We start from the raw sequence: 70,554 nt of genomic DNA, 5'->3' as shown, positions 1-70,554 counted from the left end.
AGTATGCGAGAATACGAAGATGCAATGTTGGATGTTTAAGAAAAACATGTACAAGTACATGATGAGTCTACCATGGGAATTCGTAAGGATGATTCATGGAAATGGTAATTAAGTAGTAACAAGGATGTGCACTATGAGTAAAGATTGCTCGGAAACAAGTTTAAGTATGATATTTATATGTCAGGAGGTAAACCCAACCAGTGAATATGTAAGATCTATCCACAAGGAAAATAATTTGAGTATACGATAAGTCTATCGTGAGATTCAATCTTACAAGGCAATGAGAAGTGCAAGATTATGGCGTTGATTGCCACATGAATGGTCTTGAGAGGAGTTCAAGAAGATGGTAATCATATAAGAAAAAGAAACGTGAAGTTTCACTCTTCTCAATGGATTATATTATTGGTTAAAGCTAACCGGTGGGAATCAGAGTGGCGCAATGGAATTTGACAGTAAGAATCTTCGTGAAGAACGTCTGGTGTAGTAATACAAATTTAGCGAGAAGCATTATGAGACGACCGAGGAGTTCTCGAAACGTTAAGTGAGTAATGAGACTTATACAGTCAGTGATAGAAATGGTCAAAGTATAATGAATGTGTTTTCACCTAAGAAAGATAAGGAAGTCTGGAGTCACCACAAATGTAGTAATCAGGTTGCCTAGTTGGTGATATCGAATACGTGCAAGAATTGTTAGTCGGTTAGAAAGAGTATGTGCTATGATAAGAGAAAAACATGTAAGATTCAGAAGGTTCCCTCTTACGACTCAAAGTAATGATCAAGTCATCCAGTGAGATAACCAGTATTCGCAGAAGAAGTGCCATACGGAAGAAATTAACAACACTCGAGAATTATCCGAGTAAGATATTCTGAAGATTCAAGTTTAGTGTTCCTGGAGAAAGGGAACGAGATATCATCATAAGGGTCAAGAATCCACTTTTGAAGTTTAAGAATTTTATCACGGAAGGAATTACGATTCATGAGTTATGTACGATGAGATTCATACCCTCCTATGCCATACTTGTTAAGTGATGACGATACTTGTTATGATAATGTCAAACCATGATTTTATAACTTTTAAAGCTAAGATAGGTATTAAGGGACTTGGGAACAATGTTTATTTTAAAAACTTAAAATTTTTACATTGTCGAAACTGATGAGACACGTCGGAAGCGAGTAAGCTCACATAAGACGTGCAGACTTCACGGTGAGTTGTAAACCTTTTTCAAAAATATAGTAACTCGTCCTGTGGTTCTGCAGTACCGTTATGGGTTCTGTTTCGCAATGTTCTTTTAGAAAGTTATGCATCTATTCGTTCCAAGGACCCGAATACCAATGTTTAGAAGATTTCTTAAAGCAAGATGTTAGAACAAGTATCATTATTACCTAACAAGATGCGACACTTGAGAGTATGTATGACACTATGGAAATTAAGGTTTGATGAGGAAACAACAATGTCCATGTGATACCAAGATCATACGGGATGCACGGATTTTTGCTAAGAGTATTCAAGTACAAGTGCAAATAGACTAAGTTGGAAGTTTAAAGAGCATGTGAACTAAAAGACTGGTTACTGGATGTCAGGTGTATCGGCGTATTTGATTTTGCTTCTCCACAACAAGTTATATTAGTTACCCATAAATTCGGGTGCAATGAGATCGTAATGAGATCGGAAGATTTATTAAGACTCAGAAGAGAGATGAGAGATTCGTAGAATCGTCAAGATAAGTAATGCAAGTAAGAGGCATGAGTCTCAAGGTAGAGTAAGGAAGATTACATATGAACTATGTGCATGGATCATAAGATGTCTTAGATGCAATCGAGCACTGCAGGGCAAAACTGGAATCCGGTAGGACCCCAGTTAAAAGGCAAATCCTGAGTGTTCCAGTTAATGATAAGTTACTTATATGAATGGGTAATGCTAAGCAGATAATATATGGATCCGAGATAACTAGCCCAACATGTCGTAAGGATAAGTTTTGACCATGATGTTTTTAGTTAAGCCAAGACTATGAGAGAATTAATTCCGACAATACAAGGATTACTTCAAGATGTTATGCTTTGAACTCGATAAGTGTTAGTCAATGCAATTGTTAAGGAATTTCTAAATTTCGAGGACGAAATTTTTTAAGGGGGGTAGAGTTTAACATCCCGTTTTTCAGCAATAAGAATTTTACCCATCAGATGTATCAGAGGTTAAGTGTTGAAGAATGTTAACACCGACGGAAGATATTAATATGTAATGTCAGACGAATACGGGTTGAGCCATTAGTGACGGAGAATGATTATCAAATGATATCAGTCAAGCATGAGGTTATGTATCAGTGCCAGGTCAGACACGATTAAGCCGTAAGGGTATTTAAAGCCACAAGGGCCAATTTTCCCTCATTTCCATTCCACTTTCTCTCTCTTGGTTTCAGAGAAATAATTTCTCTCTTCCTTCTCTCTAACCCATGCATCCCTCTCTTCTCCTAATCTTCCAAACCTCCTCCTAATATGATCAAGCATGGATTATGGTGGCTTAGCAAGCAAGAAACAAGTGGAGGAAGGGATTAAAGCATGGTTTGGTTGGAAAGAAAAGAATCATGGATGAAGCAAAAGCTAGGGTTTGAGCTTGAAGGAATTGCAAGAAACTGGTTTAGGTGAGTTCTATAGATAGTTTCCTACATTTGGGATGTGTAAATTCTTATGAGAATGAATGGATTTATGTTAATTAGGGGTTTAGAACCCTAGAGCCCCTTTGGCCAATTCTTGTTGATTATATGTTAAATTGCCATGGAATATGTTTATAAATGTCTCTATATGTTGTTGGATGTATATGGAGCATTGCAGGATCGATTTGGACGAGTTTTAGGTCAAAATTGCAAATTTTGCACCACAGACCCGAAGAAACTCGCTATAAGCGAAATAATTTCACTTATTGCAAAATTTACAGAACCAGCCCAGATGAATTTTGCTTATGGCTAAATGCTTCTGTCCAGCCAGCAAGTTTTTGGCTTGTTGGCTCCTGTTAGGGCCGGTGGTGCATTCCGAAGCCTTTCTTTCATCGTTTTACAACTTTATAACCCCAAAACAACATCTAAGCAAAGCACATAACATCAAATGATTCTTGAAATGAAAATCATGGTAATCTTAGCATGTACGGCAAGAATGGCACAAGAGATTTTAAGCAGAATTACTCTGGTAGCGATGAACTAAGAAAGGGAATGAATGTAGAGCCTCGACATAACTTGTCAAGAACTAGAATGTTAAGTAAGAATCCTAGGTAGGATAAGACGCGAAGTATATTCTCTTAGCATATGATCAAGAGGGTTTAAGTACACATGCTAAGCTGTGAATTGATAAGTTAATCTCTTCGCTACGAACAAGTATATAGTTTACCTCTAGTCGGATCGATTAAGGATCCGATGTAAAAAGAAAAGCATGTATAGGTTTAATCTTTCAAGAATGATTAAGCAAGATTAAGTAAGCAAGTATTAAGACAAGATATCATATATGGTCATGACCATTAAACAAGATGTAGGTGCCATGTCTCTTGTAATCCACATTAGCTTGGATTCAAAGGGTTCTCCAAGGGGAACGAGATAAGCTCCGCAAGGAGGCCGCATGTCACTGAGTAGGTGTCGTGTCTTTCCGTTATCCACCAAAGGGTGGATACGAGAGGTTCTCCAAGGGGAACAGGATACGCTATGCAAGGTAGGCCCGCACGTCACTGAGGGAGTTCGATGTGCCTTAGCTAGGTATTCATCGGTCAAGTAAGGGATTAACTTCCGGGGTTACTCCACCCAGGATTAATCCGTAAAATGAACTCAGATAATGATTGTTTGTTCAACGCTAACATAATGAATGAATGAACAAATATGACTATGTATGATTACGAATATGCAATAGAGCCTTGACGTAGATCGTTGAGAACTAGCATGATAGCATGAATCCCTAAGTATGTCAAGATATGATATGGTGTTAGACACATACGAGTTTATGTAAATAGAGCAAGCTATGAATGATATGCCGATGACGATATTAGGTTTCCCTAATCGTCCGGTTTAGGATCGGGTCATGAATAAGTAATGTTAGGCCTCGATGCGTTTAGTGTATCTTGGCATAGCGGTCTTAGGATCCCCTTAACCGCCATGACACGTAAGAAGTTAGTAAAGACCTATGACAAGTAAGAACCTATGACGGAGCTAGTATGCACGACCATCTAGGAAAGCATGACCACACACATATAATCAACTAGCAGGTTGTATTGTAGACACGTGGTGACCGTAAGTTTCCCTCGAGGTTACCTATAGCCTAGGATTAGGTAGAACTCACTGAGACATTATGTCTCATCCCAATCCTTATTTGTTTCAGGTAAGCAGGACAATTTTGCAAGCTGGTAGCCGGATGGATATTTCAGCAAGTGCACGTTCATACCCGCGGCAGGATATCATGGACCCTTAAGGATATATTCATTATGTATGGACGAGATGTATTGTTTTGTTGTTGTATGAATGTGATTGTTGTATATAATATTCATTTGTATGTAGTTTAAGTTGTAAATTTTAATGTATCCAGTACTGATTATAACGCTCATGCTAAACTTCCTAGGTACGTTTAGTATGGGTGTTACAAAATAAAATATGAAAAAAATAATATATGTGGCAAACCCCATGGAAAAACACAAATAATAGCATTTAAGTAAATTAATAAGTAATTCTATATTTACTTTTTCTTTGATTTTATACATGTTGCTATTTTAAAGATTGTTGGTCAGATTTAACGGATTTTCATGTAAATTTATGACTACTATCTCTGGTCTCCAAAATAACATAAGATTTAAATATAATAATTATTATATAAGGATAATTTATACAAAATCATGCTCTCAATACAAAAATGAATAGTAAAGTTTCCACCAATATAGATTGGTAAGCCATGCACATGAGGTTAGAAAAACACCTATACATCTTATACTTAGTTTCATAACACAACAAAAGATTACAACACATCAAAATATAATAATTTGATAGCAAGTTTCATCCTATGCTTAGAAAAAGGAGAGAAACCTTTGCTCGAAGAAGTGAAATCCCACAAAAAAAAAAACTATGCATACATGAAGAGTATGTTTTGATACTTTTGAAAGCTTGCATCAAATCATGGATATTTATATACTTCTGGGAAAAAGATCGAAGAAACAATGTGGCAGAAAGTGACTGCAGAATTAGTCTTTTTATAGGACAATCGGGATGCAGTTATGTTAGGTCAATTAAATTGTGTGGTAATTAGATTTTAATGAAAATGAATATGCATTAAAATCACATCATGTGAGAGTTTCAAGTCAAACAATTATCTCCCAATAATAATCTACTACACGTTTTTCTAATAATTTTAACTAATATTTTTTTATTTGTGCTGAACAAATGAAAAAATTAACTTTTTGTGCGATACTTTTATTCATATTTATTTGTTCGGGCCTTTATACAGACATATAAATTACGTTTTTTTTTTTTTTTTTACATAAGTACAGAATACTTTGTGTAGTACAATCCGTTTTTTATTTTATATTTTCTTTCCAAGTGATAGTACAATTTCATACCTTCAATTGAATCATAAATAAATGGTAATAAAATAGTGCATAAATTAAGGACCCGTGGAAAACAATTTGAAACGGTTATGCTCAAAATAAGGAATTTATAGAATGGAAACTATTTCTTTTTCAAATTTATGAGTTGTGTAATAATAAAATAGCGCATTTTTCCTTTGAATGTTCCTTTTATAGCTATTGTCACAAAAAAATGAGAAAATCAATTCACAATTGCCAAGTGGAAGAGTGCTCAAGTGGATGGCAAGAGAAGAGAAACATTTAATTTAGGTCATTGTAAAACATTCTCAATTGTATATAGACTAGTATGGACACCCGTGCTAAGCATGGGCTAGAATTTCGTCATACTTGAGGAAGAAAGTTGGTTTTGTTAAAGTTCAACATTGAATAAATGAGTGCAAGTTGAACAACTTATAAGTAAAAAAATAACTCATATACTTAAGGCTTAAAATTTTGGATGAAGATGATATCATTCTAACTTACGTGGTTACTCTTTTTAAAATGCGTGGATCCACAACAGTGTTGACTCCCTTAGAAGTTCCAACAGTGGCATGATATCCCAGTTCAACATTTTGGGGGAGCAGAGTGATTCTTGGTGGTCGATCACGGGCACAAAGAGTTTGACATTTAATGGAGAGATGTTAATGTGTCAAGTGGGAGTTAAAGTTTCAAATTTTAAGTAAGAGTATATGTTGAGCAACATATAAGGAGATGAAAATGTGATATCAATCTCACTTGTGTGGTTGTTATTGGCCTAATGTGGTTATACAATCCAATGTAGTTTGTAGGTTTCATTTGTTTAATTTTTTTTAATCTTAAATTTTAGTTTTTAAATGTCATTCGCTTTCATGTAAAAACAATTATCCAACATATATTATTTCAAATTCCTTTGTTTTTTGTATTTGGTGGGATCCGACAATGGAAAAATGTAGATGTGTTTTGTTGAGTTGATAAAATACATGTTTATTAGACATTTTAAATTGATGTAACATTTTTTTAATGAATCTAATATTTTGGTGACATAATTACCCAGTAATCTCCAACACCTTCAACAAATCTATAAAATTACCATCAATTCACTTTTTTCCCTATACTCTCACTGTTATACCCTAATTTTGGACCTAAAAATACTGGCTCAATTCTTTTATTCTTGCATAATAAACCATCCAAAATATTTTTTCTTGCATTTCAAGTCATTTGAATTTGTCTCTGATCAATTGCATATTTCTCTGCATTTTATTTCAATGTTATTTGCAAAATTCATAACAAAGGGGTATTTTAGTCATTTCATGTATCCAACTTCATTTTAATCTCTGAAATTGCCTCTGAGTCTTTTCAATTGGTTTGAATAAAGCCTTGTCTTAATTCTATGTCAAAATCCATTCCAAAATTACATTTTGAGTCATTTTGAGTCAGTTTAGTCCCTAGGGGCATTTTAGTCATTTCACATTAAATTTTGGCAGAGAGAGGTTACTTTGAAGTACCTCATTTAGTAGTTGGTTCATTTTAGTCCTTTTGGTGTTTTTTATTGGTTTCACTTTACGTTGTTTTCAAATTACATTTTTTACCCAATTTTATTTTTAATTGCATTTTAGTCCCTAAAGTCTTTACAATTTGCACTTTAGTCCTTTTTTCATTTCAGTCCTTAAAATCTTTAAAGTTTGCATTTTTAGTCCTTTTTTTCTTTTCTTTCATTTCAGTCCATAAAATCTTTTTTCAATTTAAATTTTAGTCCTTCAGTCTTAAAAAAATTGCAGTCTAGTCCTTTTTTTTGCAAATTGCAGATTGGTCCCAAAGTCTCAGAAATTGCACAAAGGTCCTCAAGTTTAAGAACTCAGCAAGGCCGAATTCCTCAAAGTCCAGTCCAGGTGTCACGAATCCATTGGTCAAGGCAATACACATGTCAGCTATAAATAGGCCACCTAATCAATGCAACAGTACCAATCATCAATCACTTTCTGCCAACTCACAAACACAACCTTCTTTTCTCTCTCTAAAAAAACGGATCAAACCCACTTTCTCATCAAGAACATGATGAAGCTCATGAAGAACTTCATCATCTAACAAACCCTAACCGTTTCCAGATTCACCAAAACAAACGCAAATCAACAAATTCATCATCAAATACATAAAATCAATACAAATTTCCAGAAGATCGAAGCCAAAACGTTTTCAATTCAACAAATCTTTTAGAATTTAGCGAAAGTTCTCAGTGATTCTCTGTGAGAATCTTCATCACTGAACTTTCTTCCTTGCAATTCAAGCGTGAATTCGTCAACAATCACGACGAATTCAACACGATCACAAAGAAAGTTTTGAGAGAAAGAAGAAGAGAAGTTGAATTCGAAGTGAACCAAAGAAGAAGAAGAACAACAACGAAGCACTTACCATAAGCTCAGAGAAGGTTCGCGAAGGTTCTCTTCATCTTCTCGCTCGAATCTCCATTCAAATTCAGGTAAACTCGTAAAACCTTCTTGTTTTCGTTTCAAATCTTCATCGAAGGTTCATAAACATAAATAAACGGTGAAACGAAGTAGGTTAACAAATTCCAGAACTTGTTCTTTCGAAAAAGATTGAAAAGATTCGAAACCGAAACATCAAACGTAGATCTACAGAGTTCCACCGTTTATTTCGCAAATCTAAGCTCATATTTGAAATCAGCATGAAAAATAGAGTAGTTTAGGGTTTAGATCCATGTAGATCGGAGAAAGTTAGGGTTCCGTCACCAGAATCTTCGCCGGCGGTGGTCAAACCCGCCAGAGAAGATGATCGGAAACTTAGAGAGAAGGGAGAGAAGTTTGAACCTTAGAGAGAGAAACGAATGGGAGAAATGAATGAACCGGTGTACTTGTGAATATATAGGTGTATGAACCAGACCGGTTCGTTTGAACCAGTCTGGTTCACCTCTGGACCAACATATCCACCGTTAGATCTAGGGTAGATATGTTGGTCCAGAGGTGAACCATATAATTGGTCCAATCGTTTGTGGGTGGTAATTAACTAATTATGGAGTTTGTTATATTTGGAATGAGAAAGACTTGCTCATATTTTGATTTTCCACCATTGGTTTATTTGACTTAACAAATGAATGAGATAAAACTTCGGAGCCTCTTTCAAATTTGTATTGCCTATTTGGAAAAATAAATATAATTACTATTACTGTGTTGGACATGATTTATTTTAATTTCTTTTATCTCAATTAGAAAAAAGAAACAAAATTCTTGTGTAGTTAAAAAGGAATTGGAACCAAGGTTTTACATCTTGAGAGTTTACCTCAACTCGTTTTGCCTAGGTAAACTCGACTCGAGAACTCGTACGAGTTTACCTAAAATTAAAATTAAATAGAATTTATTATTTACATGACATATGTAAACTAATAAACTAGTTAATTTCTTCAAAAGATCAATCCTTTTAAAGTTCCATAACATCATTTTACTTTTCTAGCATCACCAGAGATGACTTTTTTGCAAAAAACTATATTTTACTTTTCTAGCATCACCATTAACATCTGTTCCATAGTTTCACCCAATATCAGTCCTATATATATATATATATATATATATATATATATATATATATATATATATATATATATATATATATATATATATATATATATATATATATATATATATGTATATATGTATGTATGTATGTATGCATGTGGGGTAGTGAAAATGGAAAAGAGGAAAAAAAATGCATGGATTGATACGTGACAGAAAGATGCAATGGAAGCATGTATATGTGTGTGAATATGTTGAAAGAAACCATTATTGGAAGCATGTACCTGCGTAAATTAGTAATATTTCCTCTGAAAACACAGACTGAAACCCACTTACGCTGGTTTCTTTCACCCATATTCCAATTTTTTCTTTCCTCCATAATGGTTTTTTCCACGTGCATGCTTCCAATAATGGTTTCTTTCAACACGTTCACGCTGGTTTCTCTCACCCATATTCCAATTTTTTTCTTTCAACCATTATGGAGGAAAGAAAAAATTGGAATATGGGTGAAAGAAATCAGCGTGAGTGGGTTTCAGTCTGTGTTTTCAGACGAAATATTACTAATTTACGCAGAGGCATTTTTGGAAGTTTGGTTGGGAATAAGGCTGGCAATGAACCGAACTAACGCGACAATAGTTCGGAACTCGGTTCGACAATTAACTCGTTGAACTTGGTTCATGAACCAAATGAGCTGAACTTGAGCTGAAAAAGTAAGTTTGTTAAATAAATGAGCCGAACTTGAGCTGTATATAGTTCAACTCGTTTGGTTCAACAAAAAAAAAATGTTTTAATTTGGTTCGATTTAAAAATAATTAACTGTTCCACCAAACTGTAACACCATTTCAGTTCGGTTCAAGCCTAACTATTAACGTCTTGATTCAATTTTTCTGGATTGTTGACTTGCTTCAATTCAGTTTTCTCTCTAAATCAAATCATCAACATACCTAATAATAAGTAAATCAAAAAACAAAGTGAACCTATTAACAAAGTGATCTTCAAGGTCCGCAGGTTAACATGAGTTTAATTTGGGTTTTTATTTAAATAAATTAAAAGGTCTAGACATCCTTTTTTGACAAAAAATTGAAATATGTAACTCAAACAAACGAGTTGAACCTAACGAGCCGAACCTAGTTGTTCGTGAATCTTAAACGAGCCGAACTCGAGTTAAAAAAATGGTTCGTATGAAACTCGAGTCGAGTTTTGAGCCGAGTCATATCTTAATGAGTCGAGTCTAGCGCAGACGAGTTCGACTCGACTCGACTCTTTTCCAGCCCTAGTTGGGAATGTGCAAAACGTGTTGGCAAAGAAGTCTTATACTTTTTTCTTTGGGTAGCAAAGAAGTCTTATAATTTTCTTTGTTGCAAGGAAGTCTTATATTAAGAGATAAAGACAACGTAATCATGGGCCTTTGGCCTTCAATGGTTAGGAGGATCCATATTGAGGACACCGTGGGTAAAAAAAAAAAGTTAAAGTGGCTTAAATAAGTTACGGTAACATCAAACTAAAAGTTGGTTTATTTTTTAAATTCTAAATTTTAAATAAAAAAAAACATTAAAAGTGTGAGTTTCGTAATAGTTGCTTATTTTTTTTATTATTGGATCAAAATATACATTTAATTGCATAAGTGTGATGTTGCATTATGTGAGTCACCTAAAAATAACTATAAAACTAAATTTGAATTCTTTATAAACTTGCAAGCGAAGATGCTCTTATAAATATGACCGGAAGAAATTTTATTTATTTTTTGATAAGCGACTTGAAGAAGTAATTAATTAGTTATTCGGTCAATGTTCACTATTGTCAATATATAATGAATAATAGAAGAATGACTTTAAAAAATAAAATAATAGAAGAATTCTTTTCTGTAGAAATAATAATGAAATAATGCTCAAAGATTTAAAATACAAAATCTCTCCAAATTCTCATTCAATACTCGATGAACATGAGTTTCTATAGATACACATAATAACCAACAACACATTTTTGCAGAGAAATAATAATTTAAACAGATACAGGTCAATTGTGCCAATAGAATTTTCACAACATTAACTGGCTTTTATTTTATTTTTCATTTAGGAGTAATAACTAAGTTGAATGATTGTTTAATCAATCTTAATGTTCCGGTAAATCAATCTTGACCAAACCCAACTCAGTGCTAAGCTTTAAACATTGATCAGAATCAATTTTACTGGCATCGGGACTGAATTCAAGGGGTTTAACAAAACGTTGCAACGAAGAGATAGTTACACCCAGGTTCTTGGTGGGGACAGTCATTTCGGATTCCTGGTCCATGTTATATGTACATGGACCCTTTCCATTTGCTTTCACCTTGCAAACCTCTTCCTCGTGAGCACCTTCAATTTGAAAGCTGTAGACACCATTTTCGTGGGTGGTAGTCTCCTTCACTAATGTCACGTTTTTCTCTCCCTTTGTGCACTCGAAAGTCACTTTAACACCTGCACATCATTTGATCAAGATTAGACCGTCAAGAATGCTAGTTTTGGCGATCAATTTTATCCTTTCCATCTCTAACTTCTATATTCATTTCAAAAAATTTCTAGCATTAATGATATATTAATATTATATACATATATATGATGAGTAACAAAAAAAAAAATATAGATGATAAATTATGGTTCAGAAAATATAAGTTGTGTGATAATATTGTTGTTATTTACCTCCTAGGGGTTTGCTCATCCTTGTCTGCATGCCGAAGCCGCAAGGATCACAGTAGATCTGGCCATAAACAACGAAAAAATTAACTTTATTTGCTGCAGCCTTTGGTGCAACTTTTGCTGCAGCCAAGACAGATGGGAAGCAAAAAGCTGAGACAATGAGAGCAACGACAGCAAATGATCTTGCCATTTTATTTGTTTATTTATTGTTGATTGTTGATGGTGGTTTATTGTTCTGAATTTTATTTCCCCTTGTGATGAAAAACAATGTGATACTACAAAGTCTTATGTAGGAGCATGCAAGAATCTTGGTCCAATCGTTTGTGTGTGGTAATTAACTAATTATGGAGTTTGTTACATTTGGAATGAGAAAGACTTGCTCATATTTTGATTTTCCACCATTGGTTTATTTGACTTAACAAATGAATGAGATAAAACTTCGGAGCCTCTTTCAAATTTGTATTGCCTATTTGGAAAAATAAATATAATTACTATTACTGTGTTGGACATGATTTATTTTAATTTCTTTTATCTCAATTAGAAAAAAGAAACAAAATTCTTGTATAGTTAAAAAGTTCAAAATTGGAACCAAGGTTTTACATCTTGAGAGTTTACCTCAACTCGTTTTGCTTAGGTAAACTCGACTCGAGAACTCGTACGAGTTTACCTAAAATTAAAATTAAATAAAATTTATTATTTACATGACATATGTAAACTAATAAACTAGTTAATTTCTTCAAAAGATCAATCCTTTTAAAGTTCCATAACATCATTTTACTTTTCTAGCATCACCAGAGATGACTTTTTGGCAAAAAACTATATTTTACTTTTCTAGCATCACCATTAACATCTGTTCCATAGTTTCACCCAATATCAGTCCTATTACCCATAATAAATATATATATATATATATATATATATATATATATATATATATATATGTGTGTGTGTGTGTGTGTGTGTATATGTATGTATATGGGGTAGTGAAAATGGAAAAGAGGAAAAAAATGCATGGATTGATACGTGGAAGAAAGATGCAATGGAAGCATGTATATGTGTATGAATGTGTTGAAAGAAACCATTATTGGAAGCATGTACCTGCGTAAATTAGTAATATTTCCTCTGAAAACACAGACTGAAACCCACTCATGCTGGTTTCTTTCACCCATATTCCAATTTTTTCTTTCCTCCATAACGGTTTTTTCCACGTACATGCTTCTAATAATTGTTTCTTTCAACACGTTCACGCTGGTTTCTTTCACCCATATTCCAATTTTTTCTTTCAACCATTATGGAGGAAAGAAAAAATTGGAATATGGGGGTGAAAGAAACCAGCGTGAGTGGGTTTTAGTCTGTGTTTTCAGAGGAAATATTACTAATTTACGCAGGGACATTTTTGGAAGTTTGGTTGGGAGGTTGCTTGCAATCAGGTGGTTCTGTAAGTTCTTATACAACCGGTCAAAGCATGGTAGACGTACATTTTTTTTTGAAAACTTGGTATCCGATCCAAGGACCGACTAATCCGAGGGGACCAATCCCACCGCCCACTTGCGGAGGCCCCGTTTAAAGCCAGAGCAAGCTCTGTATGGACTTAGCCCACCGAAATTGGCACCAGAGGTAATCGAACCTGAGACCTTTGAAGGAGCAAACTCCAAGATCTCAAGCCAACCACTAGGTAAACATACATTTAATTCTTAATTTTTATATATTTGTATATATTTAGTTACTCACAAATTCTAACTAATTTTATTTTTGACCACTTATATTTAATTTTATGTCGTGCTAAATTAGAAACACACCCCTCGGGCTACTTCCATTTATTAATGAATTGCACAAAAAACGGCACAAGAAAAAATGCAGTGGTGAATATGTTGATTCTCGTGCTAAAACCACTCAGGTAAATTTACACTTTGATATTTTTTAATTGTTTGATTTATTCTTTTACCTGAATTTATGGCATTAGGCAGTGTATTCAGTTTGATGTTAGGTGAGCAAATGAGCATGAAGTAACATATATACATTTCCATAACTATATATTCTACTGGCTAATTTTACTCACTTGTTGGCCAGCTGCTACTGGGCTATTACAATTTGGTATAGTAAAAGAAAATGCTTATTTTATGTTAATTTGTTGTAGTCAGGTTCATACTATTCTCATTATTATATGAGATTGAGTAATTATATATTTGAAGCCTTATAATTTCCTTTGTTTTTCTCGAAATAATATGGTTTGATTGAGTAAAAAAAAAGTTGTTTGCTTGTTACATATTCTTTAACACAAAATTCGACATCAATATTATATATTTGTTTAGTTTCCAACTTTTATGTTATTTTTTCTCTAACCTTGGGTAAAAATTGAGTACACTGAGTACACTATGATATTGGTGAAAATTGAGTTTGATAGAGTTCAAAGCATTTTGACGTGCGTTTGGCCATTCAAACGGCCAACCAAACATATACTAAGAAGTTACTGTAACACCCACAACGTGGCCCAGTAACAGTGCCGGGTAGCCCATATTGGAAGTCGGCCAAGGCCGGGTAGCCCAGGGAAGTCGGGCTGTTACAGGATGACCCCACGTTGATATGAGGAACCGAATCACATCGGAATGAGAGGGATCTGGAGGCCGTGTAGGTATGGGACTACATGGTTGAAGGAAGGCTTATAAGAATTGTTAGGTACTACCCATATCAACAAGATGCATCTTCTTTTCGGGAGCTCAATCCATAGGAACTCCACAGTTAAGCGTGCTTGGCTTGGAGTAGTACTAGGATGGGTGACCTACCGGGAAGTTTCCCGGTAAGCATGTGAGTGAGGACAAAGCATGCTGAAAAGACTCGTGTTGGTTTGTGGGGTTAGTCGGCAATCCTGTAAGCAGTCTGGGATGTTACACTTGGTATCAGAGCAGACCTCTCCCAGTACGGTGTGGTTCGGGGACGAACCAGACGGAAGCTGGTGGGCATGTAACACCCACAACGTGGCCCAGTAACAGTGCCGGGTAGCCCATAGTGGAAGTCGGCCAAGGCTGGGTAGCCCAGGGAAGTCGGGCTGTTACAGGATGACCCCACGTTGATATGAGGAACCGAATCACATCGGAATGAGAGGGATCCGGAGGCCGTGTAGGTATGGGACTACATGGTTGAAGGAAGGCTTATAAGAATTGTTAGGTACTACCCATATCAACAAGATGCATCTTCTTTTCGGGAGCTCAATCCATAGGAACTCCACAGTTGAGCGTGCTTGGCTTGGAGTAGTACTAGGATGGGTGACCTACCGGGAAGTTTCCCGGTAAGCATGTGAGTGAGGACAAAGCATGCTGAAAAGACTCGTGTTGGTTTGTGGGTTTAGTCGGCAATCCTGTAAGCAGTCTGGGATGTTACAGTTACTTTTCTCATCAATTGTAATTTGAATTAACAAGTGTTATTATTTACGTATACAGGAGATGTTTGATATTAACAAGTGTTATTATTTACGTATACAGGAGATGTTTGATGGGAGGGCTAAAGAGGTAATATCTCAATCTGATATGCGTTTACTTGTTCATTCTACTGCACAAACCATTTGGAAGGAAACAGTCGAACATGGAAGAAGTGACAAATATTGGGGTGCTGAAACCATGTCCTCCAAATACACAATAGATGTATTTATGAACGATCTATTGATGGGGAAGGCGGTTCTCGTAACGTGGAGATGACCCCTGAAATGGTGGCACTAATACAACAATTGAGTCAGCAGATGCAGACTCAAAATCAAGTGGCGCTTGAGCAAGTGAGGACTCAGAGTCGAAAAGAGCTTGAAGAGATGAGAACTCAAGTATGGAGGAGCCTCCCGACACCGTCCTTGAAGGCAAGGTGTGCAATGCTGCAACTTTGAGCATGGGTGGAATCGGTAAACAAGGTAGTCGGCATACGTTGTTGTAATTACTTTTTGTTACGCAATGTCAGCTTCATGGTTTCGATTGAAATATCGGTCGGTAGTGCTTTGACCTCCTCTGCTCCAATCCTCTGTGTGACGGCATTATACAACAAAATGCATATATAGATGTTGTTTCAAGGGATTTCAAATAGTAATTCACTAACTATAGTTTACTTTGTGTTTAAATATGTGCTTTGTCCATTTGTTTTTTCATGGAAAAGGAATAATTAGGATATTGCTTTTGAATAACCAATTAATTCTTGATAAATACTTTTTGTCAATTTATTAATTATCTTGTATTCCATACTACAATTTTGGCCTTTTATAGCGCAATTTTAATAGCGCTTTTGATAAAATGCTATTAAAAAGGCAACACAAAGATGTATTATAGCGCTTTTGTATGAGTGCTATAATAGGCTGCTCAAAACATGCGTTAGATAGCGTTTCTAAGCAAACTTGTGTTCGGTTCAATAGCGCTTTATGGTTATAGGCTATTATTTAGCAACCCCTAAGTTAGCGCTTTCCCCAAAACGCTATTCTAAGCTATAATAATAAAATAAAATAAAAAAACTGACACTTTTTATTCTAGCAGAAAAAAAACTCTTCTCTCACCAAAAACCCACTTAGTCACAAAAACACTTCTCTCTCACTAAACTCTTTCACTCACCACCACCGTTTTCTCTTTCAAACTCTTCTCTCACCACCAGTATCGAACTCACTCTCTACCACCTCTCATTCACTAGTCACAACCACTCACCCAGAGGCCAGAAAGACCACCGAACCTTATCTGGATTTTGAACCAACCACCGTCGAACCTACCTCCTCCTCACCCACCTCCGTCAAACTGACGACCCATCTCATCATCGTCTCTCCGTCTAGCCCATCAATTGAACCCTTCATGATTTCTTCATCTCTATCTCTACCTATAACCCTTCATTGCCTCTTCGAACCGTCGAACTCTTTGTACCCATCTCTATATCTTCGAACTCTCCTTCAAATCAATTGAAACCCTTCATCCCTAAGATTCGTTCAAAGTAAGAAATCTACTAAAACCCAGAAATCAATTACTTGTTTAATTTTGCTTCATTTTTTTTTGGTATTGTTTATCATGAATATTTTTAACAGATGACTCGTTGAATGCGGCTGCTGTTTGGTTGGTCCTTGTAAGTTCTTATCCCTTTTGTTAAGTTAAATTAGTTTGGTGGATAAATTATAAACCATGGGTTTATTTGTTAAGTGAAAGTAGTTTAGTGAATAAATTCTAAATCATGGGTTTATAAAGTGAACATGCTACTAATAATCATAAGAGGTTGCGACTATATTTTAATATGATTTTTGCAAATTGTAAGACCTTGTTAATGGTATTATTGGGTAGCCTATGAAGTGTTTGATAATTTGACTACATGAAATTTGACTATATTTTGCATTTTTTAGCTTTATTTGACTATGTTATTGTGTTGCATATGAAGTGTTTGATTATTTGACTCAATGAAATTTGACTCTCTAATTGTGAGTATCTCCTAGAATTGTGAGTATCTCCTAGAAATTTGTTTCAATTTGTGTTTAGTTCTTAATATTGTATTAGAATTAATATTAATGAGAAATTAGGATTCAATTTAATTGATTTGTGTTATTGAACTCAAATATTCTTATTTCACATTTAGAGGTACATTTCTATGATTGGCGAACTTTTCCTTGAGATTTTTGGCATGGTTATGAGTTAATTTACATTGCTCTCGTGAATAAGAGGTAAATAGATGACCAAGCATATTGGAATCAAGAGATAAAAGTAGGAAGGTCAGAATCTTATCTTTTTGTAGGTATGAATCTTATATCTTCATATTATCGGTTCAAATTTTGATTGATTCAAAATTTATCGAGCTCTATTTCTTATCCCTGCTTATAAATTTATTGATCTTAAAATATATTTATCTCTACTATATATCTTATGGATGGCAGACAATTGGCCTTGAAGATAAGATGTGCCTTGAAGAAACATAGCATTTAGCTAACTAATAACATAGCTTCTGATTTTGCTGGCTGGTATGGAGTTCTGCATGGCTACTGATTTTGTGCTCTACATATTAATAATCTAGCCATGATTTGTGTTTTGTTTTATTGATTGTGTTGTAGTTAAAGTGTATTTTTCATAGCTAATGGGGCCATTTGGTGAGGGAGGTTGCATGGGATACCCTGTTTCTAATTATCAATGTTGCAAAATAGAGAAGGGTTAAATAAGTTATCCGTCCCTATAAATATATCAAATTTTGATTTTAGTCCCTAAAAAATAAAATGAGATGTTTTCATCCTCACAAAATTTTTTGTTTTATTTTTGGTCCTTAATGTATCTAATTTTGATTTGTTTTTGACATTTTTTTTAACATAATATACACATATAAATGTTGAACATAATAAACAGACATAACATGAATACAATTTGAACATAAAAAGGTTATAATTTTGACATTTACATGAACATAAAGTGGCCATCAAGGACCAAAAACAAAGTAAATTTTTTTGAAAGGATGAAAACATTCAATTTAATTTTTTAGGGACTAAAATCAAAATTCGTTATTTCTATAGGGACAAAAAACTTATTTAACCCAATAGAGAAAAGGGGTAATGGAAAGTATGGTTTTTTAAGTGAAAAGAACAAGAAACAAAATTAATGGTATTGTGGTACGGTGTATAGTGATGGAAATTTTGTGCTTGTTGAATATTGTATTAGGTTGGTATCTTTCAAATGGTGTGCTTTTTGGTGTTGAGTTACACGATGATGCTATAATACATGCCTTTAGTCAAGAGCACAGAGTTCTAATTGAATGGAGTGATCCCAACCTTCCAGATTAGTTCCCTAGGCCAGGGGTAAGCTTTGAAGAATTCTGTACTTTGGACTATCTTTTAATTCAATGTGTATATATGTTCAATATAGTTTCGACGGCGTTTGAATTTTAGTCCTTTGCTTATCCATATGGTGTCTTTATCTAGTTTTTTTTTTTTTTTTGTGATTTTTCCTTCAGACTAACTTATCAATGTTTAACAATGCATTCATATGCTCTGTAATTCATATATTGATTAGCTTAAATGAAAATTGTGTTTGGCTTTGAAGATATTTTCTTGGTAATGCAGTAAATGGTGATTGGATTTGAATGGCTTATTGTGTTTTCTCCTGCATCTTTTTGAATATGAATTTGTTCCAATTTTCATGGAAAAATCTTAATATAACTTTGAGGAGCTTAAATGCTATATTTGTGAGCTTTGTTTTTATTTCCGATAAGTGCAATGCTTGAATTATTTCTAATAAGTTTAGTAACACTGAAATGTGGCACTGGATACCGGTTTTCAGGAATGCAATTCATTTGTGTGCTTTCATGTTTGTTACCATTGATTGACACTCAAGCTTATATATTTTTCCATTTGCATTCTTCTTTTTGTCCCAGATTTGAGTGTATGTTACTTGTGGTTATAGGGGAATAATGTGTATTGTTTCATCATTTGCAGAGCATCAAATTGGTCACAAAAAAGATCACCTTGAATTGGTTCACTAGTTGATGTTCGACTTATCCCACCCTACCGCTCAATCGCGCTTTTGGTGAATGTATTTTTAAAGGTATACATTCTTAATTCTCTTTCGAACCGAATCATAATTCGTTTTCGTATTGGTACGTGATAATTCACACATGAATTTCACTGAAAAAGTGAGTACCGGAGAACCATACAATCATTAACAAACAATGTAAAAATTTAGACGAATTTATCTGGCCCAACAATTTAATGTACTACACTTGGTAGTGGACAGGTGTGTTAGAGGCAGAATGTGTTGTCTATATTTATAGAATTACTTACCTAACAATGTTAGATAACCTTCCGATGTGGGACTTGCTATTTTTCTATGTTAGATAAAACACATGTGCTAGCTGCCTATATTACTATAAAACATCACCTGTCCAAATTCTTTGAAATTTAAGAATTGCGTACCCAAACCCGTACCACGTACCCAAACGAATTGCAAACTGTGTGACTATGGATGGATAGGATCACCTCTAGACCTAATGGCCTTATGTCTCTTTGATTTTCTATACTTGTTCCTTGTTCCTTCATGGCCAACTATATTAGTGAGTTTCTTTTTTCTTTTTCATCATTTTCGTTTTTAATGTAATTTGAAATAGTTATGCCTGGATGTTAAAAATTAAGTTAGATTTCACAAGATTAGGCTGTTGGAATTTTTGTATTGGAACTGGATAGTTTGACAGGTTAATAGACAAACAGTAAATTACATAATGTCTGGATGTATTGTATTGTATTGTATTGTTTGTCAACTGAGATTCTTTTGATTTTAACTGGATTCTATATGCACTTTAGAATCCTTTGAGTTATTTTAAACTGTTGGCTATGCTGGAAATTGAATGATACTTGATTAATTTTTCATTCCATACGACACAGGAGAATATGCTCGAGGTAGATCTATTGAGTAATTTGGATCGCTTGTGACGAGTCCTCTCAATGTTTGGTGTTTTTTTTTGTGGTTGTGGCTGCTTTTATTTCATATATATGTATTGTGCACGAACTTTCATTTTTATGCAAGTGTACATTATATGTCATTTAGGATTGATTAATATTTATGACATTTGTAAATAAGTTTCTGATCAACAAATTACTAGTGTTTATTTCTATCAATGGATTAATGGATTACTAGTGTTTCTAATCATTATCTTGTTGTATTGTCTGATCAGCATTTTATTATAATGCTTTTGGCTGTAGATTTCATTTAAAAAAATAAAATAAAAATAGGGACTTTTATTAGCGCTTTATGTAAAACGCTAAGAAACATCAGTTAAAAATAGCACAAAAATAAAGCTATATTAGCGCTTTTCTAAAAGCGCTAAGAAACATCAGTTAAAAACAGCACCTACAATGAGGCTTTATTAGCGCTTATCAGAAAGCGCTATTGAAACGTTGCTATTTAATAGCGTTTGGAAAGCGCTATTATAGGCTCCTGACCTTTTATAGCGGGGGCTTTCTTAGCGCTTGATAAGCGCTATTAAGAGCCAAAATAAGTGCTATTAAAGGGGGTATGGGCACTCAATTTCTAAGAATTGCTCACCATATTTCCATTGATCAGAACCTGTTGTTGTTGAAGAGTCACACTTGCCTTTTAAATAGTAAGTGTATCATGAAACAAACACAATAAGAAAACCAACCACAAAAGCAAAATACACCCAAAAAAGAATTATATTAAAAAACACAAATTAAAACCATATCAGATCCAACAATAGTCATCACCTAAAACGTAAATGAATCCACAACTAGTATAATAAAAAGAAAATCTCATAAGGGATTTTATTTTTGGGTTTTAATAAAAAAATTTGATGAAGTTTTTCTGGTTTTAATAATAAAACAATAAATAAAATTGCTGAAACTTGACAAAAAAAAAACACAATTTTTAATCCAAAATTGAATTTCTTAAAGGAAAAACAAGATGGATATTGGATAATGAGGAACTCACCTTAACGCCCGACCAAAAGCGCTAAAGTAAGTCTCCATATGGCATTTTTCATAGCGTTTTAGTAAAAGCGCTATTAATGAAGCGCTATTGTATGCCAAAATTGTAGTAGTGCATAGTGTTAAGGATGATGAGTGCCCATAGAAATTAAGTATATGCATGAATTTGGGATTATCATAGCTGGTACCTCTTGAAATATGGGATTGTCATATCTTTTTAGATTAGAACACACACTTGGGTTACATTGGGGTGCCAATGTCATGTGACATTGGCCAACCACAATGTCACAAGTGTACAAAGAAAACAAAAACAAAAAATTGTGAGAAGAAAGTCACTTGTGACATTGTGGTTGACCAATGTCACACGACATTGGCACCCCAATGTCATCCAAGTGCTGGACACTTTGACACCAATTAGTCCTATTTGTAAGAAAGTAATATGCTTATTATATACTTTAACTATTTTCTAAATGAAACATTAGAGAAATGATTTCACTATGTCTTGGATAGTTTTAAAGAGTGAAGAACTACAATTAATTATAATATAGGTCAAATACCTTTTTTGGTCCTTTAAGTCCTTTAAGTTTGACAAACTTAAAGGTCAAACTTAAAGGATCAAAAGGGGTATTTGGTCTATAATGTATATATTTCATTCATTGATAAATGCAAGTGATGTCATGTAAATGCAATTTCGTTTATTTCAGGGCCCCTGGTATACACTCCTAATCTTATTCCTTTTCAATTTCATTTTTCTTGCTCTTATGTAATAATTAGTTACAGGTACTAACCATTTATTGGTTGTTCTTACTCTAAAAGTTTAGGACATAGAAAGCTCATTACACGTCTCTCTTGTTCAAAAAAAAATATGGGCATAATGCTTTTATTTGCAGTGCTTTGAAAGCATTCAACACATCCCTTGACCTCAAATATGCATTATATTTTCAATCTGGTAGTCTCTAATATGATTTAGTCTTTAATTTATTATCCTTTCCTACAGCTGTCAATTGTATCATTGAAGTTTATGCAGAGACTTTTTTTTTCTCTTAATCAATGTTTGAGCATTCTCTAGGTTACATTTGAAATACCTCTTCATGATATTTTTCTTTATGGACTCATTTTTAATGTTAAATGTTTCATCTTTAACATGTTCAAATTTACACATCAGTGACAATTATACATTAGTTCTAATATGTAGATCGTTGTTAACGAAACACATTAATGTTTTAGGAATTTATTCTGAGTAAGGTCCATTGCCTCAACTTTTTAGTCTAAGTAATTTGAACCAGTCATAATCAATTCTTGTTCTTCAATTAGGTTATGTGGGGAGTATAATTAGAACATGTCAAGCTATCTCATTTTGTATGGGTGTACTATATAAATGAGAGTAAATTTAAACATGAGCTTTGATCCGTAGCCTCGTTCTGGCCATGCATCATAAGGTACCGAGCGAGTGAGCTCCTGGTTTGGTAATGTTCAAATATATGATGTCATATTTCTAATTTAGATAATGTATTTTGAACTTGGTTTCCTGATAAATTGACTCTGGGCTACACTGTGTAGCCTACACACCTGCCTTTGAGAGATTAAGATTTTCACTGGATGATGCTATATACAGTTGGGATAGTTGCATACATCCATTTCTCACTGAATGGTTGCCTTTGTAGTAGTGAAGGGGGTTGATATTGTACTAATCAACATGTGCTTCCTGATGTAGTGGTTATAGGGGTATGTGCTCCACTTGAAGATTCCATGGTTCCTTACAGATAGCTTATGCTCTTCCTTGGTACTTTAGATTTTTGTTTGAGATATTGGCATTAAATCAACTAGAATGGTTTTCAATAAATATTCATGTGTCTCCCTGTTGATGAATTATCTCTGCTCTGATTGAAATTTGTTGTACTTTGTAATCCTTTGTGAGATAGACCAAAAGCTATAAAGCTTTTTTTTTTTATGATGACATTCAATCAATATTGCATAATAATTCGATAAATATCTTTGAACTACTTGCAATAAAGTTGTTTTGTTTGCTTCTTCTAACAGAGAACTTGGTTACCAATTTTGTAAACTCCTTGACCGATGCAGCTTATGTCATTTTTCATACTTAGAGGTTTGGTCCCTTACATTGAGAAAGTGTGCCTTAAATTTAAAATTTTGAATACTATAGCTTCTCGGTTTAGTTTTTTTATCAACAATACTTTACCACAGTATCATAAGACTATTATATTGTATCTAAACATATAAGAGTTCATTACAGATCATTGGCATGGATGAATTGTCCTTATAATGATGATTATTAGTAAATTTCATTGACTGATATTGTGTAGATAGATACTCCTAATACTGCAGAAAATTTCATGAAAAGCTTAACTTACACATGCTAATCTTTACGGAGATTGAACGTTATTTTTTATTAATAAAAATGGCTTCGAGAGAGCTGTTATAATTTCTCATCCAACTTTTCTGCTATTTTTTGTTTGTAGATTGACAAGCAAGAAGAATTTGAATTCGGTTTGTGGCACATGGGATGGTTTAGAGAAATGCTTGAGTAAAGACATTGAAGTTGGATATTGAAAGTTTATGGTAAAATTGGTCTTATGTTCTTTTTTAGTTTCAATTCTTAATGATAGTTAATTAAGACTTCATTATATAGAACGAGCTGCCAACTATAAATGAAATCTAATGTTCTTTTTTGGTGGATAAATGATTTACTGCTAATTCATGTTATTAAAATAGACATGTGTTTTAGACAATTTCTTTAAAAAAATGCGTTTTAGACAATTTATCAATCATCATTGGTAAATTGAGACCGCTAATTATCTAAAAAACATAGGATATTGACACCGTAATGCATACATGTGCATCAACTTTAATGTATATAACCCCTCATTGATTAACATTTTTCAACATATATTTAACTCTTAATCGACGTTGTGAGGAAGCAAAGAAAAAAAAAAAGAGACATTTATCCTACTTGTGCGCCATGCCTCGTATTAGTGTTAGATAGATGTTCAACACAGTCCAAAGAGTGTTGAAGTAAAGAAAAAACCAACTTTTTTCGACCGTTGTTTGAGTTGTTCGACACGTGTCGTACGAGTGTCATAGAAATGTTGGACACTAACGCCTGTTAGACACCACGACATCTCTAAGTCCTAGTAGTGTTTATACTTCATAGATTGTCTCTCATAAATAGTCTTATATATGGAGTATACATGAGATGCTTCAAGGTTTAAGCACTCTCAATCAATCAATCATATATCATGTTTAAGACAACGTACCTAAGCATTTATCAAATATCACCGATCTATTTCCATTCTAAATTTAGCACTCTCAATCAATCATGAGTTATGATGTGCAAACCAAAAATTTCATTTTGTATTTTGTTATTATATTTTTAATTAAGTGACATGTTCTGCTTTGGTTATTAGTTGCGAATAAGGTTGATGTTTTAATTAAGTGACCCAGTACCTCGAAGCATAGATGACAAATCCCATTTTTCTTAGGTAGTATACAGAGGCCAATTGTGAAAAGCTTAGTGGTGAACACGTCACGCAATTAAAAATACTATGTCATGTGAATATGTATTCTTTTTTGAATTTGTTAATGCATTGCTGAATTCATTTTGTATACCATGCAATCTTACTTCAGGTTCGTTGGAATGCCCGTGGTCAACCAGTTGGGGAAGAAAGGCATGGTTTTGTCAGTTACATTGGAATCGTTCGTCGGGAGGTTCCAATTAGTATGGAAAATTGGAGGAAAAAGCCAAGGTTTTGTTAGTAAATTTAGGTTTGTCATCGTTCATATATATACGTATTGTGTCAAGACTTTGAATTTTTATGCAAGAGTACATTTGATTTCATTTGTAATTAAGTTTATGATCAACACATTATTGTTGTTTATTTCTATTAATGGATGATTAGTGTTTCCGATATGTATGTATATTTTTTGTCTGGTCAATACCTAATTAGGATGCATTTAGGTGTAAATGTAATTTTAAAAATAAAAAAATAGGACTTTTTTTAGCGCTTTTATGAAAGTGCTATTAAAGGGGGAATAATTAAGATAGCGCTTTGCGAAAAACGCTAAGAAACATCTGTATAAAAGTAGCACAAAAATAAGGCTATATTAGCGCTTTTCTAAAAGCGCTATTGAAACACTGCTGTTTAATAGCGTTTCAAAAGCGTTATTATAGGCTCCTGACCTTTTATAGCGGGGGCTTTCTTAGCGCTTGAGAAGCGCTATTAAGAGCCAAAATAAGTGCTATTAAAGGGGGTATTTTGTAGTAGTGTCTTTTTCTTTCTCCTATGAGGCTATTTAAGTTCCTTTGGATACCAACCATTATATCTAAACACTTTATAATTCTCTATTCAACATCTAATTTTCTCTTTATCTTTCTCTTCCTACCACATAACTTATCTATAAAATTGGAACGATACATAGAAGATTATCATGGCCCCTGCGCAAAGATGACACACACAAATCGAGAAATTCAAAAAAAAATTATCTACCGAGGACATCTCTTGTTCGGCGGGATGTGGCCAGGTTGAAAGCGCACAACTTCTGTTTATTCACTGTGACATTTATGGCTCCATTTGGTAGCAACATTTATGGCTCCATTTGGCAGCAGGTTCGGTCTTGGATTGGTGTTTCAGAAGTTGGTCATCAAAATCTCCATGCTCATTTTTTCCAGTTTACTAATTATCTCGGAGGCTTGACGACTCGTCGATCATTTCTCCAGTTACTTTGGCTCCTTTGTGTTTGGCTAGTGTGGAAAGAACGTAATAATAAAATATTTAATAACATTCACACTTCCGTTAGATAGCTCATAGATAAGGTAAAATTTCATTCTTACTGATGGTTGAAGGCTAAAAATGCCACTTTTGTATATGGTAGTCAGCAATGGTGGTCTTGTTTGGGTATCGGCCATCGGACTTTTATGTAATCATTTGACAGACACTTTGTAATTTGAGCGACCTTTTTGGCACACCTTGTGTTAAAGAGGCGTCTCTAACTGTGTTAATATACACCGTTTTTGATTCTTCAAAAAAATAAAATACTTATCTATAACATCTATCATATCATTCTCTCTTATCTATTAATCTTTTTAGGTGTATATACACTCAGATAGGGGTATATCAAACATCTTATTGTAATTACGATGCAGGAGGTAGCCGTATATGAGAGGTCCCTTGTGAGCTGTATGATTTTGAAAGAGCAAATATGCAAAGAAACAGAGATAAAGTGTTATGAGCTAGTTATATTCTAGAAATGGAAACCATAGAGACTCTTTCCACTTTTTAAAGTTGTCCCTTTGTGTTGAAACTTCTTTTTTAATCATTCAAGATCAAGTACTTCTTCTTTTTCAATCCTTTGTTTTTAATTATTGAATAGTTATGTCTGTCTTGATTCAATAACTTGCCGAACTCAATTTAATCTGCCGAACTCAATTATGTAACACTTTTGATTCTTTCCTTCAATGATGGGCCACAATCGCATAAAAGGATGGTCTTTTTGAATTTGTGCCTACTTTGTCAATGTTATGCTTTATTGAAAATAAAAAAGAAGGCAAATTTGTACTTGTAGTAGTAGCATAGGAGAAAGGAGGTGGAAATTAGGACTCCTTTCTTGATTGGTTTATTTATTTATTTTGATTTTTGAACCATGTGATACGATACTTAAAATAAGTAAAATAAGGAGTTCCCTCAAAAAAAGTAAAATAAGGAGTATTGATGGATTATAATTAGAGATTAGTTTTTTTTGGAGTAATAACACGTTGGAATTAATTTTAGAATAAATTATGATGGAATAATTTTAGGCGATTAGTTTAATTCTACTTTATCTTTTAGTGTTATTTAGAATTTTTAGTATAACTATCATTTCTATTTTATAGTTGTTATGGATCATAAGCATTTGTGTTGCCTCATGTTGTTTTGTGATTTGAGGGAGATTGTGGCCGTTGGATCGGTGTGATTGAGTGTGGAGATTTCATGTGGATATAATTTGTAATCATGGAATGTGGTCTATTGCAAATGTCATGTACTTTAGAGTTATAGTGTTGTTAGATTTTTTGAGTGGCATGTGTTGTTCCATTTGTTGTTTGCCTGCACAAAGTAGTGCATTTTTCTCCATAATATTAGTATAACTACCACAATTTTGGCTTTTAATAGCACAATTTTAATAGCGTTTCTGGATAAATGCTATTAAAAATGCAACTCATAGACCAGTTATAGCACTTTTCAGAAAGCGCTAAAGAAAACTTGTTAAAAATTGGGATAGATAGCGCTTTTCCATAAACGTTGTTATTGTTGTTCGCACTAATAGCGCTTTTCCGAAACGCTATTGTTGGAGGGGGTATAGATAGCGCTTTTCACAAACGCTATGTTTGGGCTTTATGAAAATTAAAAAAGGCAGATTTTTTTTTTCCAGATTCGCACACAAACTAAAACAAATCAGCTTCTTCTTTTCACAAACTAAAACACTTTCTCTCTCCAACATTGGGATTCAAAGTCAGAACCACCGTCCAAAACCAGCTTCTTCCTTTGGTCAAAAAACTAAACCGTCGTCCTTCTCCTAAATCGAAACCACCTTCTTCAAAATCGAAACCACCGTCCTTCCTTTGCATCAGTGAAAATCTAAACCTAAAACCATCTTCTTCCTTCCTAAAACCACCGTCTAAATCGAAGTCAGAGTCACTCTCTCTCTCACAATCGACGTCGGAATCGAAGTCATTCCGTGGTAAGTTTTTCTCTTTCAATTTTTTTCGTTTCATAGCATCCTCAAAATCGCTCAATGTTTGTTTTTTCGTTGTATGAAAATCGAAACCCCTTTATTTTTTTAGTTTTTTATTTTATTTTTTTGATTTTTATTTTATTGGGTTTCTTGTGAAATGCTGAAAAATTGTTTCTGTTAAATCGAAACCCCTTAATTTTGATTGTCATGTGTTTTTATTTTTATAAATTTACGTTTATTTTTTATTTTTTTATGAGATTTGTAATGTGTGGTTTATGTGTGTTTGATTGTTTGTTTTACTTTGTTGTGAAATTTGAAGCGGCTGGAATTTCTTGCGAAGGAGACTTGTAAAATAAGAGATTCGCGTGTGAGACGTGCGTTGCTCAGAATTTCAGCTGGACAGGTCGCTTAAAAATCACTTTTTCCTTATACCAATGCATGTACAGTGTGGTGTTTATCCAAATTTTGTTGATGTCTTTTCGTTTTTATTTGGTTTTAGTTTGAAAATTCAATATTCAATTATTGGATTCAGCTGACTGCTTTTTTGATCTGCTTTTGGATTCTTTCAATTTCACGAGCTGAATAGTGTATAGCACTTTAATCCAATGATAGTGTTTGTTGAAATGTAATTGACTAGATTCATTCCATAAGGTATTCGATAAGGTGTTGTTAAGTGTTTTGTGTAAGTAAGTGTATGTTTGGTCACATTGTGTACTTTTATCCTTCTAGTTATGATTGAAACATGGATTGGTGCTTGATGAGACTATTGTAAGAATAAATAAATGTGTGTGTGATAGGGCCAAACCGCAAGTGCACGGCCTATCGAAGTAATAGTAGTAAGAAGAGTATCGTTCCGCTAGGGAGTTGTGAATTCAATTAACTTTAAAAGAATGATTAGAGGAGGAGAAAAGTTTATAAAAAGGGGGTTTAATTGCTAAAAGTAAATAACAATAATATAAAAGAGCCTTGGGATCATTGGTCCATCATAACAACAAACCCTTCACTAGACAAGACTTAAACATCTAATTTCATGGTTTACACCTTAATTTCTAAAGACCGGTTTCCCTTAGCCCCTCACCTTTCCTATGAAAGTCCGGTGAGAGTTTACTTCTAGCAACCAAGCCTATTTCGCTGACTTGATTACTAGAGGATGCATAGAGGATTGAAACTACTCTTGTCTCAATAATTGCAAAGACTATTTCACTGTTTTGCAATTATTGTCTAGATTCTCTTGTTCCAACATCAAAACTCCGCTCTCGCTTTATGAATTGATGTTTGGGATGATGGATTAACGATTATCAAACCCTCCGCTTTCGCTTCCACAGTTTGATAATTGTTAATCCACGTTAATACGGTGAATCTAGATTAGAAATTAGGGTTACATAAAATTAGGGTTTAAGCTTGGTTTGTTTAGGATTACGTCATTAGACTTATCTAACAATCCCAAGACAAAGAAGAGTCTACTCACTAACGTTCATTGTAGACATGGGGGAAGAAGAGAGAAAGCAATAAAGTAAAAGAACAATAATATAAAAGTGAACTTTTATTCCAAGAACAAAAGATGAATGTTTATGATGGAGTGCTACTCTATTTATAGCTTTACAATTGACTTAAAATCTAAGCAACTATAAGGGCTAATCAGTAAAACTACTACAGAGTAACTTGGGCCCGAAGAAAAAGCAGCAAAAGGCCTTCTGTGAGGTGGCACGGCCATGCCACATATTGGCACGGGCTGTGCCAAGCTTCTGACTTGGGGGCTTTATATTTTTGTTCCGAATCTTTCGTATTTTTGCTCCAAATCAGCTCCAGACTCCTTTCTTTTGCTCCAAGACACCTTCCATCATATATTCGTTCCTAAAATATAAAATATGCAATTTGTAGTAAACTAGCTTAAAAAGGAAATAATATTTAAATAAAATAAAACTAAATCTAATTAAAACGAAACTAAATAATGTATAAAAATAGACTAAATATAGACTCATCAAACTCCCCCACACTTGAATCTTTGCTTGTCCTCAAGCAAAAGGCAATGGACATAGCAGCAATAAAAAGATTAATTATGGCAATGCAATTGAAAACACAAGTCTCTTTGAAGATTTTGTTTCAAGTACACTAATCACAAATTCAAACATTCCTTGTGAACCTATTCAACCCAACATCAAGTCTCAAGTGAGTGTGTGTGTGCAGTTCAACCCTTTTCTTGCTCCTGTATAAGACATATATTATGAGGAACAGGTTCTATCCTTAATGCTAAATTAACCGAGAAAAGTCCTTTCTTCATTTCATATAAAAGTGATGGGAATTTAAGTTAAAATTAAATTAAATTAACAATTAAGCACAAAGGGGCTGCAGATGCTTAAGGGCTATCTATCCTTGTAGGAAGTCTTCTCGAATGTAATTGTCCTTTCCCCCTAGATTCAATATCACCCTAAGCAGTGCTGCAAAATTATTTATTTATTTCATCTCCGCGTAGGAAGTCTTCTCGGATGTAATTGTCCTTTCCCCCTAGCATTGATGAATTTGTTTCACTTTAAGTTCAAATTAGGGAGTCACCACCACAATTAGGAAGTTAGGGATTATCCTTTCCCCCACATGTTGGTGCCATTCTCCCGCCCCATTATAACTTTAATAATTAAGAACATTTGATTTTCCCACACAAACTTATATTACTTTTACTCTGAAGACTTTAAAGGGTCTAAGTTAACACTAAAGATAGAACGTGCTCCTTAAAATACCTATTCATACACTTGCTCAAAGATTGCAACTGGGTGCTTTTCTCATTGGAGATTTTTCACAATAAAACAAGATGTGGGTATAGCAAGAACACAAGAAACATAAGAAACTACTTTCATGTACAAGAAACAACCTTTAAAGAAGAGACAAAACAAAAAAATTTATGCCATATTTTACATTAAAAACAAGCTACTAATCTTGCCTCTTGCTATAAAAACAAAACAAAAGAATAAAGTTCAAGGGAGTTTGGGAACACTATGACTCTAGACACTTTATTAGGCCCCCCCACACTTAGGAGAAGCATTGTCCTCAATGATTCAAAAAGAAAAAATAAAAAAAGAAGAAGAAGAGGAAGGAGAAGAAGAAGAAGAAGAAGAAGAAGAAGAAGAAGAAGAAGAAGGAGTAGAAGTAGAAGAAGGGGAGGAAGAAGAAAGAGTAAAGGAAGAGGAAAGCTCACAATTTTATTGAAGTTCATAAAGTAGACCTTGGAGGTGAAGGTGTTGTATCATGTTCTGTAGCATTTGATTATTTTCTTCATGTATTCGATTGCCCCTTTGGACATTGTTTCTTAGCCCGGTCATTTCAACTCATTGTCTTTGTTGCTCGGTGCTTATTCTTTGAACCTTGGTTTGCATCTAGGCCCAACGTTCATCATTATAGCTTCCACCGGCTTCTTGTTCATGGTGCAAGTTTGCACCTACCTCCTCTTCATTACCATCATCATCACCATCATTATGTACCTGTGGGTTAGTACCAACATAAAGCAAATTTTCCACCACCTCCGGATTAGTTATGTCCGGATTAGATAGAATAATCAAACAATAAGCTCAAATAGTTCTCCATTTATATTGGTAATTGTGAGTAGGGTCATGGGTTCTAAGGAAGGACAAAGTAGTGAGAGTATATAAGTCTAGATAATAGTTCCCCTCTATCCTCTTGATCCCTTGATTCACACTCACCCCAAACTTCCTAGCAATAAAAGTGATGATTCCACCTACCATTATATCATCCTTATCATCTGGTTTCTTTTTAACAATTGAAACAAGATAAACAAGCAAATAATAGCAAATGAGAATAGAATGATTATAAAGCATAGCCCACAGCATAAATAGTTCATCAGTCCTCATCATTCCTATCTCTTTCTTAGTCTATCCACAACATTAACATCAGGGTATCTACAAGCATAAATAAGTTTAGAGATAAGAGATGTATACCTACTCCTTTGCTTGTCATCTGTAAAATGGATGTCATGGTTGCGGAGTGTTGATTTCTTCCTCCCTGCATCATCATCTGAGCCAACAATCTTCTTTCCTAAAAAAAAACTTTTTTTTTTTTAAATTTTTTTTTTATAAAAAAAAACTTTTTTTTTTCTTGGGCACGGCCGTGCCACCTTAGGCACGGGCCGTGCCTAGCCTCTGGACCTTAGGCACAAATTTTTTTTTTCAAAATTTTTTTTTTTTCAAATTTTTTTTTCTTCAAATTGTTTTTTTCTCTTTGCATCATCTTGGACAAGTACCTACAAATTAAAATAACACAAAACAAACAAAAATAAAGCAATAAAAATCATGGGTTGCCTCCCACGAAGCGCTTGTTTAGAGTCACTAGCTTGACGGTTAGAAGGTGGTTTATCTATCCTATACCCAATCTCTCAGAAAGGGACAATGGCATCAAACAAACATTCTCTCCCAAATCACACATGACTTTCTCAATGGTTTCAGATCCTATGACACAAGGTAGGGAAAAGCTCCCTAGATTCTTAGGTTTAGGTGGCAATTTGTTTGGAAGTATTTCAATAAAATTCATAAACTGCTCATCTAACTTGGACTCATCAAACCCTTGTGTTAATGGAATTTCTGGCTCTTGAGATGGTGAAACAAATGACTTATCATTCTCTCCCATGGCTTTCTCATCTTGAGGCTCATCACTCCCTATTTCTCCTTCATTGTTCTTAACTTTCACAACTGGGTCCTCTAATTGTTTACCACCCCTAAGAATAACATCAATTATATGGTCTTTGGGTTTGGTTTCAATATGGCTTAGAAGGACTTTGGAGGTAGGAGAGGAAGCAGCCGCTTGTTGGGCTACTTGAGAGATTTGAGTCTCTAGCAATTTGTGGTGAGTAGAAATGGAGTCTTCTTTTGAAGTAAGTTTGGCAAGAGAGTCACTCAAAAATTCAGTTTGATTTTGAAGCTTTTGGAGCTGCTCGGATTGATTTATAATAAAATTTTCTAAAAAGATTTCCAAGCAAGATTTTTGAGGGACTCTTTGGTTATTTGCATAATTGGGTGGTGTTGTTTGTCGTCCAAAAGGATTTTGAGGGGTTTGAAAAAAAAATTGGTTTATTCTAAACCCTTGATTATATTGAGCATAGTTTACTTGCTCAACTCTACCTAGTTTGCAATCAACGCCAATATGGCCAAATATTCCACAAAGTTCACAAGGTGGTGAAACAGGAGTAGGTGCGACAATACTTACATTTAATTTATCAAATTTTTGAAAAAGTATGTCCACCTTAGCAGATAGATGATCAAGGGGAGAAATTTCATACATACCTGCCTCTTGTTTAGTGGGTGAAGAAGCAGTGATGGCTCTCTCGCTTGTCCATTGATATTGGTTTTGTGCCATGTCCTCGATCAAAGCATATGCTTCTGTGCATGTTTTGTTCATCAAAGCTCCACCTGCAGCTGCATCAACATAAATTTTTGTGGGATACAAAAGGCCATTATAAAAAGTGTGAATAGTAAGCCAATTTTCTAAACCATGATGGGGACAAAGTCTAAGCATTTCTTTGAAACGCTCCCACGCATTGTAGAGAGATTCTCCATCTTTTTGAGTGAATTGTATGATTTGTTTTCTTAAGTGAACAATTTTAGAATGAGGAAAGAATCGGGCAAGAAAGTCTTGCTTCATTTGATGCCATGAAGTGATAGAACCAAGTTTCAATGAATTAAACCAAGCACTAGCTTTTCCCCCTAAGGAAAATGGAAAGTAGTGCAGCCTTACGACCTCTTGGTTTGCATTCACAGTTCCACTGAGTCTTAAAAAATTTGAAATATGAAGATTCGGATCCTCAGTGGGTGATCCGAAAAATTGATTTTGCTGCACTAACTCAATAAGTGCAGGCTCTATTTCAAAATTGTCCTCAACCGTTGGGTACACAATAGCATCGTATAACTCATTTGAAGATGGGATTGCATACTCTATGAGAGTGCATTCCTTAGTCATATCGTTATTATCTTCCCAAGAAGTTAAAGGCAAAAGAAGAAATAGAAAAAGAAAGAATAAAGGAAGATATATATATATATATATTTTTATATTTATAAAATAAAATAAAATAAAGAAAAAGATTTTTTTTTTTTGGAAAGAAATATAAATATAAAATAAAATAAAATAAAATAAAGCAAAAGATTTTTTTTTTTAAGAAATATAAAAAGAAATAAAATAAGGAAAAAGATTTTTTTTTCTAATCACTATTAAAAAGTTAATCAAATTACAACAACTCCCCGGCAACGGCGCCAAAAACTTGATAGGGCCAAACCGCAAGTGCACGGCCTATCGAAGTAATAGTAGTAAGAAGAGTATCGTTCCGCTAGGGAGTTGTGAATTCAATTAACTTTAAAAGAATGATTAGAGGAGGAGAAAAGTTTATAAAAAGGGGGTTTAATTGCTAAAAGTAAATAACAATAATATAAAAGAGCCTTGGGATCATTGGTCCATCATAACAACAAACCCTTCACTAGACAAGACTTAAACATCTAATTTCATGGTTTACACCTTAATTTCTAAAGACCGGTTTCCCTTAGCCCCTCACCTTTCCTATGAAAGTCCGGTGAGAGTTTACTTCTAGCAACCAAGCCTATTTCGCTGACTTGATTACTAGAGGATGCATAGAGGATTGAAACTACTCTTGTCTCAATAATTGCAAAGACTATTTCACTGTTTTGCAATTATTGTCTAGATTCTCTTGTTCCAACATCAAAACTCCGCTCTCGCTTTATGAATTGATGTTTGGGATGATGGATTAACGATTATCAAACCCTCCGCTTTCGCTTCCATAGTTTGATAATTGTTAATCCACGTTAATACGGTGAATCTAGATTAGAAATTAGGGTTACATAAAATTAGGGTTTAAGCTTGGTTTGTTTAGGATTACGTCATTAGACTTATCCAACAATCCCAAGACAAAGAAGAGTCTACTCACTAACGTTCATTGTAGACATGGGGGAAGAAGAGAGAAAGCAATAAAGTAAAAGAACAATAATATAAAAGTGAACTTTTATTCCAAGAACAAAAGATGAATGTTTATGATGGAGTGCTACTCTACTTATAGCTTTACAATTGACTTAAAATCTAAGCAACTATAAGGGCTAATCAGTAAAACTACAACAGAGTAACTTGGGCCCGAAGAAAAAGCAGCAAAAGGCCTTCTGTGAGGTGGCACGGCCGTGCCACATATTGGCACGGGCCGTGCCAAGCTTCTGACTTGGGGGCTTTATATTTTTGTTCCGAATCTTTCGTATTTTTGCTCCAAATCAGCTCCAGACTCCTTTCTGTTGCTCCAAGACTCCTTCCATCATATATTCGTTCCTAAAATATAAAATATGCCATTTGTAGTAAACTAGCTTAAAAAGGAAATAATATTTAAATAAAATAAAACTAAATCTAATTAAAACGAAACTAAATAATGCATAAAAATAGACTAAATATAGACTCATCATTGTGTTTGAAATATTTGTTTTTTTTTTTCAAAGACGAAATGGTAAAGGATTTCCAAGACCATGGTATCCTACTGCCATATGTTAAAGATTTCCTCACCTTTGTGTTATTTGATAACAAAATCCCTATTCTACAAAGTTATTTTTACTTTCTCCACTTATCTATCAATCAAGACTTACTTGTTTGAAACACCTTCCCATTTCTTGCTTTCAAATTCACCTAAATACATCAAACCATACACACGACATCCTACACTTTTTATATACCTTCCCTAGACTTAGAGTGGATATAAAATGCTCCAAAGGAATAAGGCCTTTGTTATATATCCTTCTGTTTATACTCCAATCTAATTGAAACTTGCATACCAAACTTTGTACGATTTGATTGTAATTGCGTGCCCGGTAGAGGTGTTTGTGTTTTCTCTGGAAGTCTATATATATGAAGTGGTTCATGAGCTAAAGGGCCAATATGTAAATGACAGACATGCTTTAGAAAATAATGAACACACACTCATAAGTGTAAATCATTGTTTGAAAAATAATAATATAGTGATCTTTGTAGCCTTGAACTTGTTATATATTTGGTTGTATGTGTATGAATGAGTCTGTGAATGAATTAAGGTATTGTAATAGCAGAAAGTAAAAAGAGACTAAGCTATAATAACTAAATCATCAATGCTTAATTCATTGCTTTCTTCATAATCATGCAAGTACAATATATAGACTTGTTATAACAGAATGGGAAGCATGTGCACAATACATGGTAATTGCGTGACTCATCCCTAGCAACCCCAACAGTAATGATGAAAAAGCTATTATAGAAAATTTAGGCAAAATTTAGCTAAACACAACTTGCTTGATGTGACTGTTAGCTAGTCTAACATACTTAATTCTATAGAAAATTTAGGCAAAATTTAGCTATGTGTAACAGTTAATATGTGTAGAACTGGATGAGAAACCTGACTTCGTCCAAAAAATTGATTGTGATATTAAATCATTTTCAATCCAAAATTCCCGATTTAATATCCCAACGATCTATATCTCTAAATATTCCAGAGATTTCTAGTATGCTTACGATGGGTCAGTAGGTGTTGTTTTTTAGCGCCTGGGTTGTGGTTTGTTGAGGGCTGGGCAGAGGCAGCTTTCGATGGGTTGTTTTTCTAAATATTTTGTACTTTTATCTTTTTATGGAATGAATTCTGAAGATTGTAATGAGATTATCATGAATGTAATTTGCTATATTCATATTTCAGTATCTTATTATAGCGTTTAATTATAGCATTTTTGGTTACAAATTTAAAAAAAAACGCAACTTTTATTAGCGCTTTTAGTAAAACGCTAAGAAACCCCTATTTGAGTAGAAAGGCTACGATAGCGCTTCTCAGAAAGTGGTAAGAAACAACTGTTAGAAAAGCTACTTTAATAGCACTAGAATAAGGCTATATTAGCGCTTTTCTGATAGCGCTATTGACGTGTTGCTATTTAATAGCGTTTGGAAAGCGCTATTATAGGCTCCTGACCTTTTATAGCGGGGGCTTTCTTAGCGCTTGAGAAGCGCTATTAAGAGCCAAAATAAGTGCTATTAAAGGGGGTATTTTGTAGTAGTCTCTACTGCTGTTTAACAATGACTAATCTCCATTAAAAACATCTAGGGTGCAGGTAGGCTCTTCATTCGCATCAAATTTTTTTCCATATGCATAAGCTATGAATCAAACACTAATCACATACTCCATTTCCGAGTCATTTGTAAAAAAAATATTCTCCCAAGAATATTGACCCCTTTCACTTTTCAATACAACATTAATTACTTTTTTCCAACTATAACTCTAATTAATACTATTTTCACCACTCCCAATTTAATATATTCTACTTTACATTTATGATAAAGAAGAATGAACCAATACTTGACAAAGACACTCAAAACCATTTTTCTCTCTCTTTCATTTATACACTTTTTCTAATCTGTGTGAAATGGTCAACTGGTTCGGTTAAACTAAGACGGAGGGATATTTAACTGGTCAGAGTTTCTTACCACTTGAACCTATCATTGTTGGTAGGCATGGCAATGGGGCGGGGGTGGGGACGGGTTTTACCTTCCCTGTCCCCATACCCGATTTTCATATACTTACCCGTTACCCTACCCATACCCAACAGGGATGAGAAATTGAATCTCATCCCCGTCCCCGACGGGTTCGGGTATCCCCGCCTCATCCTCGTCCCCACAATGAATAATTTATTTAATAAAAAATGAAAGTTTTTTTGCATCCCCAAGATCAACGTTGTAATACAATATCCAACAATACACTCAATTTAACATTTGTTAGACGGAATGATTTAGTTAATCCTTTAAATTTCAAAGGTAGTTCTTATTAACATGACAATTATCAAACAAAATAACATGATATATCAACATAAAGTAATTTTTTACATTTGGGACGGGTTTGGGTATGGGTTCGGGGTGGGTACCTATATAACTGTTACCCGTCCCATACTCGTGTTTTGAAATCGGGGAAAACCCATACCCAAACCCAGTCAAACGGGGAAAACCCGTCAAATTGGGTTTGGTTCGGGTGGATAATCACGGGTATAGGTTTTGTTGCCATGCCTAACTGTTGGTAAGCAATGCAACCTTTAACTCTTCTTAATTTTATGCATTCAATGTTATTTTGTTTGGTGGTGACATTCAATATTATTTAAACACAACCCATCCATTTCACTTATATATTGCACTTCTTTCATCTCAAACTTGTAACCTTGCACTCACTTCCGGTTTTCTTTCACTCATTCCCTTACTCACAAACAAAACCTTAAGTTGCTTTTTCTTCATTTCTTTTTCTCAGTTATTTCTCATCCATCTCTTTCAACTCTATCATATTCAACTTCATCTATCATTTATCTCCGTGTCACCAATCTTACAAATATATATACCACAATGTGAGAGACTCACATGGTCAAGTTATTTTGCTTCAACCTTTTTCTCAAGTATGGAGGAACCTCACGATAAGGAGATCACAACACCGTTGGAGGCAAGGTGTGCAATGACCATCAAGGCTACAACCTTGGGCATGGGTGGAATCGGTAAACAGGTAGGTAGTGAATCTATCTCTGCATTTTGTTCATCACTTGCTCTTGATTTCTCTTCTTAACTTGCTATATGTTTTTCTATTCTCTTTATTGCATACATTTCTTTCCCTATCTTTTCCTTGTTAAATTTCAGTTTTCACCTCCTCCTTAATTAATACTTTAGGTGAAATGTTGTTTCAGCATTTTGTTGACTAACACTAAACTGAAACTTAATGGAGAGAATTAATATGAAGACTGGACCCTAGAATTAATCGGAGTTTGGGTCTGATACCAAGTTTAAAAAAAAAATAAAAAAAATAAAGGACAATTACATATATTTTAGTCCTTGATATAGTATATAATTTTTTTCTCGGGTCTTCCACTTGGTAGAAGGAGATACGAGAAAATAAGGGACCAAAGAAGGGACATTTCAAAATAAAAAATCCCTCATTTTATTTTATCTTGAAACCCTAATTTTATTGCAAGTTTGGTTTGGTAGCATGCAATTTGTTGACCACATTTGATCAAAGATACATGATCAATTTCAAACATTGGGGCGGTGTAAAATCTAATGCTATGATATTTGTGTACTTTAGTGGAGAAGCACCACTAGATGGCTGTGCTGATAATATAGGATTCATGAATGAAAACTCAGCCGCCTTTAAAGCCCTTCTTGTATACATAGAGGTATTTATTTCTTTTAACATTTTGTCTGTTTGTTCCTGTCCTGGTGTGTTGTGGTTTTGTGTTTAATTGTATAGTGTGTGTTTGAATTTATACTTGAGTTTGGTGCTTTAATATCAAGAAAGATCTACCACAAATTGTTTTACTATTAAAAACATACTAATTTTTTACTGTTAATGAGCTGCAAGAATCTGAGAGGTGTGAGAGGCTTGGTAAGTAATTTTTTGCAATGTTGAATTGTATCTTTAATAATTTTTTGTCCTAATTTTGATTTGGTATAGGAATTGTCACTTTTGAGATAAATAATCATAAATTTAAGGCTATAAATCTGAGTCGATTTTGACAAAATAGGGGGCCTGTTTTTTTTGAGCTAATAGAGGAATAGAAGAAAATATATTTAACATTTTTAACAATCTAAATATCTGTTATTTTTTTACTATGGATTTTATTTATATCATCAATTTCTCATTCGAATGTTTTATTTAAGTTTAACATTTGCTATATTCTTAATAATTTGTCATCAGCATCGATACTATGGGAAATCAGTACCATTTGGATCAAGGGAGGAAGTGCTCAAGAATGCAAGCACTATTGGGTATTTCAGCTCGGCACAGACGCTTGAAGATTATGTGGAAGTGCTCATACATATTAAGAAATTACATGCAGAAAACTCCCCAATAGTTGTGATTGGAGCATCATATGGTGGAAGTTAATATGCATTTTTTCTTCAAATTATTTTCTATATTTTTTAATTATATGTCAAAGAAAGAGGAAATTAATCTGTATTTAAATTTCATTATTAATTGTACTGTAAAAAAAAATGTCATTTCAATTGTAAGATAATTAATTTATCAATAAGAAATTAACTTTGTTGTGGTGTAACTAATGACAAAATATAAAGCTGGTTCTTCCAAAGTTTGGGAGCAACATCATATTTTTCGAATGGACAAACCCGTATAGTAGTGGAGGGTTAAAATGGAGAGAGAATGATACTTTAATCATTAAATTATTCATTATGTATATACCCAAACACGTGTGTTTTGACAAATATTGATTTTTCAGGATCTTTATCATTCACTATAAAGTGATCTAGATTGGTTGACGATCAACAGAAGAAAGAAGTCATGATTATTCAAGGATGGATCGCGGATTATTGTTTGACAGACATTGATTTATTTAACAAGTAAATGAATACAATTTTTAATATAATTAACATCTTTTTATTTAAAAAAGATCAATATTCTTTTAAGTATGATTAATATTTAAAACTTTAGACACATGAATAAACTTTTTACAAATAAGAAAATATGAGAAAAATAGTCCACATATCTTAGGACGGGATTCGAAGTTGAGTTTGTTGCATTGTGGCTAAAATAACTGTATCAATGGACCATGACCATTTCATTATTTTTTATATTTTGCATAAAAAAATTGAGGTATAGATCATAGTATCAAACTATATATAATTTTATCAATGGATTTTAATCACATGTTTGACGGTAAGTTTGGTCAATTTATAATATAAAATTAAAGATTTAATTTATATACATCAACACTAGAAAAATCTTTTACGCATATTGATGTAGTAATTTACCATGTATCAAAAGTAAGTATTTTTATATCGTTTCGAAATGGACTAGTGCGATATCATAAACTGTTCAACATTAATCATCATCATAAGTTTAGGGTTTAATTGATTGTTTGTTTAAAAACTACTCGGACTAAAATGCAGTAAATAAACAGAGATTTGATAATGCGTAAAACGGTTAGGATTAGAGTTCGTCGACCAAGTTTCGCATATATTCTTATGACCCACATATACGGATTCTAGCCTTTAATCGATATTATCATGTATCACCCGACAACATCATTCATGTCCAAATAATGTTATGATTTCGATCGTATAGTTTAATCGGCGATTTCTCAATCTATTAAACGATCTGATAGCATTAAGCTTTGATACTTACAGTGATTATCAAAACCAAACCCTATGTCTAGAATTCAAGTTTTGATCGATGATTATCCGAACCCTAGATTCAAAAGTATTTTTCAAAAACATTTCAAATCAAACATAAACATGAATTGCAAGAATAATATCAATATCAAGTAAAAAGCTAGAATCTTATTTTTAAAGATCAAAAGATTACATACTATGCTTGATCAAGTACCTCTAATCCAAACAAAGGAGATTTAGCTACTCATATTGTCATGGTAGCTTTACAAAAATGGAAGAAAATATGAAGATTCATCTACAATCTTGAGTGAGGGTTTTGAACACACATCCGGCAATCCTGAACAATTTATGTGTTCATCCAAATATCATCACAAAATGCACAAAAGCATAGATCAAAAGGTCTTTAAAGGGTTGTAACTTGGCTTGGCTACAAAAGAAAGGACATATGTGGGATAATTGAATTCAAGTGGTCAAGCATAGAGTAACATTTTTTCTATTTACAATCAAAGCAATAAATTTATATGATTCCCCTCAAATTCTTGGCAAACCCTTGTTGATAAACAATCTACACACTAATCTTGACAACTTATTCTCTTTTTTATTTTTCTTTCTTTTCTTTTTCAAATGTACATTTTTTTTCTCTCTTTCTTTTTACAAATCATTGCTGTCAGATCAAATTAAAAAATTTCACCATGTTTTTTGACAAACAAGCTAAACCTCCCTTTCTCCCCAACTTATACAAAATAATACCCAAATTGAATGTTCCCCTATCCTAAGGCAATTGACATAATTTCATGAAGATTAAGGGTTCAAAATGAATGTAAAATATCGTAGTCCAATAGTAAGTAAAAAATGAACTGGATTTTGAAAAGTTTTAGACAAATTCATTAAGCATTGTGCTTATGAACTTTACAGTTCATGGTTGAGGACCCCGATTCATTTGGCTTCATCTCAATTTCAAAAAAATGTGCCTTGATCATTTCCATACTTTCGTACAATTCAAAACAATTATTGGATTTAACATAAAATGGTCGAGTTAAACAATGAATGCCGGTCTCCTGCATATAGTACAAACAACTTGAGGTTTCCTCACATTTTTGGCTAGTTCTAAGTGGTTCACAAATAAACATGTTACTGCGGGGAACTGTATGAAACAAACTTTGTGCAAAATACTCGTTTCAAATTCAAGTAAGTACCTAGAACAACAGTAAACAAGTACCTTGGCTCTGCGCTTTATTACAAACTTTATATCATAATCAAACACCTGATACTTTGCTCAATCTTTGGCTACTTTAAACATTGAATCTTTGAGCAATTGTTCTTTTTCACACAAGCAAGAGTAATAACAAAAACTTTATATCATAAACAAAACAAATATTTCTGGTTCAAATATTTAATCAAATACATTAACTTTGTTCAAATTTCTTTCTTTGGTTTATATTTGAGACCGGAGTAATATGTACATTGAATGTTCTTCATTGACCATTTTTTACACGTTTGTCATGCATTCACCCACCACTCAAACTTTTGGACATAAATTAATGGATGAAGCTTTGTTTCTTCTTTATTTTGTGTTTGATTTCTTTATTCTATCTTTTTCTTTGTCCTCTCACTATAGGCTATTTAAGTTCCTTTGGATACCAACCATTATATTTGAACAACTTATATTTTCCTACACATATTCAACATCTTATTTTATCTTTCTCCTCCTACCACATAACTTATGTATAACATATATCACATCATTATCTCTAATCTCTTTCCACATCTTAATTTATCTTTATCTTTCTCTTCATACCACATAACTTATGTATAACATGTATCACTACATTATCTCTAATCTATTTATCTTTTTAGGTGTATACACACTCAAGATAAGTGTACAACAAACATTTTACTGTAATTGTGATGCTGTATGATTTTGAAAGAACAAATATTCAAAGAAACAAAGAAAAAGTGTTATGGGCAAATTATATTCTAGAAATGGAAACCATAGAGATTCTTTCCACTTTTTAAAGTTGTCCCTTTGTGTTGAAACTTCTTTTTTAATCGTTCAGGATCAAGTACTTCTTCTTTTCCAATCCTTTGTTTTTAATTATTGAATAGTTGTAGGCTCCATGCTCTGTGATTTTCAAGTGTATTGTGTGGGTATCATGTGGTTGGGGGGTGGTACAACAATTGAAAACAACCTAACGAAAGTATCAATTAATATCAGGTGGTTGGGACCCCTTTGCAATGATGATAGAATGCAAACCCGTTCCTTTGATAATAATTTATTGGGAAATTCTAACAAGTGTCCTGAGGGCACTTGATAAGAAGTTTAAAGTAGCAAATTTACTTTAGAAATTGTGTATTCAACTTATTGAAAGATTAAAAAGCAACTTTTTTTTACCTAAAATTTAACAATTATTTCTTTTTTTAATCTTTAACAAGTGCCCTAAGAGCTCTTGTTAACATAACCCTAATTTATTTTGTATTTATTAGCAGGCTTCCACTTCCACTTTTATTTTCACTTTTGTTTTGTCCTTTTTTTTTTTTTTTTTGGTTTGCAAATTTGATAAGTTAATTTGTCAAATTTTTGAGTTTAATAGGCATGCACTAAAACTGTAAAATAGTTTTATACGGTCATTTAATAAAAAACCATTATTCTACCACATCTTACTGTTAATTTTAAAACAAATGGGTGAAATACCCGACGCATGTTGTCGTCAAACCAAATCCAGACTCCCATTTCCACACCCCCTCGGATGCCGCACAACATCCTCCACCACAAAGAACTATGACGTTCGCTCTCCTGCAAACGACCACCCTCCTCAACATATATAGCCTTTAAGACCTGATACCATAAACCGTTCTTGCCAACAAGCATCTTCCAACACCACTTCCCCAACAAAGACAAATTAAATTCTTCCAACATCCTAACACCTAACCCTCCCTCCCTCCTCGTTCGACAATTCATAACCAACAGGGCCAATATTAAAAAAACTTAATTTGCATTCTTTACGTCAATAGAATTGATGTTCCACCTTTATAATTGTGTCCATCGGCAGTCAAATGTGAACCTTCAGCGGCAATATTAAAAAAAACTTGGAAACAATAAACATATTTATATACTCCCTACGTCTCACAATTATTGTCTCTTTAACATTTTTTCTTTTTCTCAAAATAATCGTCACTTTACAATATCAATGCAGCATTTATTATTATTTTCCACTATTATACTCTTATTTATTGGATTTCAACCAACTTAACTACTCCACTATCTACAATTAATAAGGGTGTTTTAGTAAATGCTACTAATTTTACCATTGAAATCAATACAATTAATCATTTCCTTAATAATCGTGTAAAAACCTTAAACGACTAATATTGCGAGACGGAGGAAGTATCACATTTAGTTAATACACTTCAATTATTGTGCAAAGCGTAATTATAATACGAACTTTTGAAGGTCTTCAGCATATGCTAAGTTTCATCTTTTATAATCAACAATACGTCTTCTCACCGTTCCAAATGTCAAAAAAGAAGAAGTAAGAACAACAAGAATAATAAACATCTCACTATAAATCTTAGAGACAGAGACAGTCCTTTCATATACTCCCATGATTTCAATAAATTGCTAGCTGTTGGTGAAGGAAAATCGAATTTAATAACAGAATAAAAGCAGCGGAAAAATTTCGATTTTCTTTCCTTGGATCATTACGAATTTCAAACATAAATCAGTGATTCGATTGTTACCTCGAAGTGTGGAATCTGAAAGCTGGAAACTGGAAACTGGAATCTCGATCACAGCCAAGCAAGCAGCAAGCAGCAAAGCCTTTAGCAAGTCCACACGAACAGTGCTCCTCCAAAACTCGGTGCTAGCCAAGTAATCAGAAGTGCAGAGAAGAAGGGTTGCTCCAAAAACGTGTAACCAAAAACTTCAGCACTAGGGTTCTATTTAAAGAACTTCTAGTGTGCTCTGCAAGTCAGAAGTCACTATTGGGCTTCAGTAAGCCCAACAACGAGTTTAGTAATTTTGCTAACTAATTAGCGTTATTTACTAAACGCACCCCTTATATAAGTCATACTTATATATTTCTCTTTTGACTGTTCTTTGTGTGTGACCCTATAGGTTCTAGTCACGTTGGCAATAATATTAAATCTAATATTTAATACTATAAACAATGATCGGTATCTAGCAACACATCATTGCTACCCAAGTGACAAGAATGTCAAGTGATCTGACGAAACCTTTCCATGATAATATTCATGTGTACAATTACTCCTTTGTCTCGATATCTTTATTGATCCCAAGGCATAGATATTGTCACCCTTGTATAGATCAATGTTAATATTTCTTGATTCCAAAATATACTGAATAACGAATAAGTCCAATATCTTATATTGACTTAGTTCGGCATGGCCACGCAGTTTTACAGTCATATTTCATCAAGAGACCTAAAGATATATCTCCCGTTTATGAGGAGGGACAAATCCCATCTAGGACACTCATGTCCCTCAACATGCTTCATCAAGTACCCATCAACCAACGTTATGGTTATCCTTTTACAGACAACGTTAGAATGACAACAAAGCACTTGAGTTCACATCTAGGGATCATAGTGGTTTCAGGTCTAAGAGCTATATACACTATTATCAATGTGAGAATATCTTATGACAATTGCATAACTTACTATGTAGTATTCTCACGGTGGGTCAATCCAGTATAAATATTACTCCTAATATTTATACCTATGTATAGACTTAATATCTCATATCTATGACCCATGAGATGTGGTCATCAGTCTACATACATAATAGTCTCGACGCTTTATTATTATCCTTTATTCATATTAAAGCTTTGACTACGGATACATTTAAGAATAGCGTTCTTTATGATAATGTAATCTCATGATTAAGTCACACTTAATATATTAATACACGAACTATCTATTCTAAGAACTTTATTAACATTACACAAATATAATAAAGAGTGTCATATATTATTCAATAATAAAAGTTATGATACATAAGGTAATGTTTAACATAAACTATTGGCCTCTAGGACTTACACTGACAGTTGGATGTAACAATTTTGCTTCTCTTTAGTCAAATGGGACAACAGTTGGTGGTTGTACATCAGTTTGTGAGGACAACTACAACAATTTCGATTTGCCTAGGGACGGTTGTGAGGGAAGATATTGTTGTGAGACTTCAGTGCTTTTGCATCTTTCAGGTATAAGGAAAAACAATAGTGTTAAGTGTAGCTAAACCACAGGTCGTCGATGTCGCTCCTCTCAAGGTTACACCGGCAACCCCTATGTTATTGGAAGCTGCACAGGTTTTTACAATCTCTTCTATTTTCCGTTAATAATTTACAAATTTTTTTAATTTATTTTATTAGTCTAATCAATACAATCATCTTTCCGAACATTTTTTTATTTTACCATCGTTTCTTCCTGTCAGTGCCCAAAGAATGATTTTGCTAATTACTTTTTCTTATGCAGTGCTTGCTTCATGGTTTCGATTAAAGTATCCTCACTTGGCCATTGGTGCTTTCGCCTCATCGGCTCCAATCCTCTATATTAATGACCTTATCCAACCAAATGCATATATGGATGTTGTTTCAAGTGATTTCAAAGTAATTCACTATAATTTATTTTGTGTTTAATATGTGCTTTGTCCATTTTTTTTATAAAAAAAAAAAAAAAAAGACTAATTAGGATATTGCTTTACGAATAACCAATTAATTCTTTTTCAGGAAGTAAGTCAGAACTGCTACCAAACAATATTGAAGTCTTGGTTTGAAATCGAGAAAGTAGCTTCTCAACCAAATGGTCTTTTCAATCTCAATCAGAAATTCTACACCTGCATGTATAAACAGTTTTTTTTTTTTAACTAATTAGATATAGTGTATAAAATTAAATGTATTGATGTGTTCCATTTCTTGCAGTCTCTTGACCCAATCATCTGAGCTGAAAAGCTACCTGGAAAGCATGTATGATTATGCAGCTCAATACAATGATCCTCCAAGTTATCCGGTTAATCTGATTTGTAATGCAATTGATCAAGCTGCTATACATGGAAATGGCAGTTGCGTAAATACTAGCCCTGCATATATATCTGATGCAAATGAGGAGATAGAAGAAGGTTGGAGATGGCAGATAGTGTATATGGTCTCCTTTACAAGTTAAATAGACATATTTTTTTGAAGCATTAAACTTGATAAAATTACTTTTTGTCAATTTATTAGTTATCTTTTGTTGTTTAGTATGTTTAAATATATTTTGTTACTTTTAATATTATCTCTTACCAAAAAATAATATGATTCTTTTGTACAATTTAGACATGCAGTGAAATGGTGATGCCCTATGGCAAAGAAAAATAGCATGTTACAACCCGACCCTTTCAATTTAACAAGCTATGTCGAAAAGTGCAAAGAAGAATATGGTGATTCACCTCGTCCCCATTGGATTTCGACATACTATGGAGGCCAGGTTTGTACTTTTTATTCAAATTGTTTTCTATATTTTTTAATTATATGTCAAAGAAAGTTGAAACTAATCTGCCTTTAAATTTCATTATTTATTGTACTGTGAAAAAATGTCACGTCAATTATAAGATAATTAATTTATCAATAAGAAATTAACTTTGTTGTGGTGTAACTAATGACAGAGTATTGAGCTGGTTCTTCTAAAGTTTAGGAGCAACGTCATATTTTTCGAATGGACTAACCCGTATAGTAGTGTGGAGGGTAAGCCCCATAAAATCTTGCCTTAAATTATTTATTTTATACATATGCATGTGTTTGACAAACATTGATTTTTCAGTATCTCCTTGTCCGAATCTTTTATCATTCATAACGAAGCGATTTAGATTGGTTGATATCAACGAAAGAAAGAAGTGATGATTATTCAAGGATGGATCGCGGATTATTCCACTGATCTTAGTGTGCTCGTTGGACTGAGATGTTTCCACCTGGGGGCATGGGTTATGGCCCCTCCACCCCCCACACACAATAATTTTTTTTGCTTCATATTTTGATGTCTATGGTGTTGAATGTTTGCTAAAATGGTAATGGAAATAGTCAGGCATTATGATTCGATGTCATTATTATAAAATGAAATAATCATTTTTGATTGATTTTGTGATATATTTTACAATAGTGACAAACATTTATATCTTATATTTTTATATAATAAATTATAATTAGTCTCATAAGTACATTTTACAAGGTTGCTTCATATAATTAGCAATTTATTTTGTCATCCCGAAGTAATTAGGACTGAATTATAAAAATGGTGCTTAGATTATTATGATGTTGTGGTTTGAATTTGATGTTTACTCTTTTATGCAACAAATGGTTATGTCTATTTTCCAAACAAATTTTTTCGAAGTTTTTCAATTTACTGGTCATTTGGCAATAATTTTTTTTGGGTGTGCTTCTTGCATGTTATGTCTATTATATGGAGAACGTGGATATTGGATTCTTGTTTACATGAAAGATAAACTTTTTGGATGATTTGTCAATAACTCAAATATGCAAGATAGAAAACTTCTTTGAATGAATTTGTTGAAAAATATGAAGTTGCTTTGCAAGATAGATGAAATGATACAAGCAACTTGTTCTTAGGACTTTATCACCTTTTAAGATAAAATGTCAATGATTTATACGCATGAAGTATTAAAAAATTCCAAGTTAAAGTTATGGGATTTTCTAGATGTCATCTTATGCAAAGGAAGAAAGATAGTCATATCACTTCGTTTAAAATATTTGACTTTTAGGGTGTGTTTGGATTGAGGGTTTAGGAAGGGAAGGGAGGGGAGGGTTTTCTTTTCTTTTATAAATTACGGACTGTGTAACAAGTTTTTCTAAAATAAATTAAGTGTGATTGAAGTATTATATGATCGTTTATCATGTTAATATGTTAACTTTTTTAAAAACATTTCCTAGTGTCCGTAATTTAAAAATGAAAAGCAAACCCTCCCCTCCCTTCCCCTCCTAAACCCTCCATCCAAACGCTAATGAAGAATTTGTTATAGATTGTGATGCATCAAAAGAGAAAATTTCTTGACTATGTCGCTTGTTTGAGTATAATGGATATCTCTGCATACATTCATTGATGATGGACAAATGAAATTAGAAATTTGTATAGTAAAAGAAAAATGAATGAAGATATTTGCTTCAATTAATTTGTTGAAGGAAATACCATTAACCAAGGAGAGATTTAGCTTTAAATGTCAATCAATGGAAGTTCCCTCGAAACATTGTACAATCTTTAATCAATGGTTGAAAAATAGCAAAGAAATTGTAGGCAAAGAGTGGGATTGAGAGAGGTCGTAAGAGAGCCTGTATGGGCATAATTTTGTTATTCTTTTAAAGGTCAATTTTTAAATTAATGTGAACAAGAATAAATAAATTTCACCATGCCATTGAAGATCGGAATCTCAAATTATATCTTGATTATTGACATGTGGTTCTATACGAATTGCTTAAGACGTTTTTTTTTTATCATTTTAAACATTTGTATTAAAGAACCAAAAACTTATCATCTTAAGCATCCTCAAGTTGCTCTTCAAATTGATATTGTATTTCTTGGTAGACGTCTTAGCCTAATTTGTTCTCATCATGAGTGGTGGTGGAACCGAGCCTCTATCGGAGCCGATAGATCCTGTGTGGAGGCCGTGTTTGGACGCCTTTGAGCTTGGGTCGCTAGGTTTTGTTTTTTTGGTCTTTTGTATCTTATGACCTTGATGGAATAGGCTTAGTTTTATTGGTGATGGGTGCTTGGTGTGGATTCGGGCGTTGATTTTGTTTTTTGTATTTTCTCTTTTGCTGGTTTTGTTTAGTTTCCGTTTCGTGTTGTTGTTTTTATTTTTTTAGGGTTTTGGGTTGCTGTTTTTTATTCTTTTTGAGAGATGGTGGTTTTTGGGTTGCTCTTGGTTGCTGGTTTTCAGCACACCTTTATACTGAAATTTATTAAAACATAAAATTAAAATTGAAAACAGATGTATTTATTATTCCATTAGTCTTATAGACTGTAAATATATTTCGAAAAGATACATTTATCAATCGCAACAACACGTATCCTTTTGTGAACAAGTGCTTTTACCAGGGGGATACCCCATTTTTGAACAATCATCAGCACATTGTTGTTCATTACAGTGATCTCTTGGAACACAATCTTTACCCGGGGGTAATCCATGGCCTGCTTCCCCTACAATCAATAGATTATTGTCAAATTCTGCACACATCAAATTTTAAATTCATAATTGATCATACTCAATATACCAATGGAACAAAAAGCACGATTATTGGTCATACACAATATAACAATGGATTTATACAAACGATTATATTATAAATTAATTTATAAAATACATATGAAAAATCACCTCTAAAAAAATGAAAAATTTGACACAGAATAATTAAATTTGTTACCTGGAGTCAAAACAAAAGCAATATATAGAATTGCAATAAAAAAGTGCACACGGTTGATGCTGCTGGTTGCCATGTTTTCTTCAAATATGAACAATCAAATGCCTGCCTAATAGAGGCTATTTATTAAGTTTTTTAGGGAAGTGTTTTTTATTGTATTATATAAAAAAAATAATCTAAGTCAAAGACATGTTAAAATCTTGACCAAAAAAAATAAAGATATATTAAAATGAAATCTGGTATTAATAATTTTACTTATTTTGTAAAAAAAAAAAAATACTTATTTAAATGGGAAAAAAAACTAATTTTATAAAGAATGTGTGAAAACCAAGTAATTAGACTCAATTGGCTGATGAGCTCCACCAAATGACGAGTTGTCCAAGAGAATATCAGTTTGATTTCTGAATTGAACAATTCTTGATCAATATTTATTGGGAAATGTTAACTTGTGCCCTCAAGGCACAAGTTAAGAAACCAAAAATAGAAACATTTTGTTGGAAATTGTACATTCAAATGTCTAGATATTTAAAATCTTATCTTTTCAAGACATAATATATGATTTAATTCCATTTTTAGATTCTTAACTTGTGCACTAAGGGCATAAGTTAACACTACCCATATTTATTTATCTATAGCCCGAACTTCAAATTACTAGGTTCTTTTTACCCTAGGAATCGGAGGGTTAACACAAAAAAAAAAGTGGAAGTATAGCAAAAATATGTTTGAAAGTGATCATAATTTTAATATGTTAACAAGGAAAATATATTTTCTGTTTATTCAATTATGTCTAGTTCAACAAACAACATCGGTATTAATGAAAATGGAATTGTTCATGAATGAAAATGGATTTGTCATCATAAAATTTATCTTATATATTTTCAATTTTCCGTTTTCATCGTATATTTTCCAGTTTTTCTAGATTTAAACATGGGTGAATATTTTCTAGAAACTCACGGTTATGTGTGAGTTTCATGTGAAATACTTGTCACTTCGTCTAAAAACTATTGTTTCCGTTTCGTTTCAAAATAATAATGAAAATGCTTTTTCTGTGAAAAATGAAAAAGGCTTTTGTATTGCAAAAAATATTTAAAAATATTTTATTATGAAAATATTGCACACGGGTATTATTAATTTTCCAAAAAGTGTTAAAGTGGTCAAATATAGTTTATATATTTAGAATGTTCTTCATGGAAACTAATTTACTAAAAAATGTGTAAAAGTGATCACAATTCAAATATGTTAAAAAGGAAAATATATTTTAAAAAAAACAAAATATGCTTAAATCTCATTTTATTTGTCCCCAAGGTCTCGTACAATATACTACTGATATTATGTCGAACACTTTCACTCATGTTCAAATCTAGAAACTCGGTGTTTGTATGTTTTAGAATATGCAAATATAAATCTCGTTTTTATTAGTTTGTAAGATTTAGTTCAACTAACAATATCAAGATTATTAGCTTTGACATATTTGCGTGTACAAAACAAAAAATGTTAAAAAGGAAAATATATTTTAAAAAAAACAAAATATGCTTAAATCTCATTTTATTTGTCCCCAAGGTCTCGTACAATATACTACTGATATTATGTCGAACACTTTCACTCATGTTCAAATCTAGAAACTCGGTGTTTGTATGTTTTAGAATATGCAAATATAAATCTCGTTTTTATTAGTTTGTAAGATTTAGTTCAACTAACAATATCAAGATTATTAGCTTTGACATATTTGCGTGTACAAAACAAAAAAAGAGAATATTAGCTTTGAACGTTTTCGCTCGTGTTCGAATACAAAAACTCTTGTGTGAGTTTAATGTAATAGTTTCCATTTTATCTATATTTTTTTGGCAAAAATAAACGATATTCATTCATTCAAATTGATAGAGTACATCGATACAATACAAATCCAAATTCGCTAAAAATAAAAAGGATGAATCTGTGAACAAACTCACAACATCCATGTGAATAGCATAAAACGGTAAAGTACATATGCTACAAATATGACTAATCTGACTATATTCAAGTCTCCGGAATACTCATGTCTCCGGATCTGCAACGTTGATGACGCCAAAGTCATTGTCATTGATCGGATCTGCACTTGCTCAATGCTAACCTTCCAACCTGAATCAAATAAACACCGCACTAAGAAATCAAAAACACGCCGCACAAAGACGGGAAATCAAAACAAACAGAGTCATGTAGAGACGACGAAGTCACAAAAACAAACGAAAGAAAACAAAAAATATGCGAAATCACTTATTCAATTAGGATAGAAGGAAAAACAACTCGGAGGGGTGATTTTTAGGTCAAAAAAGAAGAAGAGGAAGAGGAAGAGGAAGAGGAAGAGGAAGAAGAAGAGGAAGAAAGGGATGACGAGTAGGGTTTGAGAAGGAAAGAAGAGAGACATCAACTTATTGTGTTAGGCAAAAATAATCTTGTATCCAAAAAATTTACTTATTTTCAACGTAATACTAATTAAAACACTTTTTCAGTCAAAAATTAAAAATGCTCTAGTGTTGTGCAATATATATATATATATATATATATATATATATATATATATATATATACATAATAGTAAATTATCGTCTCCACATGGATTGTCGTTCAACTTTCTAATTAGCGGAATTTATTAGAAATAAAAGAATTAAAGGAGATGAAGTGGATTGCAGGATTTTAATTGTTCTGCTCAATGCGAGATTAGATTGTTGTGATTCAGAAGTATAACGGCGATTAGGGAATCATTGCCCTTCCGTCTCTGTTAGAATTAACGCGATCAGTTGATTATTTTGATTTATGAAAGTAGAATATGACCTTGTGATATAGCAGTGGAAGTTTTGTTTTTATATGTCACAATTCAACCAATTACAATTGCGCCTTAAGGTGAGTCAAAACCTTAAATTCATACGAAGATATGATTAAAAGAATTAAATGTAAAAACTAAGCAATTTACTCTTGTGCGATTTGTAGTAAAACAGACTTAACAACTTGTTTTCGTCTTCAACAATCAGCTTCAGTTTTGTTATTTACATGACGAATGCATAGTCGAATTCATTCCCGGTGAAATAAGGTATTCTTTTTCGCCGTTCGATGTTTGCAGAGTTCGTACCAACTATCGATTATGGTGGATGCCTTGGGATAGAGGGAGGGAACTCCTTTTGTTCTTGATTTCGCCAGAATCAAAACAACTGTCGCATAAACATTTTCTAGGAAACACTTGCATGTTGGAAGCTTTTATTTTTTGGACGAGGATCATGAATTTCATCGTGATTGAGAGATTCTTGGAAGTAGACGAGGACAAATTCAGTAACATGTCAAGATAATTGTGTGTTTGGCGAAGTGCTTTTGGGAATACGATTTGTAGATATCACTTTTCCAGAATTTATTTTGAATTTGTGTTTCAATCATCTAAGGTTCGTCATTCCCATTTTTCGAAGATGCGCAGAAGCTGTGAGAATTTAATCGTCACTAGATTCTTCATCTTCATCGAATACTGAATCGAAAACAGGAGCATAATCATTGTCTTCCTCCCAAAGGTATCGCTCTGATACCATATTATGAATCATGGAATCATAATAAATGGCATAATGATCTACAAGAAAGCAAGCGATGGAAATGCTTATAGAGATTCATATAAAATGAATTAGATTTATAAAGGATAATGAATGAAAACAATAGTTGTTCCTATTCTTAAACTGTATTTTATCTTGTGCTTTTCAACAGTTAAAAGAAGGTTTAAAGCTGCAAAATTCTCTAAGTCCATGATTTGAGATGCTGAGTTCGACAGATGCTAAGAGTTTTCGACAGACATTGGAAGTTTTCGACAGAAAGGTGGAAACTGACAGGAAGTTAGAGTAAAGAGGCAAGTTTCAAGTGTCCATACACGTGGAAGGCATGGAGTTCTCGACGAAGACATGCAGTTTTTAACAGTTTAGGTTCTGAAGTTATTTTCTATATGTATATATAGTAGTTTTTCATAAGAAGAAATATCACAAATCACTTATAGAATTCTAGCACTCAAAGTACCAGCATCGTCTAGAGAAAAGAGTCACAAAATGTATGTGATCTGATTTGTCGAACCATCTTTACATTAATGCAATGCAATTCACCTTTTCTTTAAGTTCTTGCGTTTAAAATTTTAAGTCTTTTACTTGCATTTTCTTTACTTATCTCTGTCGAAAGACATTTATCTTCATACAAAAACAGTTTTCTTCATCTTGTTCATAAAACAAACCTATGAATATGATGAACATTCATGTATTTTTTGAAAAAAGATTGCACAACATGTCCTAGGATTTCTGGTTTGATCCTGCTTATAATAATCAAAACTAGTTCTATTGTTTACCAAAAACACCGATAAACACATATATATAGAGATTAGTTGTAGTTTGAATAACTAACTCTAACTAACCCTCAACTAAGCTTCTAACTCTAGTTAACCTATCAACTAACTATAGCTGATTAACTATATTGTAATAAAAAATTTCAAAAAGAGATGTTATCTCCATTAAAGTCCTGATATGCTTACCTAAAAAACTCATCGAATGCTAAATCAGCGAATGCTAAATGAAGGATAATCCTAAATCCATGAATTTTTTTTGACTACCAAATTAGTTTTTATTTATTTTTTTATACTCTTTTCTTAAAGTTTATAAAGATTTCTATTTTTAAAATGATTCATGCGAGATTTCATTATGTCCCCGATTTTTATTTTATTACAATAAAAAAAATTATTATAGTAATTGCCCTAAACATCTCTATAAATAATTTCTTGTAGCTATTGTTTACTCATCTTTCAAAAGAACATGGCAGGCATCAACCGCATGTATTTTCTCATTGCAATTATCTGCATTGCTTCAGTTTTGACTCCAGGCAACATTTTTTTTATTCTATACCTAATTTTATGTAGTTTTCATAGAATAATTAATTTATCTTATAATCATTTCAAATTGAGATTGCCAACAAAAACCACCTAGATTCTTTTGTTCGGTATAAACTGATAATAACTTCTTCAGAAATTTTTAGATAATTCTAAATTTTGCCACATTAGTTTACTGATAATTCTAAATTTTGCTGCATTAGTTTACTGATAATTCTAAATTTTGTCTTTGGTCAATAATTCTATTTTTTTTTAGATAAATGTAATAGTTATTCAATTCAATCCTTGTATCATTTTAGAGGATCTTGTACAATTTTTTTTTAATCTATTTTACAAAATAATATAGAATAAATTTTAATAATGATTAAATTACTTCAAAACATAACAGTTTAATTATGCAATGAACTATTATCGTGTCCATGTAATTTAGATTGGTAGACATGTATGCTTCTAACATTATAAATTGATTGCAGGAGAGGCTGGCTGGTTTAATTATTGCTTCGACAAAGGGCCATGTCCAAATCACGATGCCGAATGTAGTGTTGTTTGCGCTGCTAAGGGGTATAAGGATGGCTATTGTGGTTGGACCGGTCTTTGTTGTTGTAGAGGAAACGGATAGGACGGAAAAAGTAAATCCTAGAAATTAATTGTATCTTCTAGGTTTTTTGTAAGGAGCCTTCTCAATAATTTGTACAAGTCGTTATGACTAGTGAAAAAAATAAATAATTGATCATCAACTGTTGTTTTGAAATTGCGCTGCATTATTCATAATTTTTACACAACATATGTATAATAATAAAAAACACCGTAAATCTTTGCTAAAAAAAACCATAAATCTATCAACATTTTTTTTGTTGAGAGAATAAAATAAGAAAGTTTACCGTGAAAAGCGTATAATAAAGGAAAGAACCATTACGTTGGTGATGATGCTGATGATGTTGTTATAAATAATCCAACTGTTGATAGAGTTGCATCACATGGTGTTAATAATGATGTTCTAATTGCATCACTAACTATTGGGAAGGTTATTAGCGTTGATTACTTGCAATATGAAGACCTGAATGCAATAGTGGTTAAAGAATTACACTTAAAAACTATAGGGAAATTTGACACTTTTAAGTCAAGATCTTATGGTGTCTGAGACTATTATTGCACACAAATTTTAAGGATCCTTGTACTTATTTAAGGATTTCAAAAGTAGCACGATATTGAAATTTCTTTCATTGGATGAGTACCATATTCGATAACCTCTTGACATTGAGCTTTTTTTCCATTTTGGTTGAAATAAATTCTCCTTGACTAGAACTTGTTGTTTCTTGTTTAAACCATATGCTTTTATTTCAAAGTGAATGAAATTGAGTACATATGTCTGCAAGTTTTTCATGTCTCAGGTTTTATATGCTCTTATACTCCACATCAGTAAACTAAATATTAGTGATGCAAATTTTTTAAATATTTATTTTGGAATCACTATGGCCTGGCTGAGGCTAAATAGCGTCAGTTCATCTGACCAAATGTTATTGTCGGTTTAATGATTGATCTTGACATCAAATTATTGACACCATAGTCAACATTAAGGTTAGCGTTGGAAGCAAAAAGTGGATGCTACTATTAGATTCAAGATTTCTAGAATCAACCACAACATCGATGGCACGCCGACGCTAAATCACTATTAGTGTCGGCGGTTTACCAGGGGAGCTTTTGGCTTACGCTAAACTAATTTTTTTAATTGTGATTCAAGTTTATCCTCCAAAATATCTATTAATTATGTTTAGCCAATGACATGACCGTTGATTTTTTTGAAAAAGTTATTGTTTAGTTAATAGCATAACTGTTGATGCTATGTCAGCTAGTGTCCTGCTGGTTGACCACTCTAAGACTAAACTAATTTATTTAAAATTAAATCATTTATTAATTATGCTCAAATTAATTCATTTTTAATCATCCCCTTTCTTCTTCATCTACAGAAGGGAATTTTGCTAACTTAAATTATTGCATTACTGAATCCGTACTACAACCTTAATCAAGGAAATATGTTAATAAAAACCAAAAGCGTTTTGTTTGAATTCATAAATGAATCATTTTGATACATGCTCTTCAATTTTTCGTCATTGAATCATTACTATATCCTCGTTGAAATCATAATCAAGGAAATATGTTAATAAATGAATCATTCACGAGGTTCCTTATTTTACAAAAAAGTGAAACCAATCTCTATCGATTTCATTAAGGAAGAAGGTTTTAGGGCGAGAATGTGAAATGTATGGTTGGTGTTGGAGCAGATGAATTTTAGAGAGAAAGGGATGAACAAAATCGATATGATGAAGATGATAAGATTTTGGAATGAAAGGAACTGATGAAGATGAACAGATTCAAACTTCTGCAAATGAAAGGGATTCGAAAGGAACATGTTCTGTTTCAGATGCATAAGCTTTATGATGACAAAATAAAATAATAATAATAATAATAATAATAATAATAATAATAATAATGTTTGATTTTGATTTAATCAGAGACTCAATGAAAATAAATAAAGATATAATGACACAACTTATGAGAAAATGTGCAATACACGATATAATATGATGTGGCATGAATTAAATATACAATGTTCAATGATTAGCCATAAGGCTAACTTCACTTTAATATACTATTAGTAGTACATAGTAGTAGATACACTTTTTTACGTGTTTTTTTCTTTTTGACAGACATACCCTTAAGCAAACTTACCCTTTAATTTTGCGAAATTTAATTAAACTATTTTAATGTATAGCTTTACAAAAATATTTTGAGTTAAAAACATAATGATTTTTTTTAAGGAAATTAAAAACATAATGATATGTGGTTGGTGTTATTAAAAAATGAGAACTCATATTATACTTACCATATTTTTTTTATTTTGAGAGAGGAAAATAAAAACAATAAGAGAACATTATGTCCTTTATCATTTTTAAAACTTAAATTTAAGTTAGTAAATTTGATAATAATAATAGAGTAAGAGGTAGAAAGGAATGGGTGGATTGTGAGAAAGAAAGAGGCAAAGGATAAAGTGTGTTAGATTATTTCGTTTACCTTCAATTTAGCTAATGTGTTAGAAAATATATTTTTGATCAAGAATATTGTGGAATTCGTATGATATATCCATATGGGATGTTCAAACACCGGTAGAAAGGACTCATGGTTGGTGTTTCAATGCTTCCAACACTAAGTCTAATTGTCCATCAAATGAAAGGAATCCGTATTTCCATTAAACAAAGTCTCAAACAGAAACATGCTATAGCATCAGACCAAAATCAGTGAAAAGAAGGATTGAAGGAGTAATGAGAAAAACGAAATTGGTATTTTGAGGAATAGGTACATGTAATATTGAAGGAGTAATGGGAAAAACAAAAGATGTATTGGCATAGGGATGGAAATAGGCCAGACCCCTCGTCAGAGGCTTATGACTCGGCCTACTGAAAACCCGCCCCGACCTAACTCGTTTAATAAATAGGTTAAGCATGAGCTTTTTTAAAAGCCTATTAATTTAAATAGTTAGGCTTAGTCTTATAAAAAAGTCTATCAGGTCGACCCGTATATGAGTTACATTTCCCTACATTTATTATTTATATAATAATACAAAAAAAAAAAAACAATAGTTACTTCAAATTCTCATATTGAGTTGGTGATTGTTTTATCACATTGAAATTTTTATGCATTTTTTTTTCTTACTTAAGTGCTGATTTTGTTTTCAGTTTCTTACTATTTGAAAGTTTGTTAAGTTATCATTAAATACTCATATTGTTATTTGATATGTGTGTACTTTTGAGGCTTGATACTAATATGTTTAAGGTTAAGTATGATTATCAGATTAAGTTTGAAATATTTCTTGTTATCATACATGATTATTCTTGAGTTAATATCAATCTATAAATTTTATGATTCTGTTTTATTAGTTTAATGTGTATCTAATTAATGTTTATATCTACATTAAGTATGTTGCACAAATTGAAAAGAAAGAAAAATGGATGAATGGACTCTATTTGAAATTTTCAAAACAAACTAGGCTTTTAGACAGGCTAATATGTCAGACAAGGCTTTTAAAAAGGTCAGGCCAGACTTTAATAAAGCCTTTGACAGGTAAAATGTCAAGGCTTAGACCTTAATTTTTTTTAACTAGGCCAGACCTATTTAAGCAAAGTCCCGCTCGACTCGGTTCATTTCCACTCTACACTAGCAGAATGAAAATATACATTGGAAAAGGAAAACATGATAGTGTGCATTAATTTGCCTGAACAGGAAGTGCCAAATAAGATTTATGGGAGATAATGACTATTTAGCAGCTTAATTTAGTGATTTACTTAGTTTTATTGAGGATAATTAAGGTACTTTGGTAGTAATTAGTATTTTTTTTCTTCTGAGGGAGTAGTAATTAGTATTTTTAATAGGTTTTGTCTAACATATGCAATATTCCACATATTAAAGTAATTAATTGTAACGCCCAAATTGAAAGTGTCTAGAATTTTCAACACGTGCGTTAAAACTGATATTTGGATACAAGAGTCAACTTGAGTCTTATGTTACATTATATAAACGTAAACAGTCTAATGAAACTCGTACAACACGGTTCATTACACACAAGCTTATAATATAACATATCATCAAGCTATGAGACATAAGGGCTGGATCCAAGATAGCACGATCATTTCGTAGCTTTCTCCTTACCTTTGCCACGAGAAACTTGTGAACCTGAACAAAGAAGGAAAGGGATGAGACATAATGTCTCAGTGAGTTCTACCTAATCCTAGGCTATAGGTAACCTCGGGGAAACCTACGGTCACCACGTGTCTACAATACAACCTGATGGTTGATTATACGTGTGTGGTCATGCTTACCTAGACGGTAGTGCATACTAAATCCGTCATAGGTTCATATAACTCGGCATAGGTCTTACTTAAATCCTACGTGTCATGGCGGTCAAGGAAACATAAGACCGCAACACCAAGATACGTTAAACGCATCAAAGTCGGAACATAACATATTCATGAAACGATCCTAAACCGGACGATTGGGGGAAACCTAGATCATTACCGGCATAACTTCATAACTTGCTTTATGCATAATACATACATGTCTAACAACGTTTCCTAATCATTATCATATCGTGCCATACATAGTCACATACATTCATTAGATTAGAGGTTAGCGTTGAACAACAACATTATCTAAATTCATTTTACGGAGAGTCCCGGGTGGAGTAACCCTGAGTACAATCCCATACGTGACCGATGAAAACCTAACTAAGGTACATCAGACTCCCTCAGCAACGTACGAGCCCCCCTTGCGAAGCTTATCCCGTTCCCCTAGCGGGAACCCCATGAGATCCCAACCTAGCGTGGATCGCAAGAGACACGACACCTACGTCTTGCTTACTCATTCTTAGTGAAAAGATAAAATTAATCAATTCACGTCTTAACATACTTAGAGATCATGATTAACGTTCTAGTTCTCGATAAATTATACCGAGGCTCTAGTTTCATTCCCTTTCTTATAGTATAGCTCGCTACCCGATCAAAAACCTATCATTTCTCTCGTATGCCATGCATTACTAAATAAATTAAATACTTGCTTCACTTTCAAGAAAAACGTTTAAAAGATTATCCAATAGGACCTTGGTTTGAGGGGTTTACTTTCGTAAAAAGACAGCACAGAGAAAACTGGCCCGAAAAATGCCAAAACTGCCTAAAACGAGCCAACATCACGTTTTGGTGCTGTTTGCTCGCCTAGGCGAGTTGTTGGCGAGTGGGTGGCGAGTAAACCATGGTTTCTGTGGTTTTTACTCGCCATGGCGAGTACTAGCTTGCCCCGGCGAGTTATGACAGCCCAGAACTTGCAAAAATGGTATTTTTAACTCAAAAACCTCAAAATCAAGTGACCCAAAGTATATTTTGACTCTATTGATCATAAGATACCTGGAAAATGTAACAATCCAATTTTTCGCAAGATTTATATTTAATTATTTTTATGTGTGTTTATATGTGCTCATATGTGAGTATTTCTCTGTGTGTATTTTGGTTGGGATTTGTAGAATTCGGTGTTAGAAGGGTATTTTAGTCATTTTGGACTCAGGGGTATTTTGGTCATGTTGCGAGTAGGGGTAATTTAGTAATTTTGCTGAGGATTATTTTTAGTGCTTAGTGATAGTTATTATTTACTAAGTTACTAGAGAGTGTAGTAATTTATTTCTAACCGGTAAGTGACCGTTATTATTACATTTTACCGTTAAGTGGGTAGAAACATTTTGAATTGATTTAGAGAATGGGTTAGGCCCATTAAGACATTGTGAGTTGAGCCCAATTATGTAGAGCCTATATAAACTCTAGTTGTTAGAGAAAATAGGGTTACATAATTATTTTCACAATTTTGAGATAAGAGGTAGAGAGAGAAAGACAAGGGAAGAAAGGGTTTGAGGAAGGAAAGCTAGAGAGAGCTAGAGGAGGATAGTGATTCAAGTCTTTGGAGCTAAAGTGAGGCCTAGGCTTGATTTGGTGAAGAATTAAGGTAAGGGGGTTAGACTTTAATCATAATCACTTAGTTGTAGTTTCTTCCCTAATTCTATGCATAAGTGCTTAATTGAGATAAGTGATTATTATGAATTTAATTGATGAAATTTGTGCTTGTGCTTTGATGTAATGTTTGGGTATGTGAATTTGTTGATAATCAAGTTGTTGTTGATGAAATTACATGCTCAATATATGTTTATATGTATACTTTGTTGATTTTGCTCAAAATGGTATAAATTAGTGTTGTTGTAGTTGATTTGTGATGGATTCATGTTTGAATGAAGTTGTTGTTGAATTAGATATGTTGTTGTTGTTGATTTATACCATGGGTATTCTATTTTGTGAAGTTGTTGTTTGAATTGGTGAAATTGTGCTAAGTTGTTCATGTGAAGGACCAAAATGAACTTTTGAAATATGAAGTTGTTGACTGGGTTTTTGATGTTGTTGGATGAATTGGACTTAGTAAAATTTCTGTTTTCATGTTGTGATCGTGTTAGTCGAGTCGTTTGGGAGAAAATGGGTTTTTCGTGTGAGATGTCGGTGTTTAAGTGTTTTTGCAAATAAGTGATTATGTGAGGTTTTGGAAAATGATTTTGGGATGGTTGAAACTTGAATTTTTCTGTAGGCGAAAACGGCATCGAAATCCGATTAACGGTTTGAATTTTATGCACGAAACGGTGAGAACGGAAAAACGAAGAAAAAGCTGTGCTATCAGTCGAGCACGGCCGTGCGTGTGCACGGCACGAGCCGTGCGTACTTTCTGCCCTTTTTGGCACAGCCGTGCCCGTGAATGGCATGGGCCGTGCGTGCTAACAGAACTTCGGTTTCTGCATTTTTTGTGCTTTTTCACCCATTTCCGTTTTGAATTGGCTTTTGGTGTAAACATGAAAGTTGTAGATAATTTTGTTAGTTTTCTAGTGGCTTTGGTTTGACTTGAAAATGATTTTTGGTTTTTGAGTTATGAGGAAAATACTCCTAAGAAGTCTTAGTGAAATTTTACGAAAAATCCGCATAACTATTTCTAAGTCGACCCAAACCTCATGGATTGTTTCTTAACTTATGCTCTATGAGTTCAATTAAGGTGTTTTAGAATATTCAACTTATGGTGTGGAAGTTCTAACTTGGTTTTGTTTTGTAAATGGATTGGTTTTGCAAAGTGATAAAGAGAGACGAACTTTGTGATTCTCATGAATTCGTCGTGTGTAGCCGGTGAAACGTAATTGTATACTCTACTACACTTATATGTAGCCTAGAGGTATACTTAGTTGAGGCATTGGTTCTTGTTTACTTTGTTTTGGTTCATTAACTTCAATTATTTTGAAAATGGGATAACGATAGACGAACTTGGTTGGAAATGGTTCCTTTGAGCCAATTACTTTATAAATCTTTCGTGAATGGTTTCATATGGTTAATTTAGGATATGTGGATGATTGTTGATGGTTGAATATGATGTTTATCATAATGTGTTGTATTTTCTCCATTAATTGAATTGTGAGGAATGGTATGGAGTTGTTGAACTATATGATATAATGTTGATGTTTGTTGATAAGTATGATGATGATGATGTTGATGTTTGTTGATAATTATTATGATGATTATGTTGATGATAATGTGGTGATGACTCTTAATTGAATTATGACTTGATTGATTGTGTGGACGTAAATACTTGATAATGCAATTGTTGTTGAGTTGATTAATGTAAAAGGAGGTGTACTTTTACATTGTTGTTGGTGGATATATATGTTGGAGTTCTTGCATTATTGGGTCTTTACTTGTATGTCCATGCATCATAGTCATATTGAGTCATATGTTGAAATGTAAAAGGAGGTGTACTTTTACATAGTTTGTTGTAAGAGGAGGTGTACTCTTACATGTAAGAGGAGGTGTACTCTTACATATGATGTTTTTGTTGCATCATGGGTGACGACCTTGAGAAGATTTGGTACCACATGCATATATGTGTCGAGTATAGGCGCATTGCATATTGAAATGTTATCTTGTTGTGGTATGTGAATGATGTTTGTTGGTGATAAGTGTGTTTGATGAATACATACTTGTGACATTTGGAATTGATTGGTTGATGAATTATGCCATAATTAAATATGTGACTTGTTGAATTTGTGCATTGGTGAAATTTGGTGAATGTTCTGATTGTGTAGATTGGTGTATATGTACATTGGTGAATTTTGTTGATGGTTGTGAATAATTGGACTATGCTCTAATTTCACGTTTTACTTGTTTGTGCTTATACACTTGGTGAATCAATTTCATGATAAATATTTTGGTAATAGTAATGAGGTGAGAATTGTATATGTATATACACATATGATGTGGTGATTTCTTTGATAATGATGATTGCTTGCTTATAACTTTGAAATGATGGATTGAACTTCTTGAGTTAAGTATGCTAAATGAAAAATAAGGTGAGTTATCCTTTCATTGATCGATCTTGATGAATGATGAGCTTATGTCGATGACTTGATTAGAGATTGAATATGCATACTATGCTATGTTAGTAATGCGATAGCTTGAGGTGTTTGGAATGGGGGATAATAATCATGTGATGTTAGCATTCTAGGAGGGACGGGTATGTATATGTATTATGCATGAATCCTTGAATGCTTATGTTTGTTTTTGTTGATTATGATTAATGTAAAGCTTACCCCCAGTGGTTTCGACCGCCTACTTGTCTGTATGGATGGGTAGACGTTGTGCAGGATTAGTTGGCTTTCGGTGAGTTGCTTGATGTTTTGCTTGGATAGAGGGAGCTTGATGCTATCTCCGTTATCGGTTTAGAGTCGTAGGTTTAGGCTCTGATTAGGTTGTCGGTGTCTTGTTGTTTTGTTGGATTTATTTTATGTTGAGATTGACCCACTTGTCGGGATTTGGAGAATTTATATGATGATGTGTATTGACCATGGCATATATTTTTTTTTGGAGATGTATGATTTGTATCCGCTGCGACTGTTGAGATAATTTATATTTGCTTGTTGATTTGGATTTTGTTGAGACGTAGCGTTTATTTCTTGAATATATTCTTTATTCGCGTGTTTTATCGCTTTAATAGAAATAGGGCATTACAGAAAACATTCACATGTCAAGTATTTACATGTTTAGCAAGCATGGCATGAAAAGGGGCAACTAATTTCTATACATAAAACCCTAAAAATTATAATTTTCTCACAAAAGTAATCACTTAATCCCAATGGTGGATTCTATCTAAGAACTCACCTTGTATATTCTGAAGTTGAGCTCAAATACTCTAAGCCTTAACACCAAATCTCTAGTAGAACAATCTCTAAGTGAGTGTGATCAAGTTGATGAAGCTTGCTTGAAGAATTTCCTAGTTGAACCCATCAAGATGTATTCATTCCTTACATAGAAGCTTGTTTGGAAGAAAAAATATTAAGTGAGGATGAAGTTAGGAGGGAGAGAGAGCCAATTTTCTAGAGAGGGATAGGAGCTCAAGTTTTCTCAAAACCCTAAAGAGAGAAAGCTCAAAACATAATGAAGATTTTGAGCCCTAAAGTCTTTATATACTTCCTTATGTACAATTACCATACTACCCTTATTCTTAAACGCGTGCATTTTTGACGTTACCAGGTACAACATTGCAACATAAATGAGCGGGATATTACATTAATTGCAGCAACTTTTTTTTAAAAAAAAAACAATAATTATTTATTATAAAGTTATATTTTTTTTAATAAGGCAAGAACAAAATGACATGTAAGGATTAAAGGATGTCCCAACGAAGTTGGTACCCCACTCTAAGCCTATATTTGTCAACTGCTCATATATATTATTAAAAAAAAGGAAAAAAAATACATAAAAATTGGGGGGACATAAAACCTGACCCAGTGAATCCAAGTGAATAAACCCAACTGGGAAATGCAACTAATAACAACAGTACATTCGATTCTACCCTAGTCAAGTCTAATAAACAATATTTGTGAGCATCAACTGGGTCTATAAGTTGGCGAATGAATCGACTATCAACACAGAATGGATCACGTACCATCAACTCCCTGCACCATCAGCAACAAGCGCTAACGACTCTTTCGAGTCTCAAACAGTTCGTACTCCAACAATTCATTAAGAAAAACGAATGCAAAGGATCAAAGTGGATTTGTGCGAGTCTTCACTCAATACGGCGAATGAATCAACCGCCAACACAGTCAAATTTACCTTCCAACAACCCCTTGTAAACAGCAGGCATCAACGCTCTTTCAAGCCAAATCAACACTAAGCAACCCAGAACCATCGATAGCCAGATCATGGGATGGTCAATCAACGGGAAAAGACGCAAGCATAGTGAACTAGAGAGGAGTCTGAATATGATCAAACCCATCTTTTGAAACAGGCAAATGAAATGACCGCAACACGGTCGAATTCGCGTACCAACAACCCCCTATATAACATTACAGCAAGCGTAACCGCCCATGACAACGAATATGATCCAGGTCATTACCCACCACCAAAAGCGTTAGAACAGACCACCGCGGCGGCACCGAATGTCGACGGAGGGAGAAACCAAGCTGCCACCGTTTAAATCACCTCGAGCAATGAAAACCCAGTGAACAGAACATCCACCACCACCATAGACGGCGGCAGTTCCAACCGAAACAGACTCATGGGTTTTTTTTCCAGCAACCACCCCAATAAACGGCGACAATTTCAACCATAATAGACCCTAATGGGTTTTTCCAGAAACCACCACCATAGATGGCGACTAGGAGTGTAAGTGGTTCGGACAAAACCAATGAAACCGAAAGTCCAAACCGAACCAAATCGAAAAAATATCCGACCTTGTGTTGGTTCGGTTTGAAACCGATCCAAACCAATCAAAACCGGTCTAGTTTGGTTTGGTTCATGGTTTTTCATTTTGAGATCCGTGAAACTGATGAACCAATCCGATGATAACTACACTCCTTATTTTACTAATATTATCCTTCATTCCTACCTCACACAAACTCATGGTTAGGCCCAAAATTAAACATAAAATAATTTTTAATCCATTCACTTTATCTTATCTTCACATCTCATCAATCAGTCTCTTTCATTTCTACTAAAAAAGTAACCCTAGCTGTCAACTACACCAAACCCATTGTTCATCGTCTCCCGTCACCGCTGAGAGCCTGAGATCGTTCATCTGGTTAGTTTTATCATGTTTATGCCATTGATTTATACTCATTATATTTCATTGTTTTCCATGTTATTTTTCTATGCCATTGATTTATACATGTGTGATGTCACTGACGCCATTGTTTTCCATGTTCATCTCTTGGTTAGTGAAGATTAGTAAAAGCCATTCAAAAAAGAAAGCATTTGCGATTTGCGTAAAATTTTGATCGCGTGTGATGTCACTGATGTGTATTGATCAAAATTGAAATAAAACCATAAAATATATATACTACTCAATAAAAATTGCAACCCTAGAAAATTTTCAAATTTGCACGCAAGGTCTGTTTGGCTAAGCATTAAATAAAAAGATTGGAAATGTAAGCATTAAGATAATATATATTTGAGCTTGATGAAGTTGTTTTTGAAGAATGATGGATGAATGAATCTTAGATCATATGTATGAAATATTGAGTAAGGTTAGTTATAAAAAATTATTTGAAAAATAGAGAACAGGAAAAAACAAAATATGAAATATTATTATACAAAGTTCTATGAAATATTTTATGAGAATATGGTTTTTTTTAATTGTATTTTTAAATAAACCGATCAACCGAACCAATCCAAACCGAACCAAACCGATTTGTTTGGTTCGGTTTCTCTTTTGAAAAACAGTGAAAACCGAACCAATCCGAACCGATGAAGGTTTCATCGGTTCGGACATTTTTTTAACTGAAAACCAATCCAAACCGAACCGTTACACCCCTAATGGCGACGGTTCCAACCGAAACAGACCCTAATGGGTTTTCCAACCCCAAGATTTGGATTTGTAAGGAGCTGAGATGGGGAGAAAGAAAAGGTAATTATATTATAAAGTTATATCATTAATATTAAATGTACAAGTTTCAATAAAAACTTACTATTTTGAATTTCTTAACATGTGCAAATTTACACATGATAGAAAAATCTCCTTTAATATGGTAATAGTAGATAACACTACGAAAGGGCAATTACATAGAGGATTATACAATTAAGAATTAATTATAAAAGAAATATTCTACATATATAATATGTTACGCTAAGAAACTTCTGTAACACCCATACCAGACGTATCTAGAAAGTCTAGCACGTGCATTAAATTTAGTACTGGATACATTAAAATATACAACATTAAAATTTTCCAAAATGAATAATGTTTACATCAAGTCCCGTTCGTATAAAAATAATACAATACATCTCATCCATACATAAAGATACATCCTTGATGACCATCACGTCCTGCAGCGGTACGAACGAACCCTTGAAGTAATATCCATCCGGCTACGAGCATGCATAAAAGTCCTGCTTATCTGAAACAAATAAGGATTGGAATGAGACATAATGTCTCAGTGAGTTCCCCTAAATCCTAGGCTATAGGCAACCTCAAGGGAAAACCTACGGTCACCACGTGTCTACATTACAACCTGACGGTTGATTATACGTGTGTGGGGACTTGCATACTTAGACGGTAGTGCATACTAGAGCAGTCATAATCTTGTCTTAACTTGTTATAGGCTTCACTTCCTATACGTGTCATGGCGGTCGAGGGGGAATCTAAGACCGCATTGCCAAGAATACGCTCTACGTATCGAGGCCTAAACATAACATATCATGACACTAATCTAAACCGGACGATTAGGGGAAACCTAAGATCGTCATCGGTATATCTTTCTTTAATTGCTTCTACTTGCTTAATATGTTGTATCTTCAACATATCATCTCTTATCACAAAAGTGATTCTTGCTAACTTACTACTTCTTGACGATCTACGCCAAGTCTCTACTTGTTCTTGACGATCTACGTCAAGGCTTGTTATACCCTAATTTTGGACCTAAAAATACTTGTTCAAATTCTCTTTCATCTTTGATATATGTCTATTACTCTTGAAGAATTGCCAATTTGCTATTATTCACACTGACATTTTACTCTGCTTTATCTCTCAACTTAGCTTTAAAAAATCTTTTCAACTGTGTATTTGTCCATGTTTTCTTGCATTTCAAGTCATCCAAAACATCTTTCTTGCATTTCAAGTCATTTGAATTTGTCTCTGATCAATTGCATATTTCCCTGCATTTTATTTCAATGTTATTTGCAAAATTCATGAAAAAGGGTATTTTAGTCATTTTCTGTATCCAAACTTATTTTAGTCCTTTAAAAAAAATTTTTTTGAGTCTTTTCAATTGGTTTGAATAAGTCTTTATTTCAATTCTATGTTAAAATCCATTTCAAAAATTGCATTTGAAGTCATTTTGAGTCAGTTTAGCCCCTAGGGGCATTTTAGTCTTTTCATGTGTTAAAACTCTGTTTAATTTCTAAAAATTGTCTCTGAGTCTTCTCAATTTGTCTGAATAAACTCTTGCTTTAATTCCATGTCAAAAACCATTTTGAAATTGCATTTGAGTCATTTTGAGTCATTTTAGTCCCTAGGGGCATTTTGGTCATTTTACATAAAATTTCTGATTCATTTTAATCTGCTTTGTTGTTTTTAATCGTCTCGCTTTACGTTAATTTTCAATTTACTTTTTCAATTCAATTTTAGTTTTAATTTTCATTTTAGTCCTTGTACTTTTGTTATTTGCATTTTAATCCTTTTTCAAGTTTGTTAGAGTCAAAGTCAAGGTTTGTTAAGTTCAAGTACACATGGCATTGTTTCATTGGTCCATCAATCCCATTCATCACCTATAAATAGATGAGTCATGGTCAAGGTCAATGACTAATTTTTTTTTCAATCATTTTCACAAAAAAAATCACAAACTTCATATTTATTTTCTCTCAATTTTCCCTCTCCTCTAAATAACTCTCTCACCTCTAACTAACTTCCTCCACCCTCAACCACCTCTTCTAACCAATTTCCACCACCACAAACCACCACCATCTTCATCATTCAATTCCCATAACCACCGAATTCATCAAGAAAACTACACAAACTCCTCAATCAATCATCACAAACCTTCACCAATTTACGACAAATTCACCAATCCGAATCCAAATACCATCACCACAAAGTTGTTGAATCGAAGCAAGCCTTCATGACAACCACTCCATTCCAAACGTGAAGTGAAGAATCAATCAGTAAGCAAATTGTGAGTGACAATGGGAGCAAGATCACGTGAAGGAGAGAGTGAATTCGAATCGAACTGAAGCGGTAACGAATTTCAGCAAGAACAGCAACGACAACAGAAACAAGAAAAAGTCCATCAACAACAACAACAGCAGAAAGAAGTTCAACAGTAGCAGCAATAACAACGACAACAAATCACGGCGTTGTCGAGAAGTAGAACGCTGAATTTTCGTCGATCGGCGATGAAGAATTCGTTGATTCGAATCGGTGTAGAAGGTGAAATTGTGAAGAGAATGTTAACGAATTTGATTCGACCTTCGCCGCCTCAGATGGAATTGTCCTCGAAAATCTTGCCGGAAGGAAAGGAAAATTGAACGATTCAGTTTCAAGAGAATGGTACTGAAATTGAAGAAAAATCTACCTGCACTCATCAGATTGGTAT

At 33.4% G+C, this 70,554-nt stretch overlaps 2 protein-coding genes, 5 long non-coding RNA genes, 1 other non-coding gene and 1 pseudogene across 15 annotated transcripts; 6 read left to right on the top strand and 3 right to left on the bottom strand.

Moving 5' to 3' along the window:
- Positions 1-10,982: 10,982 nt before the first annotated feature.
- On the bottom strand, positions 10,983-12,521 carry LOC146949595 (major pollen allergen Lol p 11-like). Its single transcript, XM_085745554.1, has 2 exons — positions 11,766-12,521; positions 10,983-11,543 (listed from the first exon to the last, which is right to left on the bottom strand). Exons 1-2 carry the CDS (start codon positions 11,950-11,952, stop codon positions 11,200-11,202), a joined length of 531 nt encoding a protein of 176 aa, XP_085601680.1. The 5' UTR covers positions 11,953-12,521; the 3' UTR covers positions 10,983-11,199.
- A 576-nt stretch (positions 12,522-13,097) lies between these two features.
- Positions 13,098-15,943, top strand: LOC146949594 (uncharacterized). The gene is made up of 3 exons (XR_015025431.1): positions 13,098-13,437; positions 13,554-13,659; positions 15,242-15,943. It is a non-coding gene; the product is annotated as an uncharacterized LOC146949594 (long non-coding RNA).
- Positions 15,944-16,278: 335 nt separating this feature from the next.
- LOC146949593 (uncharacterized) lies at positions 16,279-20,383 on the top strand. 2 transcript variants are annotated; one of them, XR_015027339.1, is made up of 3 exons: positions 17,717-18,540; positions 19,177-19,285; positions 20,119-20,383. It is a non-coding gene; the product is annotated as an uncharacterized LOC146949593 (long non-coding RNA). The 2 variants fall into 2 exon arrangements; XR_015027338.1 differs by having other exon boundaries at positions 16,279-18,540; positions 19,177-20,383.
- Positions 20,384-23,240: 2,857 nt separating this feature from the next.
- LOC146949592 (uncharacterized) lies at positions 23,241-25,017 on the top strand. Its single transcript, XR_015027337.1, has 3 exons — positions 23,241-23,284; positions 23,658-23,757; positions 24,823-25,017. It is a non-coding gene; the product is annotated as an uncharacterized LOC146949592 (long non-coding RNA).
- Positions 25,018-25,565: 548 nt separating this feature from the next.
- On the top strand, positions 25,566-25,676 carry LOC146949591 (U6 spliceosomal RNA; annotated as a pseudogene).
- Positions 25,677-26,247: 571 nt separating this feature from the next.
- Positions 26,248-26,927, bottom strand: LOC146949590 (uncharacterized). Its single transcript, XR_015027336.1, has 2 exons — positions 26,590-26,927; positions 26,248-26,528 (listed from the first exon to the last, which is right to left on the bottom strand). It is a non-coding gene; the product is annotated as an uncharacterized LOC146949590 (long non-coding RNA).
- Positions 26,928-33,391: 6,464 nt separating this feature from the next.
- LOC146949589 (small nucleolar RNA R71) lies at positions 33,392-33,499 on the top strand. The gene has a single exon (XR_015029491.1). It is a non-coding gene; the product is annotated as a small nucleolar RNA R71 (small nucleolar RNA).
- A 4,391-nt stretch (positions 33,500-37,890) lies between these two features.
- Positions 37,891-47,699, top strand: LOC146949588 (uncharacterized). Of its 7 annotated transcripts, none has more exons than XR_015027334.1 (4): positions 37,911-38,437; positions 46,542-46,675; positions 46,796-46,908; positions 46,988-47,080. XR_015027334.1 is itself a non-coding variant. In XM_085745552.1 (4 exons), the coding sequence occupies exons 2-4, from the start codon at positions 46,649-46,651 to the stop codon at positions 47,226-47,228; spliced, it is 381 nt and encodes a 126-aa protein (XP_085601678.1). In that variant the 5' UTR covers positions 46,098-46,375; positions 46,542-46,648; the 3' UTR covers positions 47,229-47,699. The 7 variants fall into 7 exon arrangements, 1 of the variants encoding a protein (XP_085601678.1); XM_085745552.1 differs by lacking the exon at positions 37,911-38,437 and adding an exon at positions 46,098-46,375 and having other exon boundaries at positions 46,988-47,699; XR_015027333.1 differs by lacking the exons at positions 46,542-46,675; positions 46,796-46,908; positions 46,988-47,080 and adding exons at positions 39,011-39,101; positions 39,623-39,980 and having other exon boundaries at positions 37,957-38,437.
- A 2,328-nt stretch (positions 47,700-50,027) lies between these two features.
- On the bottom strand, positions 50,028-50,583 carry LOC146949587 (uncharacterized). Its single transcript, XR_015025430.1, has 2 exons — positions 50,477-50,583; positions 50,028-50,252 (listed from the first exon to the last, which is right to left on the bottom strand). It is a non-coding gene; the product is annotated as an uncharacterized LOC146949587 (long non-coding RNA).
- Between the last annotated feature and the right edge of the window lie 19,971 nt (positions 50,584-70,554).

The sequence above is a fragment of the Medicago sativa genome, chromosome 2 (genome assembly GCF_051527215.1).
Source record: "Medicago sativa cultivar Bolivia chromosome 2, Bolivia_mono, whole genome shotgun sequence".
Lineage (NCBI taxonomy): Eukaryota > Viridiplantae > Streptophyta > Magnoliopsida > Fabales > Fabaceae > Medicago > Medicago sativa.
The sequence above is the reverse complement of the archived record's forward strand: the minus strand, read 5'-3'. Positions and strand labels throughout refer to the sequence as shown.

Excerpts from the sequence above, each read along its gene's own strand:
- LOC146949595 (XM_085745554.1), bottom strand. The coding sequence starts at position 11,952 with ATGGCAAGATCATTTGCTGTCGTTGCTCTCATTGTCTCAGCTTTTTGC. Across the intron at positions 11,544-11,765 it reads GATGAGCAAACCCCTAGGAG|GTGTTAAAGTGACTTTCGAG; the intron begins GTAAATAACAAC and ends AATGATGTGCAG.
- LOC146949588 (XM_085745552.1), top strand. The coding sequence starts at position 46,649 with ATGGATGTTGTTTCAAGTGATTTCAAA. Across the intron at positions 46,676-46,795 it reads TTGTTTCAAGTGATTTCAAA|GAAGTAAGTCAGAACTGCTA; the intron begins GTAATTCACTAT and ends ATTCTTTTTCAG. Across the intron at positions 46,909-46,987 it reads CAGAAATTCTACACCTGCAT|TCTCTTGACCCAATCATCTG; the intron begins GTATAAACAGTT and ends CATTTCTTGCAG.